General features: G+C 46.7%; 2 protein-coding genes and 1 long non-coding RNA gene across 7 annotated transcripts in view; 2 read left to right on the plus strand and 1 right to left on the minus strand.

Annotated features, from left to right (window-relative positions):
• The window catches only part of LOC144577325 (uncharacterized), an 8,424-nt gene extending 4,367 nt beyond the window's left edge, over window positions 1-4,057 (plus strand). The window contains exon 3 of the long non-coding RNA XR_013520867.1: window positions 3,398-4,057. This is a non-coding gene — a long non-coding RNA (uncharacterized LOC144577325). The remainder of the gene's footprint in view (window positions 1-3,397) is intronic.
• Window positions 4,058-15,359: 11,302 nt separating this feature from the next.
• DNAJA4 (DnaJ heat shock protein family (Hsp40) member A4) lies at window positions 15,360-32,331 on the plus strand. 2 transcript variants are annotated; one of them, XM_035259384.3, is made up of 8 exons: window positions 15,360-15,620; window positions 15,969-16,107; window positions 21,519-21,699; window positions 23,803-23,907; window positions 24,793-25,020; window positions 26,079-26,309; window positions 30,215-30,315; window positions 30,415-32,331. In XM_035259384.3, exons 1-8 carry the CDS (start codon window positions 15,529-15,531, stop codon window positions 30,628-30,630), a joined length of 1,293 nt encoding a protein of 430 aa, XP_035115275.1. In that variant the 5' UTR covers window positions 15,360-15,528; the 3' UTR covers window positions 30,631-32,331. The 2 variants fall into 2 exon arrangements, with proteins under 2 accessions (XP_035115275.1, XP_035115276.1); XM_035259385.3 differs by lacking the exon at window positions 15,360-15,620 and adding an exon at window positions 15,787-15,812.
• A 1,049-nt stretch (window positions 32,332-33,380) lies between these two features.
• SKIC8 (SKI8 subunit of superkiller complex) lies at window positions 33,381-50,559 on the minus strand. Of its 4 annotated transcripts, none has more exons than XM_035259387.3 (11): window positions 50,512-50,559; window positions 46,190-46,240; window positions 45,177-45,204; window positions 43,529-43,634; window positions 42,982-43,154; window positions 40,345-40,493; window positions 40,013-40,106; window positions 38,696-38,789; window positions 36,446-36,538; window positions 35,657-35,735; window positions 33,381-33,663 (listed from the first exon to the last, which is right to left on the minus strand). In XM_035259387.3, exons 2-11 carry the CDS (start codon window positions 46,199-46,201, stop codon window positions 33,574-33,576), a joined length of 918 nt encoding a protein of 305 aa, XP_035115278.2. In that variant the 5' UTR covers window positions 46,202-46,240; window positions 50,512-50,559; the 3' UTR covers window positions 33,381-33,573. The 4 variants fall into 4 exon arrangements, with proteins under 4 accessions (XP_035115278.2, XP_035115279.1, XP_008982473.1 ...); XM_035259388.3 differs by having other exon boundaries at window positions 50,442-50,559; XM_008984225.4 differs by having other exon boundaries at window positions 50,433-50,559.
• Window positions 50,560-70,775: the final 20,216 nt, after the last annotated feature.

The following is a 70,775-nucleotide window of genomic DNA, read 5'->3' on the forward strand; positions in this document are numbered from 1 at the left end:
GATATCGAGCAAATGAAGCCAGATACAAAAGACCTGGCTCCGTTTACTTAATGTTTACAAAGAGGCAAAATGAATCTGCATGCTGGAAGTCAGGATAGGGTTCCCCTGGGATGGCGGAGGGCATAGCGATTGGCAGTTGGCACAGGGGCCCGTGGAGTGCAGGACACAAGTTAAACAGGAGTGTTTGCTTTGTAATAATTTATTGTGCTATGCACTTATGGGGTGTGTATTTTCTTTGTGCATGTTATGATGCGTTTGTTTTTTAAATTATTAATGAATGTACTACAGTGCTAGGGGATATTTTGGTGGCTACGTGATGTAGGGACATTGGCTTAGAGTTAGAAGGCCTGGGTTCCAGCCTTAGCGTGCTTGCACTGTGATGCTGCACACCCTGGGCTAGTTGTGGCCCCTTTTGGGGTCTCAGTTTTCTCTATCCTTAAATTGGGAAGGTGTCTATGTGGATTATATGATTTTTGCAGAAATTCAGCAGAATGCTGGAACTGTAGCTAACCTGACTCCTTATTTTAAAGAGAGAGAGAGAGCTCAAGATTTTGGAACTGGAGACGTTTTCCTGCTTTCTTGTTAGAGCCGTCATGCCATGATTTGGCTCCGTTACTAATGGCCCAATTATTTGACCTTGGCCTCAGAGACAGGTGTGTGATGGACCAGAAAGAACGCGGTGGGTTTTAGGATCACTCAGTTCAGGTCAGAATTCTGGCAGAGTCCCCACTTCAGTTGTGCGTGAACTTGGGCAGGTTACCGCACCTTCGCTCTATCACTGGCAGTGAGGGCGACTGTGCCCACCCTACTGGCGGATGGGAAGAGGAAGTGAAAAGTGCCCTCAACTATTGGAAGGGGGAAGCCCTGGGAAAGCGGACCCCACCTTTCCAGGTCACAGGCACCTTATTCTGAGAGCCTCACCTCACTGAGGGGGCCTGCCCACGAGGCCCAGGGAGTGGGGGTTGGGGAGGGATTGCAGTGTGAGGGAGCTGCTCTGTGGCCCTCTGGGGAGGGGCCTGGGCTAATGCCCTGGGGGCCTGTCATCCCTCCCATGTGATCTCCCGGTGCCTTGTGTGAACAGCAGGTGCCAGGAAAGCCTTGCTGAGCTGAGTGGAGGTCCAGCCTTTCACGCTGTGCTCAGCTCAGTATGAGAGCACTTGGGAAATGGGTAAGGATCCTGACCATGAGAAACAGCTGGAGGAACTGCTGGCCTTGAAGTGGAGTCACTCAGAGAAGACCCCAGGGCCCATGGTCCACTGCTTTTGCAAATCCAACTGGCTCTCTGGATTTTCTGGCCTTTTGTATGGAGGCTAGTGTTTCTCCATCTCTGATTTGTTCTCAGAGAATCCAAATCTGCTTATTTTAAATGGTTTTCTTTTCTAATTATATAAGGCACATATGTTCCTGCAAAAAAAAAAAAAAAAAAAAAACTGAAATGCGTAGAAAAGCAAAATAAGAAAATAAGGCTGGACGTGGTGGCTCACGCCTGTAATCCCAGCACTTTGGGAGGCCGAGGCGTGTGGATCACCCGAGGTCAGGAGTTTGAGACCAGCCTGGCCAACATGTTGAAACTCTACCTCTACTAAAAATACAAAAATTAGCCAGGTTGTGGTGGTGCATGTCTATAATCCCAGCTACTTGGGAGGCTGAGGCAGGAGAATCGCTTGAACCCGGGAGACAGAGATTGCAGTGAGCCGAGACTATGCCATTGCACTCCAGCCTGGGAGACAGAGCAAGACTCCATCTCGAAAAAAGAAAAGAAAGAAAGAAAGAAAGACTCATCCAATTGCCAAGTGGCTCACGCTTGAAATCTCAATACTTTGGGAGGCCGAGGTAGGAGGATAGTATGAGTTCAGGAGTTCGAGACCAGCCTGGGCAACATGGCAAGACCCTGTTTCTACAAAAAAAAAAAAAAATTTAAATTAGCTGGGTATAGCGAAGCAAGGCTATAGTACCAGCTACTAAGGAAGCTGAGGTGAGAGTATCACTTGAGTCTGAGAGGTTGAGGCTTCAGTGAGCCAGGACTGCACCACTGCACTGCAGCGTGGGTGACAGAGCAAGACCTGTTTCAAAAGAAAAGAGAAAGAAAAGAAGACTCACTCTATCACTTCATCATCTGGAGACTGCTATGGTTAACATTTTTGTGTATATCCTTCAGATTTATATCCGTGATCAGGAGGTATATTTGATCAGCCAGGGTGTTTGGTTGCAGGCAACAGAAATTGTCTCCGGCTAGCTATGTTAGCTAAGGCACAATTGGCTGCTGTACTAGGTAAATCCGCAAATCACAGTCGCTTTACACAATGCAAATGTATGTCTTGCTCACATCAAGCCCCACATAAAGGGAAGTCCCCCCATTCAATGCCTGGATTCCTAGATGACGAGCCAACGTGCTGTCAGCAGGCAGGGGAAGAGAGCATCCAGAGGAGTCTGCAGGCCTGAAGGGGTGTCCACATGGTTCTTCCTCTTTCCATTGGCCAGAATTGAGTCGCATAGCCACATCCAACAGAAAGGCTGTTGGAGGACTTGCAGAATTGATAGGAGGCTGAGCACCAGGCATGAGACTGAGCAGGCTCCAGGGAGCTCCAGGGAGCCAGGAAGCAATGCACATGGCAACCACCTCGTCAGCCAAGCAGGGTGGTTGCCGTTGCCAGGCGTATTGCCACCCCAGCCCCAGCACAGCTGCCAAGAATTGCCTCCAATTCCGCTGGGTGTCACTCTCTCGGGTTCCAGTGTCCTAGAAGAGCACATCTACTTTGTGAGGAAATCCCAGATCATGCCCTCACCCCTGGCTATACCAGGGCCAGGAGAGGCTGGATCTGGCTTCTGAACCTCATCATGGGAGGCAGGCATTTCCTTCAGCTGGGCTCACCCCTCTCCCTCCCCAAGAGATAATGTCCTTTTTCTTCTGTTTTTATTGCAGTAGAATTGACAACAAATTGTATATATTTAAGGTGCACAGTGTGATAATTTTACATATGTGCACGTGGTAGAGAGATTACCACAATCAAGTGAATGAGTACATCCATCCGCTCATGTCGTTACTTTTTCTGTGCGTGGTGAGAACACTTAAGATCTCCTTTTAGCAATTCCAAGCATGCAATATGCTGTTATTAACTGTAGTCACCATTCTATTCATTAGCTCCCCAAAACCTATTCCTCTTCCAGCTGAAACTTTGTACCCTTTGACCAACATATCCCCTTTCCCGCCCCCACCCCGCCTCCCTGGCAACCACCATTCCACTCTCTGCTATGAGTTTGATTTTTTAAGATTCCAGATATAAGTGAGTTAAAGCAGTGTTTGTCAATACGACAAAGAGAGGATTTTCTGAGGACCTGTTGAGAAAGATGATCGGTGCTGGACAGTTAAAACTAACAATGTTTTCTATTATCTCAGTAGACTGTGTTATTGGGCCTGGATCCTGCCCATTCTGCCAGTGCCCCCACCCATCCATGTAGCCGCTGAGTAGCCACAGCCATCCTGAGTTTCTTCAGCCATGGAGAGAAGTCAGAGCAGCTGGGAAATGGAATTGCCCAGAAGCCTCATGGAAAGGAGCCATGTGGAGTCCAAGGTGGCTCAAAGCTATAATGTCCCACCAAGGTCTCCATGTTAAGCCCCCAAATACACCAAGACAACTTCTCCAGCCTTCTTCATCACCAACACAACCCGTGGCCAACAAAAAGCAGTGAGAGAAATAGAAAGAGAAAGCCTACAAATGCAAATTTCAGTTTCGAGGTGTTTTGTCTTTTTTGGGGGACGGGTGGTTCTTGCTATGTTGCCCAGGCTAGTCTCGAAGTCCTGGCCTCAAGCAATCCTCCTGCCTTGGCCCCACAAAGTGCTGAGATTATAGGTGTGAGCCACTATGCCTGGCCCAAGGTGTTCTGTCTTTAGGGAACCTCATTCCATGATTACCCCAGTCCCTGATACACTCCAATCACTGTCTGAAACAATAAGTGCACAAAAAGATAAACAACATTGTTGGTTCTTAGGAAAATGCAAATTTAAAAGCATGAGCTATGACTACACATTCACCAGAAATGCCCAGAGTTAAAGAAAGATGACCTGGTCCAGTGGCTCATGCCTGTAATCCCAGCATTTTGGGAGGCTGAGGCAGGAGAATCCCACAAGCCCAGGAGTTCAAGACCAGCCTGGGCAACATAGTGAGACCCCATCTCTAAAAAACAAAAACAAAAAATGGCCAGGTGCAATGGCTCACGCCTATAATTCCAGCACTTTTGGAGGATGAGGCAGGCAGGTCACTGGAGGTCAGGAGTTCAAGACCAGCCTGGCCAACGTGATGAAACCCTGTCTCTACTAAAAATACAAAAATTAGCTGGGCTTGATGGCGTGTGCCTGTAATCCCAGCTCCTCAGGAGGCTGAGGCATGAGAATTGCTTGAACCCAGGCAGAGGTTGCAGGGTGCTGAGATCACACCATTGCACTTCAGCCTGGGCGAAAGAACAGACTCAGTCTCAAAAAAAAAAGAAAAAAGAAAAAAATTTAGGCATGGTGGCATGCACCTGTGGTCCCAGTTAATTGAGAGGCTGAGGCGGGAGAATCACACTAACTCAGGAGTTCGAGAGCAGCCTGGGCACTATAGCAAGACCCCATCTCTAAAAAAAAAAAAACTGGGGCATGGTAGCATGCACCTGTGTTCCCAGGCACTTGAGAGGCTGAGGTGGGAGGATCACTTAAGCCTGGGAGGTGGAGGCTGCAGTGAGTCATGATGGTGCCAGTGCATCCCCGCTGGGTGACAGAGTGAGACTCTGTCTCAATGAATGAATGAATGAATGAATGAATGATACTCTGTTGTGCTGCCAAATACTCAGAGCAACTGGAAGCCATCTACATTGCTGGTAGGAGTATACAATGGAATAACCATTTTGAAAACCTGCTTAGCAGTTGTGAAAGAAGAAATATACATATTGGCTTCTGCCATCAGTTCCTGGCACAGAGCTACTAAAAGTCTTGTAATTTTTTGGGGAAAATAGGAGTGCTAGGAGGATCTTTTGTTCTAATATTTAGTCTTTGACCCAGATTGCTAACACAGAGCTCCTACATCCCTGGGAATGTCCTGGGGGATAGGACCGTCTTTTGTTCTAATGAAGTGACTCTTCATGGGCTCTTGAATAGCGTCAAGATGAGAGCTGGTTGCCAGGGCAACCAACCAGGTGATTAAAGGACTGGAACTAGGCCAGTGTGGTGGCCCATGCCTGTAATCCCAGCACTTTGGGAGGCTGAAGTGGGAGGATTGCTTGAGCACAGGAGTTCAAGACCAGCCTGGGAAACAGTGAGTGAGACCTTGTCTCTACTAAAAATAAGAAATTGATGGCATGTCGGCACGCACCTGCAGTCCTAGCTACTCAGGAGGCTGAAGCAAGAGGATCACTTAAACCCAGGAGTTTGAGGTTGCAGTAAACTATGATTGGGCCACTCAAGTCTGGGCAACAGAGCAAGACTCTGTCTCAAAAAAAATAGGAACACCCAGCCCTGCCGCTCTGACCACCCTGGAAGGGAGAAGAGCTGAAGATTGGGTTAATCGCAGAGGCCAATGATGCAATCCATCGTACTTAGGTAATGTGTAATGACGCCTCCATCACAGCTCAAATGGCCAGGGTTCAGAAGAGCTTCCAGAGAGCTGAACATGTGGAGGTGCCCGGAGGCTGGTGCACTCAGGGAGGGCATAGAAGCTCCATGCCCTCCCCATGTGCCCGGCCCTGTGCATCTCTTCCACCTGGCTGTTCATCTGCATTCTTCGTAACAGCCTGTATAATAAACTGGAAAATGTAACGAAAGTGCTTCTGGAGTTCTGTGAGCTGCTCTAGCAAATTAACTGAACCCAAGGAGGGGGTTGTGGAAACCCCCGTTCATAGCTGGCCAGCAGCACAGGTTGCGACTGGCCTCTACAGAGGGAGGGCATCGAAAGTCTTGTGATACTGACCTGTGGGAGCTGAGGCTATCTCCAGGTAGGCAGCATCAGAGTTGAGTTGAGTGAGAAGACACCCAGCTGATGTTCGCCGCAGAACAGCTTGCTTGGTTGTCAGTGAGGCGAGACCTCACACAGCAGTGACACAGACACCTATCCTGTGACCCAGCATATCCACTTTCAGGTGTGGAGTGGATGAAAAATGAAAGCACACCTTCACACAAAGATTCATGCAAGCAGCTTTATACATGGCGGTCTGAAAGAGTAAACGACCCAAATGTCCATCAACAGGATAATGAGTAAACACATTGCAACATATCCACACAAAGAATGCTTCTCAGTGGGACAGATGGGCTAATGAGACATGTAGGGCCATGGACAAACCTCAAAAATGTGTAATGAACAAACGGAACCAGACTAAAAACAGCTCCTACCATGCAGTTCCATTTCTACAGAGCTCATAAATAGACAAATACGGTCTGTGGTGACAGAACTCAAAAGAATCAGGATACTTTCTGGGGTGACAGAAGTGCCCATATCTTGATCCAGGTGGTCACATAGGCCTACACATGTGGCAGCCCACTTAGGCATTGTGCATTTTACTGTATGTGATGTATGTATGAAGGTTTATGAAAAATTAAAAATTAATATGGGTGGCTCCTTTCAGGTTACAATGGACCCTTTCGGTGAGTGCTTATCTGTCCCAGATCTGGCTCCTCAGATCTGCCCTCTGGTTCCTGGGTGTGTAGGAGGACTTAACACTTCTTCCTGGATGCTGGACCACCCAAGGTGGGGACACCTGTCAGCTAGTCCCAGCTGGCCTTGATGGCCTGCTCTGTGAGGCTTGCAGCAAGTGAACATGGGGCATTCTTTGTCTCCACTGGACGGGGACCCATGGTTCCCTTACTGATTCAGTTGTTCCTCAGTCCTCGTTGGCAAAGAATAGTATCATGTATTGTCTTAATTGGCATTTCTTGGATTAGCAGTGAGCTCAGGTAGTGAGGTTGAACTTCTAAAATATGGTTACTAGGCGTCTTTATTTATTTATTCAGAGCCTGACATTTTCTTTTTACCTTTTTTTTTTTTTTTTTTTTTGAGAAAAAGTCTCTGTTGCTCAGGCTGCAGTGATGCATTCAGGGCTGACTGCGGCCTTAACCTCCCCAGCTCAAGCAATCCTCCCACCTCAGCCTCCTAAGTAGCTGTGACTACAGGCGCACACTACCACATCTGGCTAAATTGTTCTATTTTTGTAGAGATAGGGTGTCACTATGCTGCTTGGGCTGGTCTCAAACTCCTGGACTCAAGCAATCCTTTTGCCTCGACCTCCCAAAGTGCTGGGATTATAGGTGAGAGCCATCATGCCTGGCCAGAGCCTGACATTTTCTAGGGCCTCATTTCACATAACGGTTAACAGTGGAAAAAGAAATGAAAGATATGTTTCTGCCAAGCAAGCATTGCTAAAGGATATATTTTATTTTTTTGCAACAAGATTCTGTTTTTATTTCTTCTGTGGCTTTCCCAGGAGGGAGTATCTTTTTTGAGGGGTAATTTTTTTGTAACAATAATGATAGTAACAATAAAAAATGGAACCATCTGCTCATCCAGACTTGGTAAAACTGGATTGAATCCCTCAAATTTGACAGCATAAAGCGCTCCAAAGTTTTCCTCACAATCCTGTGCATTCTCCGGGGCAGAGGGTTCATGGCCCCCTCTGCATGTGCTCACCTCCTCCTCCCATGTTCACTCTACCCTGCACACACACAAGCACCAAATACTTGTGAGATGGGCTGGGGTGGTGAGGAGACAGGGGCCTAGCGGGCTCACCCAATTCAAGCCTATCTTCGTCCCACAGGCTCATCTCTCTTTCCTCTGCCTCCTTTCGTTTTGTTTGTTTGTTTTTTAAGACGAAGTCCTGCTCTGTGGCCCAGGCAGGAGTGCATTGGCACAGGAGGCTCACCGTAGCCTCCGCCTCCCAGGTTCAAGCAACTCTCCTGCCTCAGCCTCCGGAGTAGCTGGGACTACAGGCATGCGCCACCACACCTGGCTAATTTTTGTATTTTTAGTAGAGACGGGGTTTCGCCATGTTGTCCAGGCTGGTCTCAAACTCCTGACCTCAGGTGACCTGCACGTCTCAGCCTCCCAAAGTGCTGGGATTGCAAGGCTCCCTATCCCTCCTTGCTTCTCATTTTTTTCCCTCCTGAGAGCCTAACAAATTCCTTTCCCATGTCATGCCGGGCAGTTTCACCACCATCTTTTAAGGCCCTGGCCTTAGAATCTCAAATACCTCATCAATGTATTTTTACCAAATAGAGCTCCTATTCTAAGAATAATTGAATGCCAGCTACTTAGATGCACATTTAAAAATGTTACTTCGGCCAGGTGTGGTGGCTCATGCCTGTAATCCCAGCACTTTGGGAGGCTGAGGCAGGTGGATCATGAGGTCAGGAGATCAAGAGCATTCTGGCTAACAAAGTGATACCCCATTCCTATTAAAAATACAAAAAATTAGCCAGGCATGGTGGCTCACGCCTGCAGTCCCAGCTACTCGGGAGGCTGAGACAGGAAATCACTTGATCCCAGGAGGTGGAGCTGAGATCACGCCTTTGGACTCCAGCCTGGGTGACAGAGCAAGACTCCGTCTCAAAAAAAAAAAAAAAAAAAAAAAGAAAGAAAGAAATGTTACTTCACCATTATCATAGTAGAACTGCAGTGTTTTTCTGCTTCTGAACAGATTTCAGGCTGCTTCCCTCAATCTTCCAAGCTGGGGAAGAGCATCGCACCAGTCTGACAGTGCACACAGCGCTCTGATGACCTGGAGCCAAGGAGGGTGAACTGAGTTCAGACTCTGGAGAATCTTCAATGCCAGGGGAAGGATTTGGATTTGATTTTTCTATTCAGGGATCCAGCAAAGCTTCCAAAGCAAGTCTATGACTTCCAGAATGGAAGGAGGGTGACTGGAGGGGGCTAGGCAGAGGATGAGGGCTGGTCTTAAAGCCAAGACAGGTCTGGGAGACTCCAAGGAATATCCACAAACTTTAGTAATGGGGAAGGAGTGACCGAGGAGAGATGAGATGTCTCCAGATTGAAGCCTGAGTATCTAAAGCTGAAGTCGACTTTCCTTCCTGGTTTGGAATAGTCTGTAATTTTCTAGCCACCATACTTAACACAGGCCATTACTGCTGAGATAGGACTGGCCGAGGCTGGGGGAATATCTGAAACAATCATTAAGCATAGCTTGTACTGGACACACACAAGGCACCCTCGAACAGTGGCGCTATTGAGGCGAGTGTTTCAGCCCAGTTCCCCTGAAGGTTTTTCAGCCTCCCACCCTATTTGGTTTCTTGTATTTCCAAATAGAATCCTAGGCAGATGCATGTATGGAGTTCTTTGTATCAAATAACAACAGTGGCCAGTATTTATTGAATGCTGTGCCAAGCGCGGTCCAAGAGGTTTTCATCCTATAATTTATATACATAAACGTGTGGGTGCGGTACACACACACACACACACACACACACACACTTTTATATTCCTCACAACCTCACGAAGTAGGTACTTTTTTACAGATAAGAAACCGAGGCAGAGAAATTAACTAACTTGCCCAAGGTCACACAGCCAAGAATTGACGGAGCCAGTATCACAACCAAAGTGCTGATGGGTTTATTTTCTGGAAAAAAGCAAACTAGGAGACAGCAGAACAGGCCTGTGGCCCCAGCTTGACTGCTGACCAATACAAGCTTGACCAGGCTTTTAAATACATACTCTCTCATGATGACAGTTTTGGGAGCAATAGATACGCTCACGTCTCAGTGTAGATGGCGGTTTCATGGGTATATACGTATATCAAAACTCATCAAGCAGTACACTTTAAATAGGTGCAATTCATTGTGTGTCAGCTGTTTTTATTAGCTTTTTAAAAATGATAGCAATTATATGATGGAATTAAAACGTTTGTAATATTTCTACAGTAACTCTCAATTATCTTATGAGACTCCATTATGACATTCAAGCACGATACATAAAATCCATGGTTCATTTTTGAATCGAAGAAGGATCGCTTTGAGAATTTTGCTATGCCTCAGAGGAGCAAAATGTCTCCAAATTGAAACTGAGAGCTACGACGACTCAAGAAATGTTTTATATGTAATCCCAGCACTTTGGGAGGCCTAGGCAGGTGGATCACGAGGTCAAGAGATCGAGACCATCCAGGTCAATATGGTGAAACCCCGTCTCTACTAAAAATACAAAAAATTAGCTGGGCACGGTGGCGTGTGCCTGTAATCCCAGCTATTCGGGAGGCTGAGGCAGGAGAATTGCCTGAACCCAGGAGGTGGAGGTTGTGGTGAGCCGAGATCACACCATTGCACTCCAGCCTGGGTAAGAAGAGCGAAACTCCGTCTCAAAAAAAAAAGAAAAAGAAAAAGAAGTGTTTTATAATATGGCATTACTGAAAATAGAACAAAGTAGCAAAGATGCTGTTTGTAACAACATAGTGATTTTGCTGAAATAAAGTAAAAAAAATTGTGGAATAAATATACAGCAAAAATTTTAAAGTATACCCCCCACCTTTGCTGCTTGAAGGATAAAATCCAACTCCGCCCTGAAAGCCACGCTCCCTCTCCATCACTGTTCCAGAAACACTGGTTCCTTTCTGGTTCTTCACACTGTGGGGCCTTCACACGTGCTGTCTGTTCCCTGAGCCTGGAACTCTCTAACCCCAGTCCTGCATGGCCGGCTCCTTCTCAACCTCCAGGACTCATGCGAAGGTCATCTCATCTCCTCTTTCTGACCACCCAGAATTCAAAAGGACTCTGTTCCTTTGCTCCTACAGTTAGAGCTTTATTTCTAGACTTGTTCTTGTCCTCTGAGTGGGGGAGGTAGGCCTGTCCCCACTGTGCTTCCAAAGCCTTTTGCAACACTGGAAACAAAAGGCACTTTACAAATGTGTTGGAAGGATGGAGGGATGTCTTCTCTCTGGAACTCTGGGACCTCAAAAGATGGGTGCCCTGAAGAGAGGACCTCAGAATTTTCTAAGTCCAAATATGCAGCAGGATGACCACTCCCTTACTTTTAGTTTTTTCTCCCCAAACAGAGGCAGCCCCAAACTCTGGTAACACCAACTCTGGGTAAAGAACAAATTCCAGGAGGAAGTGACTTCTCAGAGACCAGGCCCTAGCCCACAGGAATGTAGCCAGAGACTCAGGTTTTCTGTCCAAGCACGATGGCATTGGTTAACTATTTCAGTGTAAATTCTTAGAAAATCCTATGAGTTGGAATGCTGGCAAAATCGGCCCATGCTAGGGGTCACCCAAAGTGGTTGGATTCAGGTGTTCAAGCACAGTTAGTCTCTGAGCTCCTCAAGGACAGGCGTAACCTTAATCTAGCACTGCACTGATGGTTCCTGGCACAGAGCCGGACACATTGCAGGTGTGCACTAACCCTGTTGTGATGAAATCAGCAAATTCCATTTAGAGAATATATGCTCCCTGCACATGGTACACCCTTTATACATTGTCTCCATTCATCTGTATCACAATTCTGTGAAGCAGATGTTCTATCCCCATTTTGCAGAGGAGGAAATGGAGGTTCAGAGAAAGGTAATTTGCCCAGGGTCACACAGCCAGTGAAAGTCAAGGCCTCTCCAAGCAGAAATGCCTCCCAATATTAAAACAATGGCCTGAAATGACAACTGCTGTTTTAGGGGCCAATAGATTAACGTCCCTCCCTTGAAGTACTGGTTCCCCCATTCCCAGCCTCTCTGCTGCCCAGGCTGTCTCCTCCACCCCTCACTGCTCTGGCCTTGCATGAATTCGGTCCTCTCCACTTTCTGGGTTCTCCTCTTGCCTCTCTGATGGCTGTTCTCCTTCCATTTCCTAAAGGTAGGTGCTCCCCAACACTTCTCCTTGGAGCTCTCTCTGGGCTTGCCTCTCAACTCTGCATGCCCAGCTCAGGCCTCTCCCAGAATGTCCAGATCCACCCAGCCCCTGAGGACTGCTGCTAGTTACTCCTCCCAGGAGGCAGGTCCGGCTCTGAAACCTTCAATGGCTCCCCAGGGCCCATCAGAGGCACAGCAAACTCCTCCTCGAGGCATTCAAGACTCTAGCACACCTGTCCCTGCTTCACTCCCAATTCAGAGCCTTCATCCATCTGTGCTCAGAACCTTTATCCTGCTGTCCCTTCCTCAAAGCTGCCCTCCCTTCTCCTGCTGCTCACGGAAACTCTAACTTCCTGGTCCATGGCACATGCTCCTTGTCCATGAAGTCCTTCCTGACCCCGTTCCCCAGGTAGGTGTGGTTCTCCCTCTTCAGGAGACTCCTTGGAGAGCTCACCCCAGCATTCTCTGGGCAAAACCTACTTCTGTGCTTAGTTCAACTCTCCATCTACACTGGATGAGAAAGGAAACTCCATGTGGCATCAGGGGACAATGGCTGTTCTATAGCATTGCACTTCTTTCTCTGAGTCTCCCCAGCTGCAGAATGAAGTGGTGGAACTGGATCAGCATTTCCCCAATTTCTGTCATTCAAGTACCACCCCTGTCGCTTTCTTCTTATACTACGGGTACTGTCATACACTTACTCTTTATCTACTCTTTTTTAAAAGACTATAAATAAAAAGGAAACCTCATATTGCTTATTATGAGTGGAAAGCCAATGTCACTTTTAATAAAAGCTGCAATAATGAAAAGGTCATCATGAAAATAAACATAACTGACAAAATAAGAAATGTCTTCATGATGCCTTCAATCCTCCCGTGCAGAATTCTGGGAAACAATCTACTAGATTGTCGGAGGCTTAGTCTAAGATAAATAAAGCTGGACACTAGCTAACTATGATAAGGACAGAATTTAATCAGTCATAACTATTGCAGTAGGGAAAACTAGTATGAACTGAACTCAACATCGATTCGTACGAAAGTAACAGGGCATTTTGAAAAGGGATGAGGGAATAGGGAGAAAGACAAGCAGCAAGTTTAACAGAATCAGGGAAGTGAGAAATGACAAAGGGTCGGTCAGTGTAGACCGGCTGTGTCTGCTAGCTGCCAATGATCAAAGTTAGGATGCCACCCTCCCACAGAGACTGGGAGATAGAGACTCTAACCTCAGGTGTTGGATGAAACCAAAAAACGGTAAATAATTTGGCAGCCTTGAGTTTTCTCAGACAGGCACTTTAAGAGGGGGTTGGGGCCAGGGTTGCCTTAGTTAGGGGCCCCCAAACCGCTGGGCTGCAGACCGGTACTGGTCTGTGGCCTGTTAGAAACCAAGCAGTGGCATTAGATTCTCACAGGAGCTAGAAGCCTGCCATGAACTGCACGTGCAAGGGATCTAGATTGCATGCTCCTTATAAGCAACTAATGCCTGATGATCTGAGGTGGAACGCTTTCAGCCCCCATTTTTTTTTTTTTTTTTTGAGATGGAGTCTTGCTCTGTTGCCCAGGCTAGTGTGCAGTGGCACACTCTCAGCTCACTGCAACCTCTGCCTCCTGATTTAAACGGTTCTCTTGTCTCAGCCTCCTGAGTAGAAGGGATTACAGGTGGGTGCCACCACACCCGGCTAATTTTTCTATTTTTAGTAGTGATGGAGTTTCACCATGTTGGCCGGGCTGGTCTTGAACTCCTGGCCTCAAATGATCTGCTCACCTTGGTCTCCCAAAGTGCTGGGATTAAAGGTATGAACCCCCACGCCAGGCCTTCATCACAGAATTATTGCCCACCCTTACCACCCTGTCCATGACAAAACGGTCTTCCATGAAACTGGTCTCGGTGCCAAAAAGCCAGGGAACTACTGATCTTAGGGATATGACCTTGAGTTAACAGAAACTGTGCTGCTGTCTGTTCAGTCTTTATAAGCCAAAATTGAAACCTAGTTAAGAAGAGGGCTCAGAGGAGCCTGGCTAGGTTCCATCAAGAAGAGAATCATTATCAGCTTCTTTACCTTAGCCCCCACCCCCAAAAAAGCATCGACATTGTGACTATGTAGCAGGTGTTTCACAAAGTTATGAAGCAGTTACAATGAATATCATCCTCATCACAAGGCTGAGAAAACTAAGGCTCAGAAAGCTGTGGCCAAGTACCACAGCCAGAAGTAGCAGTGCTGGGACGTGAACCTAGGTCTGGGTCTCACTGGCTCCAGGATTCACTGTCATCCAAAGCCCACAGCTCCATTCTGTTTCTAGGCTCTATCTTTGAGCCATCCCTCTCCTGCACATGCGCATTTGATGAATGCCACTGGTCCAGAGCACTGAATCTAGGTAAGTATATGGCACTGGGCAGTGGATCTCAGCTCTGGCTGCACACTGGAACCACCTGGGGAGCTTAAAAAATACTGAGGCCTGGGCCCCACCCCCAGAAGCTCTAAAGTAACAGGTCTGGGGTGCAGCCCACAGGGATTTTTAGAAGATTCCAGGTGATCTCTTTCAGGGGCCAGGTTTGAGACCGACTGTGCTAGGAGCCTTCACAGTTAGCCCATTTGATCCTTACAGAGGCCCTCTGAGAAAGGAAGGCAAGGGCAATGCCCACGTCTGGCTGATGAAGAAAAGTGTTGAGAGGCTAAGGCTCAGATGGTAAGATCTGCTCAAAAGCAAAATTTCTGACCTCCAGCTCTGAGTTCTCTGCCAAGAGGTTCTGCTCTACAAGGCATAATTAAGGAAAAAAAGCCACGTTCCCAGGAACGAGCTGTTGAATTTCTCTTGTACGGTAAGTCATTTCTCGGCCCCACTGAACACATGGAAGAGAGGCAGAACCCAAAACAAGACCAGGGGATCCCAGCAAGGTGAGCGGTGACCTCCTTGCACATGAAGTGTTCCCCTGGCAGAAGCCAACGCGGGGCTGGGGGACAGGGGCCTGCAATTCTGTGATAGCGTTGGGGCCTGTTTTCCACACCCAATTTTCTGCAATGGTCTGTCATCTGGACTCCTCTGCACCCATTGGGAGCTGGGAGCAGCCTAGGAAGTCGATACGCATTCCTATACCCTTCCAGGCAAGCGTCCTGGGCCACCTAGCCCTGTCAGGGTCCAGGCCACGGGATCCCCTGTGCCTAACATTGGGTCCACCAGCCTGGTCCGGCCCTCGTGTTCGCTCACTGATGATTCACTGAGGGGGGGAGCCGGTTTCCCACCCTTGGGAGAAGAGGGGGCGCTGTCCACCCTGGGGAGACTTGGGGGACGTCACTGCTCACTCTTGGGGGACTTAAAGGTTCCTAGTGGTGGGCAGTCGACAGTGTCCACTTCTGGAGCCAGCAGTGACTTCATCTGGAAGGTCTGAGGTTCACCTCAGCCTTGTGGCCATGAGAGGGTAGAGGGCCCCTACCCACTCCAACGCCCTCAAAAATGCAACAATCCGAGGCACACCTTAGGGCGCAGCCTGGCTGTGACCCAACAGAGAACGGCCACACCCCCGGGAGAGGCCGGGTGGGGACCGCAGGGCACAGCTCTCCCAGTCCCACCCTTCGGCGCAGGGCTCCGGTGGACACAGCCCTCCAGGCCGCCCATCCTCCAGCCAGCCGACTCCACGGACCCGCGGAAGGGCAGGGGGGCGGCGTCGGGGCGGCGGGACGGTCGTCGGAGGGCGCCCTCCAGGCGGAAGCCGCCTTCTCCGGCCCCCGCCATGGCCCGGGGCGGCAGTCAGAGCTGGAGCTCCGCGGAGTCGGACGGGCAGCCGGACCGGCAGCCGGAGGAGCAGGCGCCCGAGAAGTCCGGGTGAGCGGCGGGGCCGCGCGTGGCAGGCGTCGGGGGTCTGGGCCGCGAACCCGCCGCGGCGCCGCCGGAACCTCCGCGAAGGTTCTAGGACTTTGTGGCGTCACCGTCTCCTTACGGAAGCTTCCGCCGGCGCCGAATAAAACCCGCCGCGGAGGAGCCGGTGGCTGGAGTGCGGCGGTGCCGGGCGCGGAGGTCGGCCTGGCGCGGGGGGCGGGCGGGGGCCGCGGGCGGCGGCGGCGGTGACCGAGACCGTGACGTGCGGGCGGGCGGGCGGGCGGCGGGGGCGCGGGCCGGGGTCCCGGGGGGGCGTCCGGGGCGCTCTGACAGGCCTCGCCCGCGCGCCCGCAGAGACAAGATGGTGAAGGAGACCCAGTACTATGACATCCTGGGCGTGAAGCCCAGCGCGTCCTCGGAGGAGATCAAGAAGGCCTATCGGAAGCTAGCGCTCAAGTACCACCCGGACAAGAACCCGGATGAGGGCGAGAAGGTGCGGGGGGCGCGGGGCGCGGTTGGGGTCCCTGGGGGCTGAGGGTCACTCCGCCTGGAGCACGGAGGGCGGCGGGGAACCTGAGCCGCGTTTGTTGGGGAGGCCGTCGCCAGGCGCCGCGGGGCCAGGCCGCGGCGGGGGTGGCGCGAGGTCCGGGGCGCGGCACGGTCGGTGGAGGGCGCTTGGCCCGCGGAGGAGGCGTGCGGTGCATGGGCTTCCGGGGGTCTTGGGCCCCTCGCGAGTCCCTGCCGAGCCCCTTCGTTCCTCCATTCGCTCCACAAGTGCTTGGGGAGCTCCTGCCGTGCGCGCCGGACGCGGGCGTGGGGCACGCGCGGGGGCTGAACACAGTTCTCACAGGGTGTGTGGGCTTCCCTGTGGGAGAGGTGGCCAGCAAATCGGGAAACTGAGGTACACACGAACAGGAGTTGTGTACTTGCTGGGGATGACTGGCTCATGCCCTCTGTTGATGCATAAACCCTAGGGATGAGTTCTTCACTCTGAGCCGGTGCCTTGGACATTCCTCTTGAGAATGACGAGCTGGATTTGTTCTGTGCACTACCTCCTACCTGATAAAAGCGCCAGATAGTGAATAATCCCATTTCATTAAACGGGGACATGGACATCTGCATCCTGACATCGGCTTGCGCTCATATTCTGGGTTTTCTGTGACAAGTGACACACAGTTGATCATAAGTACCAATCATAGACTGAAAATGCTCTGCATATTAGGGACTGAAGTTAAGAGCTTTTCCATCCTATTTGCAGAAAGTTTGCCTTTTATCCCTAAAGAGGCTGGTGACCCACCTGAATAGGTGAATCGAAGGATGAGGCATCGTAAAGGAAAGCCTGCTAGCCATCGCATTGCTTCTTTCACTTCTTGCCATTTTCTTCTAAAACTTTGGTTGATCCACGTGGGTCTTGAGAGGTGGGGCCATTAGCAATGACACCTGGGCCACTTTTGAAGTCGCACTGATCACCCTTGTAGCATTTAAGACCTGTGGAAACGACGCTGGAATCAAAATTCCTGTCTGCATTAGTTCTTCCAAGCTGGAGAAAGCTACTTCAGGACGGTTGGCTGAATGGCCACCGTGATGGAATATTTATATTTAGGCACATGGCTGAATGTGGCTGTCACAAGTTTAAAATGCTTTCCTATAAGACCGTTTGTCTGTTACTCACTTGTGTTCCTTCTCATCTATATTTAGATGGCTTACTGTAGCTTTTAAAGGCACTGGCGTTTTACACGGTGCTGGCGATGCATCCACCCGCTCTCTAAATTCATTGTAGTCTGCTTCTGACAGTGTCCTTTAAGGAGAGCTTCTGGCTTCTCACCTCACATTTCAGCAGGCTGGCCAGAAACATGTGGGAAGGCCTTCTGACCCTGCTTTCAGGTCACACCTCAGCACTCCGAGAGGAAGCTCCTGCCTCTGTGCATACCGTTGAGATGAATGTGCTTTTGTTGTTCTGAAACTTTTATTTTTTGAAAATTAGACTTGACCTGTACTACATAGGTGTAGGTTTCACCCTGCCTATACCTGTCTGGGCAGGTTGTCTGGTTTGTTTTAAACTAATATTTATTGGTAGTCAGGCATTTAGTGTCACATAAATGAGGCTCATGACAGTGAGGTCTGGCAGGCCCCTCGCAGCTTGGAGGGAGGGGTTCTGTGATGTGCCCACTGCCAGGGATACTTTCCTCCCCCTGCCTTCACGAATAGGGCTAAAACTCTTTAGTTCTCAGCTAAAACATCTTCCAGGAGGCTGCCTCTGCCTCACAGACTGAACCACAGGCCCAACACACATCCTACTTCAACGGTGATGACTTGTTTGATACTTGTTTTCCCTGCCATAATGTAAGCAGGTAAAACTTACATTTTCCTGTGCCCCCAAGGCCCCCATGGCCACTTATGGGGTGAGCGTCTAGCTGTGCAGGGTAAGCGCTAAAATGTTTGTTGGCTGGCTCAGTAAATGCATTTAAAAAATTGTGTGTAGAAGGAGGAGAGGGCCCTATAAAGGCATAAATTGGAAGGGAAATTGCAGTGAAGTGGATATTGGAAAGAGAGTGGCAATTTCGATTGGAAATCAAAGGGGATGAGGAGGCTAGAGACACAATTTACGGAAACTCTGCTGTAAAGTTCCCCAGAGAGAGCTCATTCATTCATTCATTCATTCATTCAACAAATATCTCCTCTTCTGGTCCCTACTGTGTGCTGGGTGCATGGTGCAGGCCTTTTGTGAGTGTGTATGTAAGTCTGTCTGTAGTTTTTGTCCACTTCATCACAGGTAGAACCTTTACATTTTTTTCCCCTAAGTTTGTCACTGTATTATTAATGTCTCTTCAAAAATAGACTATGCCAGTTCTTTCCCCCTTGCCCTGGCACAACTGAGAAGGCTGTTGAGGTGCTGGTCTTTGTTTTCTGCCCTGTTGTCCCGTGTTGCTAAGCATTGGGGCAGCCTGAGTTTGTCGGGCACTCCTTGTGGAGTCTGTACTTATCTGCGGCTTGTTTTTTTTGCAAGATGCATGGGTGGTAGGTAGTGGGTCAACAAAATAGTCCCTTTCAGGGGCAGTGATGTGGGGTATATTGTTGGCTAGTATCCTGTTGAGATGAGTTTGGTCTTTGGGTCAATTTCATTGTAACTTTTAGTTTGAATAATAGATTTTCAAGTTCAAAAATCAAAAGATAGCAAACTGCGCAGGAAATTTTAGAACACAGAGGGAAACCTACCAAGTACACATTATCCTAACCACTCTGTGCTTCTTTGCAAGGTTTCCCCAGGATGATCACACATGGCCATCCTGATTATGTAGACTTCTTATTTTCTTTTAAATATTAAAAGTACTTATGACATTTTATTATAAATACTTTTTCAAGTTGTTATGTAGTCTTCAAAGCCACTTTCCCCTCAACTGTATAATAATCTGATTAAGGTTCTATGGCAAATGATCACGGTCTGAAAGGCAAGCTGGTCATAGCATTCATCTCCAACTGGGAGAAGGGGGTCCAGGCTGGGAGCTGAATTAGACTTTGGAGTGCTGGGACCCTAGAGAGTGGACTTCCTACCAGTAGTGGGAACCCCCATCCCATGTGAGATCTGGCCTCTGACTGAATATCTCAAGCAACTGGGCACTCTTTTTCCATTCTTAGGTAATTCTATGAAGTCTAAATGTCATGTGAGTATCCAGGGTATTTGGTGTTTCCAGTGGACATTCCCCTGAAGCTTATTTACTTAGTCCTGGGCTGCAGATAGGCGCAGAAACTCTCTAGGGCAGCCTGGCCTGGTTGCTTTCTGATCCATACCAGGCACCCGATCCTTACATTGCACCTCAGGTTTTCTGCTGAGGAAAGGGGTAAAAGTGAATGGTACTTAATTCTTGGCAGAAATGGTATGAGAACTAACGTATCAGAAGATCTAGCTGCCTGATCTATGATGCTGATGTCTTTTTAAGACTTAATTTTCTAAATTGTACAGTTTTTAGCTCTTATTTTTTAGCTATTATTAGTAGTAGTTAATTATTAGATTTCAGTCAGGGATCTGTAGAACAAGGGAATTCATACCTCAAGTTCCCTTGTTTTCTCTCTCAAAGTCCTTACTTAAGGGAACTTTTTTTCCCATGTATGTTTTGTGGAGCCAGCTGTATTATAGGATCTGTGTATCTATGTGTTCATATATGTCTCTCAGGCTAAACTGTAGCCTCCCGAGGGCCAAGACCTATCTCATTTATTTATTTCTGAGTCCCAGAATCAAGCTATTTGTCTAACACGTACTTGCCAAGTGCCTTCTACATGCCAGGCATGGTTCCAGGCTCAGGTAGACAGCAGTGGACACAGCCTCCCATCTTCATGGAGCTTATGTTGCAGTGGGGGCTATAGCATAAGCGGTAGATGATGCAGCATGTTAGAAGGTGGTTAATGGTGTGGAGAAAAACGCTGGAGCTGGATCACTGGGAGGAGTCCCTGAGAAGGTGGTCTGTGAGCTAAGGCTGGAAAGAGGTGAGTGGGGAGGCTGCACCAGGCTGCAGAGTGGAGGAACAGCAGGGAGCCTGGTGAAGCCGGCACAAAGGAGAGGAAAGCAGAGAGGTGCGAGCTTGGGCTTCTAGATGAAAGTCAGGACAGGCTTTTACTCCCAGTGACGTGGGCCGCCTTGTAGAGATTTGAGTGGCGGATTGACATACTTGGTAGACTCAGATGGAGAACACTGAAAGCTGAGGTGAGGAGGGAATGTGGGAAACCAGGGAGGACACCACTGCAGTGGCCCAGACCTGAGATGCTGCCTTCAACCAGGGCGGATGTGGTGTGGTGAGAAGGAGTGGGTCTTGCATGTTTTAGCATTCTGATTTTATTATCAAAATTTCCATATACCTGCAGTAAACGTGAGTGGTACAGTGAATCCCTGTGTATTCTTCACACAGCTTTACCACTTGTAAGTAAGTTGTCACGTTTGTCTTATCTATTATTATTTATTTGCTAAAGGTTTGGGGAGGAAGCTACCTATATCACAGCCTTTCAGCCCTAAACGCTGCGTGTTTCTCTTAGGCGCAAGGGCATCGTTTTGTGTAACCATAGTGCAGTTATCAAATTCAAGAAGTTTAACATTGGAACAAAGATTCACATTTCTCTTGTCATTCTGATAATCTCCTTTGTAGACTTTTTTTCCCCCAATGTAGGATCTGATCCAGGATCACACATTGTATTCAGTTTTCCTATCTTTTAGTTGTGTAGCGTCTCCCAGTTTGGGTTTTCTGATTCTTTTCTTACAAATGGGTTCCAGTGGTAACTTTTTGGCAGAAGGTTACACATGGGATATTGTCTTAGGGTACTGGAAATGCAAATGTGGAGGTAGTGTCAGAAGATTTGTTGACAGGTGAGATTAGCGTTGCCAGTAACTGTGATATGGGGCAGCCTATGGGCGGGGGGCTTTCGGGGAGGGTCAGGAGTATAGGTTTGTATACAATGTCTGGCACCTGCTTAGGTCTCACAGATGCCTGTAGTTGGATTTCATGCTAGTAAACTAGTGAAATGATTCCCAGGAGGAGGTGAGCCAGTGGTAGTACCTGGAGTCCTGGCTTTATCTGGTAATAGACTCAGTCCTGGCACTGTCTCATGGTGTCCTAGCTGGACTTGATTTCCTGTCTGGTGCAGTCGGATTAGGGAGAAACTTTTCCTGTCTCCTGCCTTCTCTCCCTTATTCTTGTCGTGTTCCTACCACCAGTTCCTTAATATGTTCGCCCTGTGTTTCCCACTTTACCACAAGAGTGAATAGGTGGGCAAGTCAGGTTCCAGGGAGAGGATGTATAGACTGGCTGGTCCGAGGGGTTGGGGGAAGAATACCTCTGTTTCTTTGGGTTTACTTAACAAAACAACTGAAACCTTTCTCTTTTTAAAAATCTCTGTCTCTCTCTTTTTCTTTTAAAGTTTAAACTCATATCCCAGGCATATGAAGTGCTTTCCGATCCAAAGAAAAGGGATATTTATGACCAAGGTGGAGAACAGGCAATTAAAGAAGGAGGCTCAGGCAGCCCCGGCTTCTCTTCACCCATGGACATCTTCGACATGTTCTTTGGTGGTGGAGGACGGATGGCTAGAGAGAGAAGAGGTAAATGCTTCTAAAGAAACAGAAATGTTGTATGGTTTCCAGAAGTGAACGTGTTGTTGGCATCGGGATAGATCGTGCTTTAAAAGGATACGATTGGGCCAGGCACGGTGGTTCATGGCTGTAATCTCAGCACTTTGGGAGGCCAAGGGGGAGGATCACTTTAGGCCAGGATTTCAAGACCAACCGGGGCCACATAGTGAGAACCCCGTTTCAAAAAAATAAAAATTAAAAAATTAGCCAGGCATGGTGACTTATTCCTGTCGTCTCAGCTACTTCTTGAGAGGCTGAGGTGGGAGGATGACCTGAGCCCAGGAAGTCAAGGCTGCAGTGAATGCTCCAGCCTCCATGACAGGTGAGACCCTGTCTCAAAAAAAAAAAAAAAAAAAGTACTATTGCCATGTTTTGGGGTCATTAACTTTAAAGAGTTGATCACTTGTCTAGTGCCCAGGCTACCTGGAAACTCTTGGTATATTTAGTAATTATCTGACACCCTCCAAATACCGTATGAAGGAGCAAATGGAGTGGGGGATAGAAGAGAGAAAGGTCAAGTTCATCATGCCTTCTTTTCCTCTGTTGTTGGGGTCAGGCCCCAGAGTGTCCTGAGGGATGTATGTGGTGCCTCCTGCGGTTGTCAGGGGTCCTTTGCCGAGAGTGCTCCTCTCCCCTCCTGCCCCACCCGCCCCCGTCATTTGTGGCCCTCCACTTCCCCTGACCTGGGCCAGGGCTGCAGGCTCTCTAATTCTAGGTGGGTGCTCTTGTCATGTGCAGTGTGGCCTCATTTCCCAGCCTGCTCAGGGGATTTACCTCTTTAAGTTTTGAAATCTTTGTAAAGACCTGCATTTCTTTTCAGAATGCATGATGAGTAGTACCAGCTTTATCCCAGGAGGTGAATGAGGAGCCCAGCCCTTAGCTAGATGGCCCCAGGCCACTGCTTTGACTTCTGGGGTTTGCTCTTCCTGATTTTCTGCATCTCACCTTCTGCCAGGCTACGGGCTGCCACCTCCATTGTTCGTAGTTGCTAATAGACTGGCTCCCATTCTCCCGATCTAGTTTACTGTTGTCCGGCTGCTTTGGACCTTGAACCCGGAAAGGTAGCCAAGCTTATTACAATTCTGGATACAGTCAGAAGAAATGAGCTCTGCCTGGGGGTTCAAGAAGTGTGGTTTTGGTTATTGAGAGGTCCCTGGATAAATGAAGAAGTACTTGTTATCACATCATAATTGCCTTTGAGCTTTGAAAAGCTTGGGCGTCAATTCTGTGAACACAGACTGCTGAAAATCACAAAGTGTTTATTAGGGAAAAATCCTTCCCCTGTCCTTTGAGCATATTGCCTGCTCATATAATTGATGGTGTAGGTGTGATTAAAACCTTGGATATTCTCTTGTCCAGCTCCGTCTTGAGATGAAAAACTTCACGCCCTTAATTAAGTCATCTCTCACAGTTGGCAGCCAGTAAACCAGGACAGCTTGTCTCAGTGACTGCAGGAGCTCCACAGGCAGCAGGGAGGGTCTTGATGCTGTCAGTCCTGATAGGCTGGCAGGCACTGGCACACACCCTGCCCTGAGGACTAGACACCCACTGTCCTGAGTGCAGAAGCAAGATGTTGGCAGAGGAGAGAATTCCCATTTGGCTGCCGGTTACAGTAGGGCTCAGAAAATAAAGTGCTTTATGTTCCAAGGAGGAGTTTCAGTGAAAGATCCAGAGACTTCGGCTGTCACATATTCATGTATAGAAAGGACTCCTTTCATGGGGAAACTTAACCAGCTTCATGGGCTAATACTGCCTTCCGTTTCTCAATTAGTGCTCCCCCTGTCCACTCACTTGTTCTCAGAAAGTAAAGGTGGAAAGTGTTTTTGTTGGCCTCTATAAATGACTGAGTAATAAGCTCATAGCTAGAGAGGGTATTAGTTCTTGTTATTGGCTGAGGGCCAGAAGGATGGGCTGGGGTAATAGAAGCATTGCTCTCCGCAGGGGAGGGAACGCAGGACCCAGCCACAGCCTTGAGTCTCTGGAGACTTCATACAACTAAGGGTCATCTGGGTGGTATTTCATACAGTGCTATATTTAATTCATTATCACTAATTTTTTTTCTCCCTTGGTAAGGCAAGAATGTTGTACACCAGTTATCTGTAACTCTTGAAGATTTATATAATGGAGTCACGAAGAAATTGGCCCTCCAGAAAAATGTAATTTGTGAGAAATGTGAAGGTAAAAATTAATTTTTGACTAAACCTCGCAGTCCTGATCCCTTAGATTCAGAAGCAATGCTTGTTTTATAGTTTAGAAAAAAATAAGTTATCTTTTTTCCAATGCAAGGGTCAAGCAGAGATGGCAACCAGGTGGCCTGAGCGCTTTGCCTGAAGGAATGTTTTCTTTGGACTGTACCTCTATTTGACATGTTGACAATTATTTTTAAAAATTAAAAAGCAGGCAGTCGACCTGAGCTAGGGGTTGGCAGACTTTTTCTGTAAAGCGCCAGATTTTAGGCTTTCCGGTCTGTGGAGTCTTTCGTGATATTCACTCTACCATTGTAGTCTATGGATGAATGGACGTGCCCGTGTTCCCGTAAGGCTTTATTTACAAAACCAAGCAGTCTGGCCATGGCTTACTGACCCCTGACCTAAACGTATATGTAATTATTGTAACTTTTAAAAATCTAGGTTTTCAAGAAAAGCCATGCCTGGTACCCCCAGCCTCTCACGTCCCTCAGAGGGAACTGGCTGAGCTGTGTAGCTGCCGCTGTTGACAGAGCTTGTGCCCTCTAGATCTCCACAGCCCCAGCGTCCTCATTCATCTGTGGGCTTATGGGGATTCCACCAGGGGTAGAAGAAAACACATGTGACGAAGCTAACGTCATAAATTTGGATTGGTACAGCCCAAATCACAAACATTTGAGGTCACCTGTTAACATCTGGATGTTATCTGCATGGCCGGATTCCTCCAGACTCTTCTGCATTGTTTTTTATGATTGTAAATAGAATTCTAAGCCCAGCGCCCAATTCGAGGGTTCCCTACCCTTCTGCTGTGTCACCCAGTAGGGACACTGGTAAGGGAAGAGCACGAGCCTCATTCCTGCCTCCCCCAACCCTGCAGGTGTTGGCGGGAAGAAGGGCTCGGTGGAGAAGTGCCCGCAGTGCAAGGGGCGGGGGATGCAGGTCCACATCCAGCAGATCGGGCCAGGCATGGTGCAGCAGATCCAGACCGTGTGCGTCGAGTGCAAGGGCCAGGGCGAGCGCATCAACCCCAAGGACCGCTGCGAGAGCTGCCACGGTGCCAAGGTGATCCGTGAGAAGAAGATTATCGAGGTACATGTTGAAAAAGGTGAGGCTGCGCTGAGCTGGTGCTCCACACTGCCTGAAAATGCTATCCGGGTGCTAACTGTGGGAATCACAGGCTAGGTGTCAGGGAAGCGAGCTGTTTCACAGCATGCACTGGGTGTGCCAGGAATTCTTCCTGTTTCCCAGTCATCATCTCTTGATCCTTCCTGGCCTTGTTTCCCTTCCATGTCGCCGGCCAAAGTTCCCTTGCTGAGGTTTACTTCCCTATGCTCACAGACCGCCTCTTTAGGAGGTTTTCTGATGCTCTGAAAGTCTTACTTGGCCGTGGCATTGGTTAGCTGCCAGCTCCTGACATTCTCAGGCCACTCCTTTAGAATCTTTCAGAGTGTCTTCCTGATCACATCCATGCTCATTGCACATAAGGGCTTGTGTAAGTGTTTGTGGCTTCATGTTCCCTTTCTCCACATTTCCCCTTCTGCTGCACCAGCTTCCCCCAACACAGCACCTGCCCCTCCATTCATTTTGCCCGATGCCATCATTTTAAGGCCTTTTTCCATTTCAGCTGTCCTGCAAGTATTCCCTGATGATTCTGTGGCTTTCCATTCCAGTGAATATATCCTAGATCAGAGATGAGACCAAAAGTAAAAGAATCAGCACTCAGACACGGGTGTTATTAAAGGACTTGCTGTTTGAACATGCCTGAACCCTGTGTCTTGAGTGTGCACGCTGACTTATTAGAAGAGGACAGGGCTGGCTGACCTGTCCCCATCATGCACCATGTACACCAGGAAGTGGGCGGTGACCCTGTGTTGGCAGTGTTGCATCACAGGGGCAGGGCAGGGAGTGCTGTGTAAACCTGGCGTGTGGAGCCACAGCCGCCCTCTCCCTGTGCATGCTGGGCTTGGCCCCATGTTTGTCAAGGGAAGCGGGACCTCTTTTCTCATTGGCCATCCTAGCCACCCCTCCCTGCCTTGTGCCAGGGTGAGGTTGGGAGGCTTGATGAATGAAGACACTTGAAGGACTCTGGTCCTTCTTCAGAAGCTTTAAGGAAGCATGGTTTGTATGAGAAGTGGCTAATCACAAAGGGATGATGTCTCATAGGTATGAAAGATGGGCAAAAGATACTATTTCATGGAGAAGGAGATCAGGAGCCTGAGCTGGAGCCTGGTGATGTCATAATTGTGCTTGATCAGAAGGATCATAGTGTCTTTCAGAGGCGAGGCCATGACTTGATCATGAAAATGAAAATTCAGCTTTCTGAAGCTCTTTGTGGCTTCAAGAAGACGTTAAAAACATTGGACGATCGAATTCTTGTTATCACATCCAAATCAGGTAATGTTTCAGATGTATTTTTCCATTGAAGTTCTGTATGTTGGGCCTAATAATTCTGGCAAATTAGTCTGATTTTTTTATTGCTTTATAATATTTTACATGTTGATGGGGTCCATGTGACACTTTGCCCCATGCATAGAATGGCTAATCACCAAGCCAGGTGTTTAGGGCATCCATCGCCTTGAGTATTTGTTATCTCTTTGTGTTAGAAATAGCTCGCCTGATTTCACATTTAAGGTCAAATTCTGTTACACAAGTTAGTATGACATGATTGTCTAAATTTAAAGTTATCCCTGATGACTCTGGATAATTTATAACTTTTATATTCTCCTAGAAAAAAGATTCCTTTGGAGGGAATAGCCTCAAATAAGTATCTTGGGGATCTGAAATTTTAGCTGAAATCTGCCAATTAAACTTGTTTTAAAAATTTTACTTTTGTATAAGAAAACAGTTCAATAGGTGGTGTTTTTCTGTCACATGGTGATTTGTACTGATTCATCCACATGTTCCTGTAGCCTCTGTTGTTCGTTACACGAGTTACATTTTAAAATAGAATTTTCCTGTAAAAAAGACTTTGCCTACCAGCTTATCCTTGGAGGTTTCCACAGGAATTGCTGGTCTGCACACACCCATGGGAGCCAGAGGGAGATGCCTCTGGGCCGAAGGGTTCCTGAGGGCCCCAGTCAGCCTTCTACCTCCCTGTAGACGCCAGGACACTCATCTCCCAGGAGGGTTGGTGTTCACTGCAGTTGAGGGTCTGCGTGGGCACCAGAGCACCTGCCTAGAAGGGGCAGAGAAGGGAGAGAGGCCAGGCCAGGACCTTGACTCGAAGCTGCTTCTAGGTAGCACTAAGTTCAGCTGTGCATAGCAAAGAACATCTGGATGGGTGTGCTGCAGCTGCCCACCCAAGCAGCCTGGGCCCCAGCACCAGCCATTTGCAGTGTTGCTGCAGTCCCCTCATTGGCCCTGGGGCTGGGAATACCTTTTCCTGTGGCCATTTGAGGTTTGGGGCAAAGGGGTAGTAGTTTCAGGGCAGGCAGGGAGGTAACCGGCTGATAAGCCTGTGCCCAGGGCAGTGGCAGCAGGAGATAAGACTCAAGTCCAGTGGGGTGACTGAGGCCTGGGCTTCTGCTCCCTCCATGTCCCCTCCCACTTCCCTTCCTTGCCTGCTTTCCTCTTCCCAGCCTCTCTCTCTCTCTTTCCTCTTGGATTCGTTGAGGGCCCTCTTTTCCTGGGGATAATAGCAAGTGGAATTGTATATCCAAGCCTTAATCAGTTTGTGGGGTTTAAAAAAAGCTTATTTGGAAACAATTTCAAGCTTACAAAAAGTTGTAAATATAAAAATAGTCCGGGGCCCGCCAGTATAGGATTTGTCTGATGTTAACATTTTACCCCATTCAGTTTGTCATTTGCTCTGTTTTTATTGATTTTTAAAATGTATTTATTTAGTTTTTGAGATAGGGGTCTCGCTGTGCTGCCCAGCCTGGAGTGCAGTGGTGGGATCTCAGCTCACTGCAACCTCCACCTCCTCCTCCCAGGTAGCTGGGACTACAACCATGTGCCACCATTTTTGGTGCCATAATTTTTGTGGCATTTCGTCATGTTGCCCAGATTTGTGTGTGTTTTTATACATATACTTAATCAAGGATTGGGGTAAGCGCTGCAGTGTAATGCGAAATTTGTATGAAAATTAAAACACCTTCCCTTAGGCTTCCGTAGACCTCCCAAGGCACCTACTTCCTCCCTGCCCTTGAGGAGGAGGAGTTTGAGGGTCACAGTTGAAGGACAGCCCCGGACCACTGGTTGTGAGTGGGTAGGTGCCTGACACCCTGGCACTGTGTCCAGGACGCCTTTACATGGCCACAGCCCAGATCCTTGCCCTCCTGAGCTGCGGCTGGCAACCTCTGTGTGTAACTCTTTGGAAAAGCCCATCCTGCCCAGGGGTGGACTGTTTGAGGTCTTGGGCCCCACTGAAGGCATTCCTTGCTGCCTCAGTGGCCCCAGCCCAGGGAACCGGGAGCCAAATGGAGTGAGGATAGTCGGGGAAAAAGCCCCAGAGGGGAGGAAGTGGCAAATCCCAAGAAACCTGTTTCCTTCTTTGTTATGAGAAGGAGTGAAGCATCCAGAAAACCTGCCACTGGAGAGTTCTCTGGGGATTCTTTTGTCCTTGTTTTATTTTTGCTTTTACTTTGTTCTCTTTTGTTTTTTTTTGCACCTCTCCTTTTTTCCTCGCGCCTCTTGTGCTGGCTTATTTCTTCTTTCTCCGTTTCTCTTCTCCCTCTTCCTCCTCTCTTCTGCTGTTGAAATGCCTTCTTCCCCAGAGCCCTTTAGCCTGTTTTGAGCATTGCTGAGGATTGGATTAATTAAAAAGCGATTTTGGAGCCACACAAGGATTTGATGCCCCAGCCTGCGGCAGGTGTTTACCTGCTGGGGGAGCCTAACTCGAGGTCTTCTTCCTTCTCTTACCTGGAGTTTTCCACACCTGGTCATTTTCCCAGCTCCCGGCAAGCTGGAAGCACACGCATGGAGAGCAGGGCTTGAGAGCAGCAAGAAGCGACACCTGATAGGAACAGGGAAACAGAAAAGCCCACCATGTGTCGCTTAATGAGGGGGACACGTTCTGAGAAATGCATTGTTCGGCGATGTGGTGTCAGCATCATAGAGCGCACCTGAGGCTGTGTGGCATAGCTTGTTGCTCCTGGGCTAAAACCTGCGAAGCAGGTTGCTGTATTGAATACTGTGGGCAGCTGTAATATGATGCTGTATGTGGGTATCTGAACACAGAAAGGGTGCAGTAAAAATTTGGTGTAATCTTATGCAAGCATCTTCATAAATGCAGTCTGTTGTTGACTGAAAGGTCACTATGCTGTACATGACTGTATTTCAAAATAAATAAATAAATAAACAAGAACACAAAAAGTCAGCAACCCGGAGCAGTTTAGCTAAGGGGCTGCCGTCCCGCACAGTCAGTAGGCTCTGAAGGCCATGTGCGCCACAGCCCTGCCCATGAGTGACTATCAGGGATAGTCACTGGCTTACTTTAAAGATTTCCTCTTGGAGAGAGAGTTCACTTTCTAGACAGTCCAGGTGGGAGTGGACTGCTGAATAAATTCGTGTTTAGATTCCTCTCCACCCTCTCCCCCATTTTTTCTGAGCATTTCTTTCTGTCTCTGTCCATTTTCATCGCTGAGCTGAAGGGCATACTTTATCAGAAACTTTTTTGTCCCTTTCCTTGGCCATGCTTGGAGGGAAGTCAGTTTTGGACTTGGGGTCTGAACATCCCTGTGCCTTCCAAAGTCACATAGCCCTAAGACCCAGTGGGTGCCAGCAGGGAGGGTGACTCCGGCTCAGCAGCATGTGTGGAAGTTCAATGTGAGCAGGAAGGAGGCTGCCGGTGGCCAAGCCTCCTAGTCAGCTCCCTGTTAAGGAACCTGGGTGTCACCTGCAGGTGGCCAGGAACCAGTTTTTATGCCAGGCAGGGGACTGGTTGGATTCTGTGGAGGCTTCTGCCTGTGAGGAGCACTCCGGTCCCCCTCATGGTAGGGACACCTGTCACCCCACGAAGGGGCAGGCTGATGGGTGTTGATCCCATTTTACACAGACTTGGGTGTCATAACTTCTAGGTCACTTGTTTTAAACCTACCTGAGATGGTGGCTGCAGCATGCTGACCTCTTGACACACTGCTGGAGCCCAGAGCATGGACCAGAGAGTCACAACCCGAGCCCCTCCCAAAGGCAGTACCTGACAAGGACACCTGGGATTGGGGCCAACTTTCCAGTCAGATGCCGTGCTGCCTTTGCCCAGTGCCACGGGTTGCTAGGGACTGCCTCGGGCTCCCCGTGAGGGTGAGTGGCCTCTGCAGGCCCCTCTGCCCTCCTGCTTGATAACACCCTTCCTCTGGCAGGTGAGGTGGTAAAGCACGGGGACCTGAAATGTGTGCGCGATGAAGGGATGCCCATCTACAAAGCACCCCTGGAGAAAGGGATTCTCATCATACAGTTTCTAGTAAGTTCACTCTGTTTCATTGTCATGGACATACGATTAAATGCCTTAATAGGAAGGGGAAAAAACAGCTACCTTTCTTTTCCACCTCACCCTTCACAGGTAATCTTTCCTGAAAAACACTGGCTTTCCCTGGAAAAGCTTCCTCAGCTGGAAGCTTTACTCCCGCCTCGACAGAAAGTGAGGATTACAGATGACATGGATCAGGTGGAGCTGAAGGAGTTTAGTCCCAGTGAGCAGAACTGGCGCCAGCACAGGGAGGCCTACGAGGAGGACGAGGACGGGCCCCGGGCTGGAGTGCAGTGTCAGACAGCGTGACGTGGCGGGGCAGTGCAGCCCTGCTGGACTCACACAGGATATAAAGTTGGCACGATGAAAATGGCATCGCTTTAATGGCCTCGTGTTTGGGGTGTCCTGTGTATGTGTTCAGCATTCTCAATTGCTGAGTGTCTTTTCAGTTTTTCTTTTTGCTGTAACTTAAGTTACAGCTTAATTTATATTTAAATGTTTTAAGTGTAAATCACCTCTAGTCTGCATATGTTCATTTCTATTTTCAGGATGTACTTTTGAGATGTCAGTGATTGCACCAACACTTTGTGCTTCTAGTGGCTTTGCCATAATTCAATGTCACCAATAAAGCACAGCGCAGTTAGCAGCTCAGCTCCCTAGCAAACCCCGAGGCACAAAGTGGGTGTCCTGGCCCATCTCTAGGTCTGTGGTTTCTCCTCCCTCCCTTGGCAGATTTATTGAGGGCATGATCTCAGGGCTGCTAAGATAACATTTCTGAGGATTCTAGATGATCCTCTAGAAGAATAAAAGCACATCTGTGGATCCATCATGGCTGCATGTGCCTGGTTAACAGGGCCAACTTGGTTCCACTGTTCTGTGCCCTACAGTGGATGGAATGTGTGTCTGGTCATCTCTTGGAAGTTTTCTGAACCTTCCAAGCTCTGTGGTGAGGACAAACCAGTGTTTGGAATCATGCTGATACAACTGTTTTTCTGTGACCCTCACGCCTTGTTCTTCGTGGTTTAAATGATTTTCTGTTGACAACTTTTGCAATGCTCTCCCACCAAAGTGCTTCTTGTAAAGAAAACTAAATCCTTCTGTGTCCCTGGCAGCCCCAATGCAGCCCCAGAAGCCGAGGGAAAATGCTGCTGCTGTGGCCCATGGCACAGCCAGCTTCTCACCAGTAATCCTGGGTGACTTGAGGGTCTGCAAAGACATAGAACTCCCAGTATTTTCCACCTCATTCTCCCAGACTCAGCTCCCTTCCAAAGGATTGTTCCTCCCATTGTACAGCCATATTACAAAGGGCTTCCTGCTCAAGGGATGTTTTGGTGAGAACTGCACTGAGTTCCACTGTGGACTACAGTTTGTATGGACTACTACTGTAAATTATAGCTTGTGAGGAGGGATATTAGTCATTATTTTATTCCTGACAGGTAGACTACAATTTGAACTATGGTTACCTCAGTCTTTAGCCATTACTGCTAATTTCTTGCCTCCGAGACACGGAAAACTTCTGAGCTGCTGGGTTAAAGAGGAGGTCACCTGTCAGATCTACCCTTATTTGGTTACATGGCACCTGAGAGTTTGACTCAGACCAGGGCCCTTCCTTAGTAGGGTTAAAGGGCAGATCATACCATGCAGGTAGAGTGAACCAGCTGGATGGACCAGGTTCCTGCAGAACATTGCCAGCTAGTGGGGCATAATTAGCTCAAAGTATAGAAACAGCCCACCTGTGCCCACTTTGACCATTGGTCAAGATAGATATAAAACCACTTCTTCCAACTAAGCCTATGTGAAATCAGTTTATAAGTGGACCACACTCCAGGGTGTTGTTTCTGTGCTGTGACTTCCTAATAAATTCTTGCTAAAGAACTGCTGTTTAGTTAGTGATGGAGCAAAATTACTTTCAGCTCCTTGTCATGTAAGAGGAATTTGGAGGATGTTGCTTAAAATTTTATTCCACCTGTACATTTGTCACTTTAAAATTAAAATTGAGCTGATATGAGAGACAAGTGGCTTTGCTTTTTCATTTTTTTGAGAGCTCCAATGAAGTGTTACGTGCCAGCTTGCCGCTCATTGGTTAATATAATGGAACGAAGTTTCTACCCTCATGGAGCTTTATTTTGGGGGTGGAGGTGAATGCAAACAAAAAGTGGTAACTGCTGTGAAGAACAAGAGGAATGGGGACAAGCAGAAGGGAATGGGGACAAGCAGAAGGGAATGGGGAAGAAGGTCTTATGAGGAGCTAGCATCTGGGCGGCTACTGGGATTAAGTGGGGGAACAGACCTCCGAAGGTCTTGGGGGAAAATGTTCTGGGCAGAGGAAATGGCGAGGACAATGTGGTTCCAGGAGGGTGGGCAAGGCACGCAGGAGGGAGAAGTGGGGGCTATGCTAAAGAGAGTGAGCTTCATTCTGAGGGCAGTGAGTGGGGAAAAACACAGGACCTGACTCATAAGCTGACTCATAAGTTAATGATCAATAAAAAGCAGTAAGCTTCCAAGTGTTTAGCTACTTACATCTTTCTCATTTACATGAGTCTCAAGGTGGCTGCAGATGAGGAAACTCTGAGGTACAGACACTCTGAGATAACTAAGGTGGGGCTAGAGTTCTGCGGCATGAGCAGGCATGAGCCTTGACATCATTAAGGCAGCAAGAACAGGAGCCTGCCTTCCAATGTCTACCTGGCGAGTTAGAGCCTCTCTGAAGTTAATAAGGGTAGGAGGGCGTGGCAGGGGACACCTTTAATACATCAAGTAGAAGGATGCCCAGATAGGAGTACACAATGTTCCCATGCAGTCAAACACACTCTTCCCTTCAGGACTCCATTCTGAAATAGATCATTTGCTTTATCACAGCTCCGAGGAGCTTGCTGCTGTATGTCACTGCAGGAGTCAATTCCCTGGAAGAGTGAGCCTGTATTTCTAAGCTGGAAAGTTAAAGAAGTGCCTGGATCTCTTGATTGCTGAGACAAAGATTTCCTCTTAATGGCAATCCCTCTCACTGTTCCATGGTAATCGGGTAACTGAAAAAAGAAGCATGCTCAAGGACACCACTATTTGCATTGAGAAAGCTCTATGTTAAAGTATGAACAGCATTTCCAATAAAACATGAAAAGATTTACATTGTATCTATAAAATTTAAGTCTTTGCTACAATAAATGCTAGATTTCTCCTAAGCCTAAAAAGGTAAGGAATGTCATCATCAATCTGTACATTCTCTTTGCAGCATAATCCTGGAGACTCTGATGTTTAAATTGGACAGTCATAGATGTGAATTTCCTGGTCATCTCCCACAGACACAATTTTTGAGCCATTTCCATTGTATTTTACTCCCCAGACCTGTAAATTAAAAAAAGTTTAGAAAATGCCATCATTCTTTATGTTTACAAAACAGATATCCTTATTGTTGTTCTGAATCTAAAGAAACAGAGATGAGGATGTCCTTGTACTTTTTAAATCAGTGGAAATGGAGGCTTAACCAAGCACCTTCCCTTTTTGCTATTTAATTAACATTCTTTTCCCTTCCCATACACCCCCCCCCAAAAAAAATCATTTTAAAATACAGTCCTAACCAAGATTATCTACAACCCTTTAAAGAGTCGGAATCCTGAGGTGACCTAACGCCAGGAAGACGGAAACCATAGGAGACTAACATTTATACTTCAGGGAAGAAACAGGCCCTGCAACTACCCCTGAGGCCACTGCCTACAGGGAAATTCACAAACTCTGCTCCTCTACTGACCCGTGTCTGCCCCCCACGGTCAGCAATTCTCACTCTGTTATTAGTGGCCTGTGGAGCCTGCCTGTCCCCAGGAGCTGGACAACAAGATTTTTATTTGCTGTGTGCTGAATTAACAGATTCACACCTCCTTCCCAGACAATTGATGTGGCTGGACTTTCTCTAACCAGAAATAACTTCCTGGTTATTAGGAGGTGATTCTGGTGGTTAGCCTGTCACCTTAGCCTGAGGTGGGTGCCTAGCTCTGACTTCAGTGTTGTGACTGGGCGGCATGATGTCTTGCACTGGAAACTGAAATATCACCACAATGACCCACACATACAAAGCAACAGCTAGCCAGGACTTAATCCCTGAGGAAGATGTTACATCCAGGAGTGAAATATCAAGATTCAACCTCCTCAGTTTTGTTAGAAACAATTTAAGATGAAAAGTAAAAAAGCCTAAACAATGTTAGTTAACTTTAAGACCCATTTCCAAGAGAAGAAATCTATAGGACCATCTAAAAATATTTAAAACATATTAGAAGTCAATTTTACACTGCCATGGACATTTTATTTTTTAAGCTTAGTTCCCCAAGACTTCCCAGTTGTTAGGACCAGCAGCCTTGGCCTCACCTGGGAGCTTGTTAGAAACACAGAATTTGAGGCTGGGCACGGTGGCTCACGCCAGTAATCCCAGCACTTTGGGAGGTGGAGGTGGGTGGATAACCTGAGGTCTGGAGTTTGAGACCTGCCTGGCCAACATGGCAAAACCTGTCTCTACTAAAAATACAAAAATTAGTGAGACGTGGTGGTGCACACCTGTAATCCCAGCTACATGGGAGGCCAAGGCAGGAGAATCACTTGAATCCAGGAGGCAGAAGTTACAGTGAGCCGAGATCATGCCACTGCGCTCCAGCCTGGGCATCAGAGTGAGATTCCATCTCAAAAAAAAGAAAAAAAAAGAAATGCCCCAGGCCCTATGTCAGACTAACCAAAGTAGCATCTGCATTTGAACCAAGTTCCCAGGGGATACAAGCACACATGAATACCTTTACTATTTCACATATTCTCTTCGGCAAAGATAAAGACTCCGTGAGTACACTTTCCGTTTAAAGACTGAAGCAAGTTACCAATATCACTAAAGCCAAAAAAAAAGTGCAAGAATATCCAGCTTCTACTATATTGAAAAAAAAAATCGCATCACTTCTTCGGACAGTTCCCCAAATGGCAAGTGATGACTGTTTAAGCAATGGAATCTCCTGAAGAGGAAGGTCCTTGCCGAGCCTGCCAGGAGAGGGCCCGAGACGTGCCCCAGACACCAGCTGCGGCAATTTCCAAAGGAGGCATTGAAGGACTGTGGGGCTAACATCATGTTTTCTGGCCCACGTGGGGATATGCCTCGTGAGTTTCTAGGCTGACAGCACATCACAGCCTCTGCACCCCAGACTGCACAGGAACTCTGGCTACAGGGATGTCCGAGCAGACAGAGCAGTGCAGGCCCAGGCATCTACTGGTCTCCACAGCTGGAGCAACAAGGTTAGGAAAAGAAAAGCTCTTTGGTAGGATGGTCAGACAGCACCAGCAATCTAAAGATGAAGTAATAATGCCGTACCTGATCCTGGTGATCAAAGAAGGTGTGAACACAAGTCCTTGTTCCAACATCCCAAACTTTCACACTTTTGTCAGATGAACTATTTTAAAAAATGAACAATAGTATCAGAAAACAGTTTCCAGACAGGTTTGAAGTTGGAAGGACTTCAACCAAAAATCCTTTGATGACTCACATTCTTCTAACTTCAGACCCCCAACCCCTGCACCTCGGTACAGGAAATGGCCAGGCATCGGCATCACTGGGTGGCTTGCCTTCCTCACAGGGTAGCCATTTTCCTGAACTTCTGATCTGCCTGGCCCTTGTATTAACTGTTCTCCAGGAGTCTCAGACACAGCTACCTATTTCCAGATGGGACGGAGGCCTGTTATGAAAACCAAGGCTCTCAGGAGGCCTCTAGAGCACTGTGCAATGCCTTCGAGTTGTCCACCTCCTGCTTTCCAGCTTCACCATCCCAGGCCTGACCGACACTGGGATCTATGAACAACATTTGACAAACAGATTTACATATTTTAAATTACCATTGGGACACAAGTCTACCTTAGAGTAACTCTGGTAGAGGCCTCAATTTATAATGAAAAAACTAAGCGTTTAACTGTTTAAAAGAATTCCTTGTTGACTTTTGCTCTAGCTAAGGTCAACTAACGTCACTAAATACAAATTTTAAAAACTGTAGCAAACAAAGGCTACCTGAATAAAGGGTGAAACATCTTTAAATGTTAAGGCAATCTATACAGGAAGGCTGCCCTCATCTTCCCAGCATTTTAGAAACTGCTAAGAATCATTAAGTACCTGGAAACAAAGTGAGTGTCATCAGGACAAAACGCAACGTTCAGCACCCAGGAAGCATGGCCACTTAGTGTGCCGGCCAAATTGGCATGTTGTCTGAAATGGCAAAGGATCAAACAAAGTTGAGATGTTCATTTCTAGAGTATAATCACTGAAGTGGAAAGTACATTATTAACTCCTCCCATAAACTGGACCAAATGTGCTATCCTTATAATGACCACGAATACTCTATCAAAAATTCCCCTTTCAATGAAGTACCATCATGCATTAGAGAGGCAAATTTTCACAGCAGCATTAACCCGTACTGTATTGATGCCACCAAGAGCCAAGGATAAAACTTTAATAAAATCCTTTGAGCTAAAGCTCAAAATGAACAAAGAAGCACACTATAGGGACTTGGCAAGCCAACCCCTAAGATGAGGAAACTGCGACCCAACAGGCAAGGAAGCCATCTCAGGAGAGGGGCAGGCTCGGCCTCCTGCCTGCACCAGCAGCCCTTCCACGTGGGGCTGGCGCTACCAGTCCAAGGAAAGCGTCAAGATGTATCCATCACGACAGATGTGGCTCCAAGAGACCATTTTAACCTAATCAAGAAAAAGTCAGGTCTAATTACTACAGCCATTTTCATTTTTTAAATAAAAATGAAACCTAATCACCTCTGGCAGGAGAAACACCCTAGGGCTTAACTGAGGTCAGCAATTTTACCCCTGAACACAGATCTTGGCTGAGTGGAGCAGACCTCAGTTAGGGACCGGGAGGCAGTCTCAGTGGGATACAGTGGGGCCCATGAGAGGGCAGAAAGTCCTGGGCCTTAGTAAAAAGATCAGTAGTTACTAGGGGCTCAAGGCAGGAGGAGGGGATGATATGGTAGAGCATGGGGTTTTTAGGGCAGTGAAATTATTCCATGTGGCACTGGAATTAGTGGTGGCTACGTCATTTACATTTGTCAAAACTCATAGAATGTACCACACAAAGAGGAAACCCTAATGTAAACTATGGACTTTAATGAACAATAATACATCAATATTGGGTGAAAAAACTAGTCTTGGGTCTTCATTCAGTACCACCTCCTTGGGCAAATCACCTCAGCCTGGGTTTCTCATGTGCAAAACTGGGACACTAATCTGTGTTGCCACCTCACTAGTTGCGGGGAGGATCAATACAACAGTGGCAATGGAAGTAATAAAGTCACAAACTAAGGAACTGCTGCATTTATACTGCCTCTGCTACTGCCAGGCAAGTACAACTCTCCAGCTGTATCTTCCCCTCTCGGCTGTAGCACCTTCCTTCAGCTCTCATTCCAAAAGCTGCAGTTCGAATTCTATGTCTAGCTGATAACCTTTTGCCATAAAAAGCTGCATTTTAACCAGAAGTGGGCTAGAAGGAGCTGCATTCCTACTCTGTGGTTTAAAGCCCCAAGCAACTCTCACAGGCCCCCGAAAGGACGCACACGGATGGTCGGGGTTGCAGTACGTGCAGGAGGAGGAGGACTGGGCACTCATGTCTGGGGCTGGAGTAGGACATGTGCGTGCAGTAGCTTAGAATGCCCTGCTGAGGGAGAAATGAGCCAGAGGCACCCCTGCAGGGAGAGCAGACCACAGCACCAAGACATAGCATCAAGAACACAGATTGAACACATTACAGGGGATACCTCAGAGAGGTGGGGCGCGGAATAGGAGCCAGGGCTAAAAATAACGGGGGAAAACAAGAAAGGGACCTACAGAGGTTTACAATGATGGCTGTGAATCAAAGAGGATGATTAACTTGCTTCTATACTTGCAGTCAAGGGCCAAAACCAAAACGCTCCCATCTAGACATGTAGCGGGGCAGCTTATAAACTGCTCCCTAACTAGGGCAGAGGTGTGAATGCTAGAACAGCCCTATCCTTGAAAATGGATGCTCTAATTTTTTCTTGTCACCAGGGGCCAGCTACAACCCATGGCTCCATTTCCTCATCTGTGTATTACTTACCTGTCCCAAAGAAATCAGTAAGCTCACAAAAATCAGGCTGCCTGAGAAAAAGTAGCAAGTACCTGATCCTACCCATGCACATCCTCCTCTAAGCAGCCCTTGAGGGCACACACTAAAAATGGGCACTGAATGGGGGAGGACCGTCTGGGGAGTCAAAGTGTCCGATGTGACTTGGGCACAGGTCTTGACAAGGGCTCCTCCCTAGGGCTCCTTGTAACAATAAGGAGACAAGATGGGCATCAACAGTAAGTGAGATCCCTTTAATCTTGACAGGTAACTTACACATCATAGATCTTGATGTAGCCGTCATCTGAAGCAGTGACAAGGAGCTGGGAGTCCGGGGAAAAGGTCAAGGAGCGAATGGGCATGGCATGGCCTGAAATTCATAAAGGCCCTTGTTAATCTGGTGAACCACTGTCTCCTCACTCAACTTCTCACAGAGAATGCCCCTTTTAACAATCATGAGCCACTGAGTTGAACTGCCTAGGTGCTTTAGGCAGAAAGGTGAGAGTTCTGACTGGGCCTTTCCTCCTAATGTTCTCAAAATATCCACATAACCCCAGTCTCTCCTCCTGGAGCCATTTCTCCTCAGTTCCCTTCGCTGCCCTCAGCATGCACTGCTTTAAAGAGCTTCTCTATTATAATATGGCCACAGAAGGAAATATACATCGTTCCTGACATGTAAGGTTGAACAAATTAAGAAGTTCTTTCCCTACCAAATCCTTTATTATAGGGTAAAGGATAAACTATAGCAATGTGAGGAGATAATACATTCACTTGATCAGAATTCAAAACAGCGTAAAAGTACATGTAATAAGGTCTCCCTCCGACCCTGCCCCTGTTCCTTAGCTACCCAGTCTTCCTTTCCAGAGGCCACCAGTGTGGACAGTGGGTACAGTACTTTCAACCATCTTCAAATTATCAACAAAAAGTTGTTTCCAATCACAAGTTCATCAGAATCCAAAATGACAGAAATGAGACATTCATATAGCAAATATATATTAATACATACAAATGTATAATGTGATATATTATGATATAATAAATAAAAAGTAAGTCTGCTCACCCGAACAAGCATTTAACACTGTTACGAGAACTGGTAAGTCTATGTCAGATCTACAGTGACAGGCCAGGTATGGTGGCTCGTGTCTGTAATCCCAGCACTTTGGGAGGCCAAAGAGGGAGGATCTCTTGAAGCCAGGAGTTAGAGACCAGTCTGGGAAATACAGCAAGACCCCATCTGTACCAAAAATTTAAAAACTAGACAGGCACGCTGGTGTGCACCTGTAGTCCCAGCTACCCGGAAGGCTGAGGAGGGACAATCCCTTGAGCCCAAGAATTCAAGGCTACAGTGAGCTATGATCATGCCACTGCACTCCAGCCTGGGAGTGAGACCCTGTCTCTAAAAGGAAAAACAAAACAAACAAACAGAAATGACAGTGACAAGACTAAAACCTGGAGGCATTTCAGTTTTCCAACTGAGAGTGATATTTTGTAAGTCCAATGCCCATTTGCCATTTAATGGCATTTTAATGAAAGAATAATGATTCCTTTGTGATTTGATAACCCAGTTTGTAAAAATAAGATGATGAGACATACCTTCCAGTGTATGCAGAAGTTTTCCAGTTGCAATATCAAAAATATTGATGATTCCATCAATGGCTCCACTGGCTAGGTATTTCCCATCAGGACTCTGTTCAGAGAACACAGGGAAAAATCAGCACTTTCAGACTCCATGTTGTTAAGCTAACCCTACCAAACACATCCAAACCTCCTGCTGGCTACACATCTAACTGGTTACCTGGCAAACCACACCAGAGAGACAGCAGCTGCCTGACCAGACCAAGGCAGAAGCTGTGCCAAGGACTGCAGCAGGCTGGAAGGGTAAACTAAAAGAATCAGAAGGAGAAAAGAGAGCAATGTTTCCTTACATATGCAATACTAAGAATGAATTTTCCTCTCGTGTCCAAAGAATATTCCTTTTTCCCACTTTCCACACCAAAAATGTTCACTTTCCCAACATGAGTTCCTGTGGCCAGATACTGGGAATCAGGAGAAAAGGCCAAAGTCCAGGCATCCACTGAACAGAAAAAAGAAGGACAAAAATACAGTGAGAAAAGATTTGGCCTTAATTTTAAAAACTGAAGTTTCACCAAAGACACATCTTTTTAAATTGGAGTAGCAGTGTCCTGATTCAGAAAATTATGTTATAAAGATGCTAATTCTTTTATCAAGTTTAAATTTAGTTTAAGGGTTTCTGAAAATTTTAATAAAAATAGGACAATACCAAGTATTAGCAAGGATGTGGAGAAACCAGAACCTTCATACACCACTGGGAACATGAAATGGCACAGCCACTTTGAAAACCAGTTTGACAGTTTCTTAAGTGAAAACAAATACTTACCATAACACCCAGCGATGCTACTCCTAGGTACCACCCCAAAGAAATGCAAACTTATGTCCACACAAAGACTGGCACACTCATGGCCTTTGCTTCCCCTACTTCCTCACTTCTCCAGGATTCGGGATTGTCTCTCTTCTCCTTTTCTCTTCCTGTGTTGTGGTTCAGATTCCCAAGCATATTTTCAAGATAGGTAGAAACCAAGTGTCCATTTTCCCTACATTCATTAGACCCAAACTCATCCAAGGAGTTTCACCTTCAGATGAATTTAGCTGCTGTCGACAGCAATGCTTGCTTTTGTTACGGGACCATTAACCTGTTGGCTGTTTAATGGCCTGGTCTAGTTTTATGTGGAGTCCTATCCAAAAAGAAAATAAATCAAACTTTCAGACTCCATTCTTCTATCTTTATTTTTTTGAGATGGAGTCTTACTCTTAGCCCAGGCTGGAGTGCAGTGGCATGATCTCGAGTTCAAGCGATTCTCCTGCCTCAGCCTCCCAAGTAGCTGTAACTACAGGTGCACACCACTACGCCCAGCTAATTTTTTGTAGTTTTTAGTAAAGATGGGGCTTCACCATGTTGGCCAGGCTGATCTTGAACTCCTGACCTCAAGTGATCCAACTGCCTCAGCCTCCCAAAGTGCTGGGATTAAAGGCATGAGCCACCGCACCTGGCCTCTTCTATCTTTTTCTTTCATAAGAGTAACTTTTAAAATGTTGCCACACTTGGAGAAGATCCAGTAAAAGGTACTGTTTATCAGGGAAAGTGAGCTGGCTATATATACCATCCTTTTACTTGGTACCATTCCAGCACTTCGGCTGCCTTTGGCCCAGGACTGCAACCAGCATGCAATGACACCAGCATTATGAGCCCTGGGAAAGCTTAGTGCCCAAGATGAAAAGGTAGAAACAGTTCTACCTCTTCCTCTTTTCTTAAGACCATGCTTATATATTAGAGTCTTAATAGACTTTGCAGGATAGTTTGGGGACCCACGTCCTCTGTAAGTAATGTAAGCAGGGTAAGTGCACATATAAAGACAAGCATCTCGGGAGTCAGAGTGCATCTGGGTAGCTTCTTCCAAATACATATCCCACACCATGTATTCCGAACACTATGATTCGGTGGATCCAAAATATGGACTGAGCGTGCATATTCTTAAAAAAGGCCCAGTGGTAAGAATTACAGACAAGAAATATTGCTTCTGTGGGAAAATGCACTCAGTTTCGAGACAACCCAGCCTCTGGGACCATCACTCTTTCCAATACAGAAACAGTCTAGAGTGGCTACTGAGTATAAGTGGTGGGAGGCGAAGCCATCCAGGGCACCAATCAAGGGAACTGTCTTCATGGAACACCTAAGCAGTTCTATCATCAACCCACAAAGGGCTGTGCCAGAGAGATGCCAGGCTATCTGCAACCTCTAGCAGTTACCACCCATTCTGGCACAACAGGTTGTGCTGGTGAATGCTGTGCAGCCATTTACTTATAAATAACCCTGAAATGTCTTGCTGTTCCACATTAATCAGCCTATGACATCATCAACTTCCGTCATCTCAGATGATGTTTATCAAGGCTGCTGGACAAGATTATGCTGTTCTGCAGTACTTAAAACAAAATCGATGTTTCTCAGAAGTTTCATACACATCACATACCATGAATCACACCCTTTAACCAAATTTAGTAGGGGTGAGTATGACACAGATCTATAAGGACCCCGTGCTTTACATTCTAGGCTTCCATAAGGCAGTGAACGGAGCAGTTCAGAATATGGCAAACAGAGAATCTCTGGAAAATACAAAATACAGGTCAACAACCCCAAACCAGCAGTTTTAAAATCCAAAAAGCTCTAGAAACCACAGGCTTTTCCATAGGTTTACTACCAAAAGTCATTTGGCAGCAAAACTTAAGCTGAAGTGACATAAGGCTATTTATAGCCTTTATTTATCTCACGCAGTGTGAACACTCATGTTCAGCTGCAGAGGCATTAGTGTTTCATTAGAGTGCCGTTTCCAGCCCCCAGAATTGTAGGTCATATACAGTTCGCACACCCATTATCACCCCTCTCAACTCTAAAAAATTCTGAGCTGTAAAACACATCTATTATCCCTAAAGATTCTGGAAAAGAAATCATGAACCTTTATGATCTCCCCTAAAAGTAAAACTCTTACCAGGTCCTGCATCTATGGACTTTATCTGTTTGCCATTTTCCAAGTCCCAAAGACGAATATGAGCATCAAGAGAACTGGATGCAGCAATGGGCAGGGTATGGCTGATGTCCACAGACACCACTCCCAGCTGATGTCCCTCCAGACTCCACTGTAGGTCCAGCCTCTCATCACGCCTTCAACAGGGGACAGAGAAATGGATTTCTTCACACAGAACACACTTTACCTGGCATCTGAAATTCTGGGCTCCTGTGACTATGTAATACCAATGGTCTATGAAATACAGAATCAGAGAAGAATCAATGAGCTACAGAACACCAAATGCTGTCAGGTTTTAAACGTAGGGCTAAGATTTTTCTTTTTTAACTTTAAGGCTTTAATATGGAGTAACAGGAAAACAAGGGGGAAAAATAAGCTGCTATTTTATAACACCATATTGCTATTGCTTTCTTGCCTAGAAAAAAGTATTTCCCAGACTGCAGCTGGAGACTGAAGCAAAACCGCAGCCCCAATTTTCCGAGGCTGTGCGTGTTAGGGGAGAGGCACTCACCATTTCCAGACCTTTACCAGGTCATCCAGGGAGCCTGTGACCACTGTCTCAGAGTTTTCCTTCTTGTTTGTCCCCCAAGCAACTGACCAAATGGCATCATCATGAGCTAGAATGCAAAGTGCTTCATTGATAAAGTCTTCATGCATACGACTTCCAAATTTAACGTGATAAAATGAAGCTGAAATACTGTTCAACAATTGTGAGGTAACTTTTATTTGTATTTGCTTTACTATTTTACAAAGTGCTTTCCTATACAGCTTGTATTGAAATGTTGGTGCCACATGTGAAAAATGGAGTTTCTGAAGAAGCTACTTGCCCTAAATCTCATGTTTATCAGGCAGGAAGGCAGTACTTTGGACTCCAAACCCAGTGTTCTTTCTTTTAGCATGCTATCTGGCATACAGGAGTCCAGAATGGCTATCACTTGGCTGAAACAAGTAAAACCACTGGGGAACACCCCCTCCTACCAAGAAAATACCTAAACTCAGTAACAGATACACCTAAAGATCTTTGGAAACAAGCAGGCAGTTCAACTCTAAACAGTATATAGTCTAAAAGAAAATACCTTCTGTAGCCTCCATCTATGAAGTTGCCTTTCCCCACAAGTATCTTTGTTACGGTTAATGGGCCAATTATTACAGCAATCCTATGAAATAGGTACTATTAATATCCTTATTTTACAGACAAGGAATGAGAGGTGCTAGGATTCGAATCCAATCTCTATTAATTAAAGTCTGCCTTAAATCTAAGTCTGTAAGCTGCACGTTTGGCAGGCCATGCTGTTGTATGTGCAGACCCAGCGTGGATGTAAAAATATGACAAATGCACACTGAGGCTTTACCCTGCCTGGCAACACTCCCCCAGCCACACCTTCCCAATGAATAGAAAGGCATCAAACTTAAACAGCTGTATATTACACACAGCGCTGTGGCTTCCACTTAAACCCCGCCTACCTCAAGCCTGCTAACTTGCCACCTGGATGGCATAATGGCATATAAAACTGTTCATCATATATAGCTGAAGGCCGTTATCGAGGCTACAGTGAAGAAATGAGACGTGTGAGTAGCCCATACATAAACGTGACTCCTTTTCGGGTACCAAGCTCTGTACCACGGTCAGCTACAATCCCAGCCTGGACTCTGACCTGCCGCCTGCTCTGCCATCCCCACCACTGCCACCGCTGCACAGCTCCCAGCCCTCCCAGTGCTCTCAGTGGCCTCAAGAGAAATTCATCTCACTATGATAGGCTTCCCTTTCGTTCAGGGTCAAAGCAAGTTCTGAGTTCAGGAACAGGCTCCGGTTCGCCTCCCCGGATGGGCTGGCACTAACAGAGTTTTGGGGCTCAAAGCATTTCCTTCTTCCACCTCAGCAGCTGGGAAGCTCGGTCAGGTCTTCTCAGGTGGGAAAATTTTCCTCCGCCTGGAATTCTCCAACCTATCACAATGACTGCTTTTTTTTTTTTAGTTGGTTGTTCAGATTTTTGTTGTCATTTGTTTTTAAGAGTACTTATTTTCAGCTGCCAATTCTTCTGCAAAGTGAGTATACTTGGAAACTACATGTCTGGTCATCTTGACAAAAATCTTAAAGAAACCAGGGACGACACAGTTTTTTTCCACAGATGACCTGCTTAACCAGGCAGGCTACTCACCTTGCTCTTGTTTGAAGAGAATGCCATACTGAAAAAGAACAGAAGCCACATTAAACCCATGGTCAGATTTCAGATGTCTCACATTGCCTCCTCCCCGAGCAGACAGAGGCACTACAGTGTCAGTTACTTCCTCTGCCGTCACTCCGGCCACCCTACAAGCTCCTTGATTTCCACTCAGGCAAGATTTGCATAGTCATTATCAGAAACAAATTCTTTTTTTTTTTTTTTTCAGAAACAAATTATTAAACCAACGGTTACTCTCCCCCTTCCTACTACCCACAGTCACCCAACAGAGACAAATAAATTATGTTTTCTTTTTCTGCTCTGATCACCAAGGAAGCTCAGAGTCCAGTTCACAGCTAAGTTTTGCAGAATAGCCTATTTACTTTGCCCCAATCTTATTACAAAGATATGTTTCTCCTGTTCTATCTCCTATCCTAATCTTTTTTGTTTTTTGTTTTGAACAACATCTTTTTCTTTTTTTTTGAGACGGAGTCTCGCCCAGGCTGCAGTGCAGTGGCGTGATTTCAGCTCACTGCAACCTCTGCCTCTCAGGGTCAAGCATTTCTCAGCCTCAGCCTCCCAAGTAGCTGGGGTTACAGGTACCAGACATCACACCCAGATAATTTTTGTATTTTTTTTAGTAGAGACGGGGCTTCACCATCTTGGCAGGCTGGTCTTGAACTCCTGACCTCGTGATCCACCCGCCTCGGCCTCCCAAAGTGCTGGGATTACAGGTGTGAGCCACCACACCCAGCCTGTACCTCTCTTAAGCTTCTTCTATTACTCACTGAACTGTAGTCAAGACTTAGATGAACCAATTCTCCTCTTAGTGTTTGCATTTTAGTAGTCCCACCTAACACTGTGGTGACTAGTTACCCAGGGTCATCCAGCTCTTCAGGAGCAGAGCAAGAACGAGATGCTGGTTTCTTGACTACACACCAAGAAAACCTACTGGACTTGAACTTGGCAAAGAGACCAACGGACGTTCTTCCCTTCAACACAGGCCTTACCTGGTTGGTCATTTCCTTAACCAAGGATCGAGGGCAAAAGGCCAGACAGCTCTGTGGAAACAACACCGGGATTTCAGTAAGGGGGTGGCATCAGGATACAGGGCCTATAGGAAGTTCCCCTTGACCAAGAAAATAAGGCAACGCCTTATTATGAAGTTGTTCTGACACTCTTCTGTGGGTCAGTACCAGGAACCCCCTTCACCATCCCTACCAGGTGGTATGACCTTCTTTCCTTCCTCTGAACCTAGGGACTCAATTAGCACCTACTCCTATCCCATGGTTTCTTCACCTCAAATGTCACTGCAGAAAGTGACCAGTCTCTGTCCCTTGCTGCTCTTTAGAGAGAAAAAAAAAACACAGTTCCTTTTAATAACAAATATTATTTATTCAAAACAAACATGGGGGAATCCAAAGATGGCAAAGTTCTTACTTTACATGCAAAAATCTCAACCAAAAATGACTTTAGAAGCCAAAAGGCAGGTAAATAAGGGCAAAGGCTGGAGGGAGACACGTGTCAAGAGATAGTGACAATCCTGGCCAAAATGGTGAAACCCCATCTCTACTAAAAATACAAAAACTAGCTGGGCATGCTGGCGCACGCCTGCAGTCCCAGCTACTCAAGAAGCTGAGGCAGGGGAATCGCTTGAACCCAGGAGCCAGAAGTTGCAGTGAGCCGAGATCATGCCACTGCACTCCAGCCCAGGCAAAAGACCAAGACTCTGTCTCAAAAAAGAAAAAAAAAAAAAAAAAAAGAATAGATCTAATTTCTCAGGCTACATTAAGGGCTAAGGGTTCTTGTGTTTTGTGTGTGCCACAGACTCCCTTTAGCGGCCTTTTTTGTTTTTGAGATAGGGTTTTGCTTCATCACCCAGACTGGAGTGCGGTGGTGCAATCATGGTTCATTGCAGCTTCAACCTCCCATGCCAAGTATTCCTCCCACCTCAGACCCTGAGTGGCTGGGATGACAGGTGTGTGCCACCATGTCCGGTTATTTTCATTTTTTGTAGAGATGGGGTCTCCCCCTATGTTGCCTAGGCTGGTCTTGAACCCCTGAGCTCAAGAGATCCTCCTTTCTTGGCCTCCCAAAGTGCTGGGATTACAGGTGCAAGCCACCACACTTAGGCTCAGAATGTCTTTAAACACAGAAAATACACAGGAAATGAAACCAAGTACAGGAGATTCTCATTATTCACAACAATTATGTTCTATGACATCACTACAAACACTAAATTATCCAATAGAGAACCACTGTTCCTTGGGGAAACAGGTTTCTGAAAGCCTCTGGGCACATTTTTGTCAACCAGTCAATACATAATCATGTTTTATGTGTGTTTCTGTTTAAAGGCACTTACTGAATATACGTTAGCAATTCATTCATACTGATCTCATGGCTAAACAAAGCTTATGTAACACACGTTTTCGCCAAAAGACACATCGCAGCCTTCTTGAGCTTAGAAGCACTTCGGCACCATGGTTGGTGCGATCTCAAACGGTGGCATCGCCAACAAAAAGCACAAAGATTAGAAAAACGTGGCACCAAAGACAGCGAAAATGACATCTGCTTACAACATGAGAGCTGACAAGAAGGCAGTGCCACCTCATTAGACTTCAGCTGAGAACATGGGCATCAGGCGACTGAAATTTTTCACCCCATATGAAAAAGTGTCATGTCTTCCAAAGACCACAAAAGTGCTGCAAGTATTAATTTGGGGGCTACATATAAATTTTAGTAAGTAGGTGAATTCATAAATACAGAATCTACAAATAATGAGGATAGACTGTATGCTAAAATTGTATCAAAGTACAAAAACTAACATGTGCTTCTTTATTGACACATCGAGATCTAGAAGCAAATCTAGTAACTACCATAATTTCAAAGCTGTGATGAGCTTACACAGTATCATGTGAAAATATCTGTAATTTATATTCATAACGAAGTCACACTCTAATATTGTGATTTATGGCCTACATTCAGAGTGGAAGAAAATGCTAAATTTCAGTTGGAGGTTAGGAAACATAAAGATACAATTTTCATCTCATCCAAGTTCATGCCCCTCACTTCTACCCACTGGCAGTTTAAGGGATCATACAGTCAAGTGTCCAGGTTCTGGTTACTTTCTTTAAATTTGCCAGCCCAAAAAGCTGCCGAAGGTTTTTCAATAAGAGAAAATCAAACTAACAAATCATTTATAACTTATCCTTGCCTATGAAGATCTCAGATTGGTAGTTTTTTGTTTTGGGTTGAGTTTTGTAAAGACAGGGTCTCATTATGTTGCCCAGGCTGCTACTGAACTCCCGGCCCCAAGCAATCCTCTTGCCTTGGCCTTCCAAAGTGCTGGGATTACAGACAGGTTGGTAGAACTTTACTCATTTGTGACCCATGAACAGGGTTCTTTCTGTCCAGGGTAGAAAAGACAGGAAAGAGCTCAAGCCAGTTGGGGTAATGTGAATGGTATTCAACCTCTGCTTGCACACAGCCTTCTGCTTGCTGAAGCACATGCTTGTCCTCTTCCCCACCATTCTGGGCTTCACATTTAGCAATGGACAGAAAACAAAAAAAAAGGAGGAAGGCTTGCAGTAAGCCAAGCCAACTTCCAAAAAGCCAGGCTCCACAAGACAAGGGTGTCATTCTATCAAGGAGTGCACACTTGAGAATGTACAATGAATCCAGTCCTATTTGAAGCAATACACTGAGATTTAGCTCACTGAAACCGCATAAGCCCACTTACTAGTTACAGTAGTTCTACTTTAGCTGAGGTTTTGATTTCTACAGTTCCAGAGGTCAACCATAGTCTAGAAATAGGTGAGCATAGTTAAGATACTTTGAGAGAGACTACATTCACATAAATTGTATTACATTATATTGTCATAATTCTATTTTATTATTGTTGTTAATCTCTTACTGTGCCTAATTTATGAATTAAACTAAATATCATAGGTATGTATGTAACCTGTATAAGAAAAAACACAGTAGCAAAGACCTGGAACCAACCCAAATGCCCATCAATGACAGACTGGATAAAGAAAATGTGGCACATATACACCATGGAATACTATGCAGCCATAAAAAAAACCATGAGTTCGTGTCCTTTGCAGGGACATGGATGAAGCTGGAAACCATCATTCTCAGCAAACTGACACAAGAACAGAAAACCAATCACCGCATGGTCTCACTCATAAGTGGGTGTTGAACAATTTGAACACATGGACACAGGGAGGGGAATATCACAAACTGAGGCCTGTTGCAGGGTGGGGGATCTAGGGGAGGGATAGCAGGGGGTGGGGCGATTGCGGAGGGATAACGTTAGGAGAAATGCCTAATGTAGTGACCAGAGGATGGATGCAGCGAGCAACCATGGCATATGCATACCTATGTAACAATCCTGCACAATCTGCATGTGTACCCCAGAACTTAAAGTATAATAAAAAAGAAAGAAAGAAAGAAAAAACATAGTATAGATGCTCCTCAACTTACAATGGGGGTACTTCCCAATAAAGCTATGTAAAGCTGAAAAATTCTAAGTCAAACCACGGTAAGTCAGTCAGGGTCCTTCTGTATATATAGGGTTCTGTACTATCCGCGACTTCAGACATCCACTGGGGGTCTTGGAATGTACACCCCTCAGATAGGGGAACTACTATTTTCTTATGATCAGTTCCACTTTTCTAATAAGAATGGATACAAGCTATAGTATAGGCAACCAAGATACACTACCTCTTACTTCAGGGTCTTATGAAGGTCAGAACTAAGAGACTTTAGACCTCAGCCCTCTCTTGCCATCTTCTCTCTCTGGTACACTTTTCCCTAGTTTTCCCAGACAGAATTAATCACTGGCTCAGTGTTTCCAAGGAACACTGCAGATGCCTCTATGAAACTACTCGGGCAAGTCAACAGCCCACAGTATTGCAGGGTACTTGGATTAAAGCGAACCCAGCCTCTGTATGTACCTGTCGAGCACGCTACCTAAGAAGACAGCGTGGCCCACCACTGGGAAACTTCGACTCCAACAGTCCTCCCACCCACGGATAAATGATCTCCTCCGCAGAGACAGCAGCCCTAAGTTCGGTGCTGTCCAGAACATTCTCAGGACGCAAAAGGAGGCCACCTACGGGCCTCCCCCTCTCTGCTCAGGCCCCGTACAGAGGGGCAGCCAGGGCAAATGGGATCATGGAAGCCACCCTAGGGTCCCAGGGCCTGGAGCGTCCCTGAAAAGACCTGCTTACAGGCAGCCTCAGACCTAACCTTGCTCACCCATCCTCTGGCCCGGGCCGTCAGCGGCCCTAACGGCCACCATCCCCAACCGCCGCGGGCTCTAACTCACCACTGCACTGCCAAGATGCACGTCGGAAGCCGGGCTCCGCGCGACTCCGACGCGCAAAGATGAGCTCATGGAGGGGGCGGGGCATAGCGCCGGCCCCGCCCTCAAGGCGTGGAGCGTGTCTCAGCGCCCTCCGCCGTCCCTAGGCGGGGCGCAGGGCAGACACGGAGGAGGGTGGGCGGAGAGAGGAGGGAGGAAGCCACGCCCTGCTTCCAGAGGCGTGGTCACCTAACGCTCCCGGAAGCGCAGACGTTTAGCTTTTGACAAATGCAGAGTTAGGTGCTTGCTATGACGCCTAAGCTGGTCTGGAAATCTTGAGGTCAAGCGATCCTCTCACCTGGGCTCCCAAAGTGCTGGGATTATAGGCTTGTACTTTTGAGATTGGACTAAAGGTAATGACTTCTGTTTCATTTTGTACTTTTGAGATTGGACTAAAGGTAATGACTTCTGTTGCTAAAATAAATTAAGTGAAATCGAGCGTTGCCTTTCAAACTGCTAGTCATGACCCATTAGCGTGACAGATATCAGTTTAATAAGTTGTCACTGACATTTTTTTTTTTTGAGAGCCGGGCGGGGTGGCTCAAACCTGTAATCCCAGCACTTTGGGAGCCCAGGTGAGAGGATCGCTTGAGCTCAAGATTTTCAGACCAGCTTAGGCGTCATAGCAAGACTTAGTGTCTACAAAAATTAAAACAATTAGCATGTACCTGCAGTTCCCGTTACTTGGGAGGCTGAGGCAGGAGGATCGCTTGAGCCCTGGAGATTGAGGCTACATTGAGCTGTGATCACACCACAGCACTCCAGGGTGGCTCACGCCTGTAATCCTAGCACTTTGGGAGTGGAAGATGGGTGGAACACTTGAGGTCAGGAGTTTGAAACTAGTCTGGCCAACATGGTGAAACTTCGTCTCTAGTAAAACATAAACGAAATTAGCCGGGCATGGTAGTACCTGCTTGTAATCCTAGTGACTCGGAAGGCTGAGGCAGGAGTATTGCTTGAACCCAGGAGGCAGAAGTTGCAGTGAGCCTAGATCATGCCATTGCACTCCAGCCTGGGCAAGAGAGCAAGACTCCACCTCGAACAACAACAAAAAAGAGATGGGAAGAGGCCCATGCCCCATTATGAAGAGGCTGCCCTTGCAGCTCAGGCGAGGTGGCTCACTCCTGTAATCCCAGCACTGTGGGAGGCTAAGGTGGGAGGATTGCTTCAGGCCAGGATTTCAAGACCAGTCTGGGCAACATAGTGAGACCCAATCTCTACAAAAAAATTTAAAGTTATAGACGCGGTGGTGTGCATGTGTAGACCCAGCTACTCAGGACGCAGAGGTGAGGATCACTTGAGTTGAGCCCAGGAATTTGAGGCTGCAGTGAGCTATGACTGGGCCACTGCACTCTAGCCTGGGTGACAGAGTGAGACCCTGGCCCTAAAAATACTTTTTGAAAAAACTAGTTTTGAAGTTTAAAATATATATATATATATATATATATATATATTTTTTTTTTTTTTTTTTTTTTTTTTTGAGACAGAGTCTCACTCTGTTGCCCAAGCTGGAGTGCAGTGGCTCAATCTAGGCTCACTGCAACCTCCACCACCTCCCAGGTTCAAGCAATTCTCCTGCCTCAGCCTCCTGAGTAGCGGGGATAACAGGCACACACCACCATGCCTGGCTAATTTTTGTATTTTTAGTAGAGATGAAGTTTCATCATGTTAGCCAGGCTGGTCTCAAACTCCTGATCTCAAATGTCCACCCGCCTTGACCTCACAAAGTGCTGGGATTACAGGCATGAGCCACCGCACCCAGACAAAGATTGTGTAGTAGAAGGTGATAGTAGTAAAGCATGGTCTCGGTTGAAGTATCTGGGTCCTGCCTATCTCTTTCTGGCAGATAATGCTTTACAAGATACAGTTTATTAGGATCATCTTGAGGTCTATGGTAATTTTAGAAGACCGTTAGACCACTTACAACTAGATGAAGTTCATCGTTGGGGTATTTTTTTTTTTTTTTTTTGAGATGGCATCTCACTGTGTCACCCAGGCTGGAGTGCAGTGGCACAATCTTGGCTCACTGCAACCACCCTGACTCCTGGATTCAAGCGCTTCTCCTGCCTTGGCCTCCCCAGTAACTGAGAGTACACGCGCACACCACCACACCCTACTAATTTGTGGTAGAGACAGAGTTTCACCATGTTGGCCAGGCTGGTCTCAAACTCTTGACTTCAGGTGATCCACCCGCCTCAGCCTCCCAAGGTTCTGGATTTATAGGTGTGAGCCACTGCACCTGGCCATCTTTGGAGGCCTTTTTGAGGAGGCTGTGTGTGGCCAGAAATTGGCAAACACACCCACATGCCCTAAGACCCATTCTCTGGTCCTCGGTAATCTCGCATTAACACAAAGGAGAAGACATCCTGAAGCTCTTCTGCTGTGCACACAACTTCCCTGCATGCATCCTAACCCTCAGTCGGCATGCCTCAGAGTGATATGACTACTTTTTCTCACTCACATTGACTGGAGAGCTATTTTCCTCCTTCCCAGTTCTGTGACATCTCTGTCTACAGAAATTTCATCTGGCCCAGGTGGACCCTCTGCATGTTACTGGCCAACATGGTGAAACCCCGTCTCTACTAAAAATACAAAAATCAGCTGGGTGTGGTGATGCGCACCTGCAGTCCCAGCTACTCAGGAGGCTGAGGCAGGAGAATCACTTGAATCCGGGAGGTGGAGGTTGCAGTGAGCCAAGATTGTGCCACTGCACTCCAGCCTGGGTGACAAAGCAAGACTCTGTCTCAAAAAAAAAAAAAAAAAAAAAGTTTGGGTCAAAGTGAGCAGACTTCAAGACTGAATTGTCAAAATTCTTATGTGGCATATCCTGTAAGTCAAGATATCCTTGTAATCATTCTGGATCTATTGGACCAGGGGGCATGTGACCCTGAAGCTAAGGAAGAAGGTACAAATTATATCATGAAGCCAGCGAGCTCCTTTTCAAACTGGAGGGAATTCCCTTTGCATTGACTTAAGTGCTGACTGGTGTTCAGATACACTCCACAGAGCTACATACACAGAAACTGACCCTGCATTGGCTGGACGCCGATTCTCGAAGTGCGGAAAGGACTTAACATTGGTGCGACAAAGCAATGGCTTTTAGCGGTTAAGTGACCTGCTGCCTTCCTGAATAACCAGTTGTCTTGGTTTTGACCAATCTGTTGCTTTGCTTTTGTTGGTGACATTTACGGGGTTTTATGGGTTTGGGAAATTGATTATTATGTAACGTCTCCCACACCAAGAGAACTGGGCCATCTTCACTCTACTTTTTAGCTTTTGAATATGAAGGAGTATTTTTGAAACTCTCCCACTTTGGCCGGGTGCAGTAGCTCTCGCCTGTAATCCTAGCACTTTGGGAGGCCGAGGTGGGCAGATCGCCTGAGGTCATGAGTTCAAGACCATCTTGGCCATCATGGTGAAACCCCATCTTTAAAAAAAAAAAAAAGAAACCCTCCCATTTTAAGAATGGTGAAATTTTGGCTGTGGAAAGTGCTTATAACTGTATGACTAAGTGAATTTTAATTTGCGTGCTCTGGACTTATGTGAGGATTTTTTTTCTTTTCTACACATTAACCATAAATACTCTACCTTCAAATTATTCTAAAAACATACCGATCACTTCCTTTTATGCTTTTTAAATTTTAAATGTTAATTCAATTTTAAAATTAAATTAATCATTTAACACGGATCATATTTATGCTTTTTAAATTTTAAATGTTAATTCAATTTAGAATAATTAAGCCAAATACTGAGGCTTTCTGCTTCTGTTTCCTTACTCCCAAATCTACTGTTAATTTCCAATTGAAGCAAGTTGTTTTGGATAAATATAATCATCTCACAAAAGAGAAATGGAATACATTAAGAAAAAGTAGAATAGAAGATATAACAGTGCATCATACGTAGTAAAGTTACATCATTTTTTATAAAAACTGTTTCACCAAAACGGTTACTGGTTCACAAATGAAAATCCATTTCTTGCTATGAGTCATGGCCAAAACTTTGAAAATCATTGTAATAAAGACTTTGCAGATTTATAATTTTATAATTATGACAAGAACTCCAAACCATTCATTCAAAAAGGATGTATTAGGTACCTACTTTCACCCCATCCCCCCAGAGTGCCAGGCACATGGAATTGTTGGCACGACCTTAACACTGGGACTGTAAAGCTAGAATAATTGGCCTTTTTTACACTGTGGGCATCTCATGCACCTCATAAAACCTATGAATCCTGTCTCGGAACAGTGGGAGTTTTTTGGAAGAAAAAAACTTTAATTGCTGTTGAGAAAAGCATCCGTATGGAGTAGAAATTGGTTTCGACAGCATTGTTAGAGAATGCCTTCCAGGAAGTGGAGGTAACTGGATGTAAGAGTGATTAGAATACATAAACACAGAAGAGAGCTTTCATGCCAGACATGCTACTCCTTGATACAGTGCAAAATGCTTACGCTGTTGATGGCAGTAGCTGCTGCCATCACGGGGCTGCGTCAGGGAGGCACAACTGGGGCTGCTTGCTCCACGGAGCGGGTAGATGCCTTGCCCCTTCTGAGTTGGGGCAGCCGTCCAAACTGCGGGGGCAGACCGGAGCAGGCAAGAGCCCCACCCGCCTGTGCGTGGCTACAGCCCAAACTGCGGCTGCTGTTCCGAGCCACCCTGCGCTCTTGGAGGGGGCCGGGAGCAGGCAAGATCTGCCCTCCTAGGTGCAGGACCTGGAGTGTCTCTGCAGCCTGCACCCTCGTGGACCCCAGGAAGGACCCCACCACACCCCTTCGCTCGGGGGTGTCTGCTCCTGCTGCGGGCCTCTCTCTGCTGCTGCCCCTGCTCTGATCTTGGAGTAGGGCTTGGGGCGGAGCCCCAGGGGCATGAATGACAGAGGGAGGCAGATTGATTCCCCTGGGGAGAAGGGGGTGGGTCCCCAGTAATGCCCCACCTTCAGGCCAGGGAGGGACTGAAAGCTGGGGGCCGGGCTGCCAGTCCCACGGAACTGAGTGGAAACTTGTGGCGCCTCCTCCAGGCCCGCCCATGACTGCCCATGGGCCAATCAGCACACATTTCCTCCCCTCTGAGGGCCATAAAAGCTCTGGGCTCAGCCAGACCGCAGGGCATAGGATGGAGACACAGCGGGAAGACTAACTGTAGAGAGGAGGTACCCGCTATGCCAGAGCTGCAGAGACCTGCAGAGACTTTCACAGGACCTAAGGAGAGGAGGTTCCCCTCCTCCTGTAGAGACTTAAGAATGACCTGAGTAGAGGATCCCCCAGAACAGCCTCCCTCTCCAGTAGCACCCCCCAGGATTCCCCAGAGCAGCCCCCCTCTCCAGGGTTAGGACTTCTCTCTGCTGAGAGCATCAGGAGGCAGGATGACCAGTGGGCAGAGGGGAGCCACCCTCTCCAGGCTTCCTGTTTGGTGACAGCGGAGCATTCCATGGGATGACTTGCTCAGAAGAGCTACCTACTGTGGGTCTTCTCCGAGCTGTTTAATACTCAGTAAGTTTTTTGAGTACCTCATTATTCCTGGACACAGGACAAGAACTCAGGCAAAGTCACCACCGGGAAGAAAATCAATACCCGCCATACCTCCTTCAAAGATCCCATAATACTGCGGTTACATCTAAGGCTTTCTGCAACTACAAGATGGTGGTGGAAAACTTGGCCCTCAGTATCAGCATCAAGAAAGCAGCTACCATCGTCTGTGCCCCAAAAATGCTCTTTTTGCATTTGTTTCCTTCATTTTTCTTTCTTTCTTTTTTTGAGACGGAGTCTTACTCTTTTGCCAGACTGGAGTGTAGTGTCACAATCTCAGCTCACTGCAACCTCCACCTCCTGGGTTCCAGCGATTCTTCTGCCTCAGCTTCCCGAGTAGCTAGGACCACAGGCATGTGCCACCACATCTGGCTAATTTTTGTATTTTTAGTAGAGACAGGGTTTCACCATGTTGGCCAAAATGGTCTCAATCTCTTGACCTCGTGATCTGCGCACCCTGGCCTGCCAAAGTGCTGGGATTTCAGGTGTGAACCACAACACCCGGCCTTCCTTCATTTTTCTTAATCACCTCCGCTATTGCTACTGCTTAGCAAAACTAATAAAAACAAAATTGTAATCATTGATGCATCACTCAGAGAATCCCCAAATTCCTGCTAGGGAATCCTCCCAGATTCTCTCCAGCGTACTGTAAAAACCACAGAAGGCATCTGGGCCAGTGCTGGTAGCAGCCCTCCTGCGTCTGAGTTCCCACTCAAAGGCCATGAGGTCACAGAGCAGCCAGGTGGGGCAGAATAATTATTTTAAATGCATAAGAACAAACCACAGAGGATTACAAAGGAAAGCAATTATATCAAAGTAGTTATCGAAGTATTTGGGGGAAAGTAGTATATGTGCTTCTTTATTAATGGAGCATGTCTAATATCTTCTGATATTTTATTTTTAGAGACAGGGTCTCACTCTGTCACCCAGGCTGGAGTGCACCATCATTGCTCACTGCAGCCTCAATCTCCCAGGCTCAAGCGATCCTTCCACTTCAGCCTCCCAAGTAGCTGGGACTACAAGCATGTACCACCATGCCCGGCTAATTTTTTTTTTTTTTTTTTAAGAGAAGTGGTTTTGCCATATTGCCCAGGCTAGTCTCAAGCTCCTGGGCTCAAGTGATCTGCCCACTTCGGTCTCCCAATGCACTAGAATTACAGGCATGCGCTATGGCCCCCAGCCTCTTCTGTAATTTTATTTTCTTTTTTCTTTTTTTTTTTTTTTTACCCATTTAGAATTTTCTTCCTAGACCATTCTGTAGTTTTAAAGTAGCAGTGAGCATAAACAATATTCAGATTTAAAATTATTTGCAACAGCTGCCATATGATAGGAAAATATTTGTGACTTGTATTGGTGACAAAGTCACAGGTACTGCTAATGCTTCTGGATTTATTGCATACATGTGTAATGAAGGAAGACGTTAAATTCCAGTTAGAGGTTAAGGAAAATGAAGATATAATTATTTTCCTATTAAGGTGCACAGATGGGCAGAATGCCTGCTGAAAAGCACATCTGGAGCGACTTGCCAGGTAGATGCCGTTTAAATATCTGCAGTGAGTTGTGCTCCGGCAGGTCAGGAGGAGGCGAAGAGATTTTGGAATAAGATAGGTAAACATCCAGGCTGATGGTGAAGTCGCTTCTAGGTGTACAGCCTGCCCTGAAAAGCTCTGCAATCCATAAGGAGGCCCCGGCTGGGAGGCCTGCTGTAAGGCTGCAACCCCACCGGGACATAGGTTCCCTGAGAGTCATTCATTGTCTTTCCAACTAGCCCTAGAGAAAGCAGGCCCAGAGAGAGGCTGAAGCAGGCAGAATGATACTAGACCACAGTGTCCCAGGACTTAGCTCTCTACTTCCACTCTCCGCTCAGAGTCACAGGTCCAAGCATTTCAGAAGGGAGAAGAAACTCACAGATCTCTCTCATACCTCTCTCCCTCTGTACAAGCCCACCATGGGATCATCCAGCCTCTACTTGAATACCTCCAGGGACAGGGAGCTCACTACCTCCTTGGGAGGAAGAGCTGCCTCTGCCCCAGTTCGGGGAAGCCTTAGTTGACCTCCTGGGAAGGAAACGCATCAGCAGTTGTGGAGTGGGGCGCAGGCAGCAGTCCTGCTCTCTGCTCAGCACCGGCAGAAGGAGAGGGAGGTCCACGGGCCACATCTGCCCTGGGTAGAACTCTAAAGGTTCTCCTCAGAACCCCAAATGGCAAAGTCCGACGCCAGGGACTCCCCCTGCCCTTTCTGATGTGTATCCCAGGTTTCCTTTCTGGCCCCCACAGCTGACACCCGACTCTCCTTCTTCCTGGTCTCTCTCTTCCCTCCCCTCCTGCGGGCCACAGTGTCTCATGTGGTGCCCTCCCCTAAGGATGCCACTCTCACACTGCCCCACAAGCTTCCCTGCTTTCATCAAGGGCACCTCCTTCTCTCCTCCATGCCCTGCCACACAGGTCCCCAGGCCCTTCTTGTTTCCAGGCACAAAGGGGTTAACCAACTTGGCCTCAAGAGCTGGAATGCCTGGGTTTGACCTTGGCTGCCCCATTGGAAGCCCTGGTAAGTTATGTGACCCCACTGGAATAGCTCTAAAATGGGGATCATACCTAAAAGGGGATGATCCTTTTAGGGCTGATGTGAGGATTAAAAGAGTTAAAATGTATAAAATGCTTATGACGGTGCCTGGCACAGGGAAGACGCTCAGTAAATGCCAGCTAGGGTGGCTCTTACAATTGCCATTCTGGGATGTCTCAAACATACAGCCCAGTGGTAGAGAAGGCCCTGAAACCTCGGGGGTCTCTTTCTCTCACTCGCTTGCCGCATGGCTAAGTGGCTAAGGGTATTTACATCTCTGAAGCTTACGGCCAGGGCAACTTCCAGACTTCACCGAGCTGCTCTGAGAAGGATTTCCTCACCAGGAACCTTCTAGAAAGTTATGCCTTCCCTTCTATAAAGCAGTGCCCATTATTAAAAATTTATTACTGGCTGAGCACAGTGGCTCATGCTTGTAATGCCGGCACTTTGGGAGGCTGAGGCAGGTGAACCACTTGAGCTCATCAGTTTGAGGCCGGCCAGGGCAACATGATGAAACCCCTCTCTACAAAAAATTATGAAACAATTAGCTACATGTGGTGGCACATGCCTGTGGTCCCAGCCACTCAGGAGGGTAAGGTGGGAGGATCTATTAAACCCCGAGGCAGAAGCTGCAGTGAGCTGAGATCGTGCCACTCACTCCAGCCTAGGTGATAGGGCAAGAGACCCTGCCTCACACACACAAAAATGATCACCATGCATTCTCTGATGTGTACATTATTTATAAGTATTTATGCATGTATACTACTAAAATATTTATGTACATTGTAAAACAAATATAAAAATAGAAGAGGGATGAGATATAAATAATTATCATCAGAAGGTCTAATACTTCCTTCCCATACTCCTGATGGTCTTGCTCACCGCCTGGGGTGTACACATTCCACTTTGGAGACACTAATGTTCCTATATTTTAGTTTCCTTTTCAAACACTGGGAGAGCCGCCATGGTGGTACAGACTGGGCCATGCCTAAGAAACAGCTGTCACTGGTGCTACAGAGGAGCGATTCACCCTATTTCACACAGAGAAGGAAACGCCCTAAGAAAGGCAAAGTGGCTTCTCCAGGGTCTCTCAGCCAGCAAGGCAGAGTAAGGATGGAAACCCAAGCTGAATTGGGAGATGACTGATTTTTTTTTTTTTGTTCCTAATTCCACAGTACTGGGGAGGGGAAGGGGGGAACAGGAACTCACAGGAAGGAAAGGGGTACAGAGAGGGTGAGGACAAGATCATTTCGGGGCCAGAGGGAGGAGTCTGGGTTCAAATCCAAACCCACAGGAACGCATCACTCCTTTCTTCAGGTGGATAGGAGGCAGAGATACTGAATCAGAGGACCTCCAGGAACTGGCTTCCTACCCTGCAATCGGGGCCCCTTGACAGTCCCCAGTCGGGAACACAGACCACGGCTGTGGAGCCAGTAGCCAGGGGCTTTACTATGGCCGGCCACAAGGTGGCAGTCACTGCCTATGCATGGCCATGTGGCTGGCGCCTGCTGACGGAATAGCAAGGACCTGCCCTCCCCGGCTCCTCCAGACTCTAGAGGCAGTGAATTCCTGCTCCTGAATCATTATGAGCCCCTAGGAAAGGCATCTGAGGCCTCAACTTCCTCACCTTGGAAACAAAATTTATGGTACCATGGCCTCAGTCCCTAGTGGTTTTCAAAAGTATGGTTTGCAGACCAGCAGCACCAGCATCCCCTGGAAACTTGTGCAAAATGCCAAGTTCTCAGGCTGCACCCTGGACCTACCGAACAAAACACGCTTGGGTTAGATCCAGGAATCTGTGTCTTCACAAGCCCTCCAGGGTGATCGATGCAGGCCATCTGCTCTCCGCCAATGAGAAGGAGGAAAGCCAGGCGCTACCAGGTTGCTGCTAAGACTCTGGGATGGTGCAGCTGTTCCTACAAAGTCTGAAGCGAGCAGGATGCACATCCCATAGCCTTTGGAGCTGTGGATTCTCACCTGTTCTGGAAGTAAGATTCCCAAGGGAGTGACAGTAGAAGGAAGAAGCGGGGGAGAGAGCGTCCTGCCCACGGGCAGCCTCCCATCCTCTGCACACACCTGACTGATGGGCCCGCAGCCTGCGAGCATGGCCTAGGGACTAAGTTCTTTGCACCCAGCAACTGCTTAGGGTGGGGTTTTAGTTCTATGCACCAGCTGCTGACCGGCGGTTGGTGGTCACCTTCTGTCCTTGGCTCTTCTGCCAGCCTCCACCAATGGGCCTTTATGGGGCCAAGCTGGGGGATACTCAAAGGAGGTGGATGAAATCCCTGCCCACAAAAGCTCCCAGCGACTCTTTCTCACCAGGACTCTAAGCCATCTTCAACCAAGATCAACCTTCCAGTGGAAAAGCCCCAGCTCCTCTGATTCTTTCTACATAAGAGGCCTAGGAATTAGGTAGCCCCATTTTACAGAAAAGTTGGCATAGAGAGAGCACGTGGTTAATCCAGAGTACCTAGGAAAGCTGTGGCAGAGTAGGGAGCAGAACTCAGACCCCTTGAGGCTCATGTAGCCTGTCTGCCCTGAGTAGAGGCAGGATGGGGCAGTCCAGGACCTGAGCCCCTCCGCTGCGCCCACATCCTTCAAAACTGGGCAGGCACCAGGAATAGACCCACGGTGCACTAGCGGACTGAGTCATACCCCTAGGGGATCCAAAATGCAGGCAAAGGGAATCAGGTCCTGTGGTGGGGAGGGGACAGGGACCTCGAAGCCCAGCGGTGCATGAAACTTTGCTGTAGTTGGGGCTCATGGCCTGACCTTCTGGACGTCATTGATGTTTGCCTATTCACCTGGGAGGTAGGTCAAAGTCAGGCTGAAAAAGATGGCTTCCAAGGTACTTGAGAGCATAGGAGGGTGAGCCAAGGAGGCCAGGTTGGTGGGCCTGCCAGGAGGAGGCTGTGAGCCCTGGAAGGGTGGCAGGAATTGGATATGGAAGCTGTGAGCTAGTACCACCACCTGCAATGAATGAGAGAAGAGATCGGTAGGTGAGCATGCTGAGGAAGGAAGAGGAGGTACGTCTCAGTCTGTTTTGTGCTGCTATAACAGAATACCAGAGACTGGGTGAAATGATCTCGGCTCACTGCAACTTCCTCCTCCCAGTTCAAGCAATTCTCCTGCCTCAGCTTCCTGAGTAGCTGCGATTATAGGTGTACACCACCATGCCCAGCTAATTTTTGTATTTTTAGTAGAGATGGAGTTTCACCATATTGGCCAGGCTGGTCTCAAATTCCTGACTTCAGATGATCCTCCCACCTCTGCCTCTGAAAAGTGCTGGCATTATAGGCTTGAGCCACCATGCCTGGCCAAGACTGGGTAATTTAGAAAGAACAGAAATTTGTTTTCTCACATTTCTGAAGGCTGGGAAGTCCAAGATCAAGGCACCGGTGTCTTGTATGGGCCTTCTTACTGTGCTATCCCATGGCAGAAGGCAGAAGGGCAAGGGAGGGAGAGGGAGAGACAGGGCAGGGCAGCGAGATGAGACAGAGGGAGAGTGCAAGAGGGGCTGAACTTGTCCTTTTATAAGGAACCCACTCCTGTTTTAACAGCATGAATCCATTCATGAAGGTGGAGTCCTCAGGGCCTAATCAGCTCTTAAAAGTTTCACCTTGAGAGGCGGCGCCAAGATGGCAGAGAGGAGGCAACACCAGAATGCAACTCCCAGCAAATGAGATGTAGAGGGCTAGAGTATTTCACCATTCCAAGTGAGGTGCCGGGTTCATTTTGGGGGACTGGAAGGACTCTGCAAATAGCCCAGAGAAGGAGCCAAAGCAGGGTGAGAGCCGCCAGGGAGAATGAACCAAGACAGGACAGGGCACTCAAAGAGCTGGAACGTGCAGCCGGCTCAGAGAGTTGGGGGACTTCACCCCCTTGGAGCTCAGATTTGGATCCTGTGCTTACCTCATCCCCCCTGCAACCCACGGTCCACGAGAGTCCCGCCAGACTGAGGGGTACTGTGGGTTGTTGATGCAAATCTGAGCAATGGCTACCACCTGGTGCCACTGGTGCCACTGGTGCCGCAAGTTGTCGGCTGACCTGGGCAGAAGTTTGGACTCATGCCAGCAGGGCAGAATAACCCCTCCCACAGAAAGAGGCAGAGTTGAAAGTAGGAAAATAGTTCATAAGGCCTGGCAGGCCCCACCACACAAAACTCGAACTGAAGCCCACACGCCAGAGAGCTTGGCAGCTAATACACCAGTTTGGCCCCAACCAGGAAGATTGAACTCAGGGAAGGAAAATGCCATTGGGAAGGTGGGGCTAATCTCACCTGCAAACAAACCCCAGGGGAAGACCACCCACCCACAGCGCCTCTACAGGCCAAAAAAGACATAGCTCCAACAGTGACAGAAAGGATGTCCACTCAGAGATTTCTCCGGAAATCGCCAACTTCAAAGATCAAAGGGAGATAAATCCACAAAGATGGGAAGAAACCAGTGCAAAAAGGATGGAACCATCAAAGACCAGAACACACATTCCCCTCCCAGGGATCACAATTCCTCACCATCAAGGGAACAAATCAAGACAAAAAATGAGTTTCACAAATTGACAGAAGCAGGCTTCAGAAGGTAGGTAATAACAAACTTCTCTGAGTTAAAAGACCATGTTCTAAACCAATGCAAAGAAACTAAGAACCTTGAAAAAAGGTTAGACGAAATGCTAACTAGAATAATCAGCTTAGAGAAGAACATAAATGACTTGATGGAGCTGAAAAACACAACATGAGAACTTTGTGAGACATGCACAAGTTTCAACAGCCAAATTGACCAAGCAGAAGAAAGGATATCAGAGATTGAATATCAAATCAATGAAATAAAACGAGAAGGCAAGATTAGAGAAAAAAAGAGTGAAAAGAAATAAACAAAGCCTCCAATAACTATGGGATTATGTGAAAAGACCTAATCTCCGCTTGATCAGTGTACCTGAATGTGACAGGGAGAATGAATCCAAGTTGGAAAACACTCTTCACGATATTATCCAAGAGAACTTCCCCAACCTAACAAGGCAGGCCAACATTCAAATCCAGGAAATACAGAGAACATCACAAAGATATTCCTCAAGAAGAGCAACCCCAAGGCACATAATCGTCAGATTCACCAGGGTTGAAATGAAGGAAAAAATGCTAAGGGCAGCCAGAGAGAAAGGTCAGGTCACCTACAGAAGAAAGATCATCAAACTCACACCAGATCTCTCAGCAGAAACCCTTCAAGCTAGAAGGGAGTGGGGGTCAATATTCAACATCCTTAAAGAAAAGAACTTTCAACCCAGAATTTCATATCCAGCCAAACTGAGCTTCATAAGTGAAGGAGAAATAAAATCCTTTATGGACAAGCAATTGCTGAGAAACTTTGTCACTACAAGACCTGTCTTACAAGAACTCCTGAAGGAATTACTAAACAAGGAAAGGAATAACCAGTACCAGCCACTGCAAAAACGTACCAAATGGTAAAGAACAATGACACAATGAAGAAACCACATCAACTAATGGGCAAAACAACCAGCCAGTAACAAAATGGCAGGACCAAATTTAAACATAACAATATTCATGTTGAATGTAAATGGCTTAAATGCTCCAATCAAAAGTTACAGACAGGCAAACTGGATAAAAAGTCAAAAACCATCAGTGTGCTGTATTCAGGAAACCCATCTCACATGCAAAGACTCACAAAGACTCAAAATAAAGTGATGGAAGAAGATCTATCAAGCAAATGGAGAACAAAAAAAAAAAAAAAAAAAAAAAGCAGGGGTAGCAATCCTAGTCTGTGATTAAACAGACTTTAAACCAACAAAGATCAAAAGACACAAAGAAGAGCATTACATAATGGTAAAAGGATCAATGCAACAAGAAGAGCTAATTATCCTAAATATATACACACCCAATGCAGGAGCACCCAGATACATAAGGCAAGTTCTTAATGACCTATAAAGAGACTTAGACTCCCACACAATAATAGTGGGAGACTTCAACACTCTACTGACAATATTGGACAGATCAATGAGACAGAAAGTCAACAAGGATATCCAGGACTTGAACGCAGATTTGGACCAAGCGGACCTAACAGACATTTACAGAACACTCCACCCCAAATCCACAGAATACACATTCTTCTCAGCACCACGTCACACTTACTTCAAAATTGACCACATAATTGGAAGTAAATCATTCCTCAGCAAATACAAAAGAACGGAAATCATAACAAATAGTCTCTCAGACCACAGTGCAATCAAATTAGAACTCAGGATTAAGAAAAGCACTCAAAACTGCACAATCACATGGAAACTGAGCAACTTGCTCCTGAATGTTGACTGGATAAACAACGAAATGAAGGCAGCAATAAAAATGTTATTCAAAACCAACGAGAATGAAGACACAACATACCAGAATCTCTGGGACACATTTAAAGCAGTGTCTAGAGGGAAATTTATAGCAATAAATGCCCACATGAGAAACAAAGGAAGATCTAAAATTGACACCCTATTGTCAAAATTGAAAGAGCTAGAGGAGCAAGATCAAAAAAACTCAAAAGCTAGCAGAAGATGGGAAATAACTAAGATCAGAGCAGAACTGAAGGAGATAGAGACACAAACAATTCTTCAAAAAATCAATAAATCTAGGAGCTGGTTTTTTGAAAAGATCAACAAAATAGACAGATGCTAGCCAGACTAATAAAAAGAAAAGAGAGAGAATCGAATAGATGCAATACAAAATGATGAAGGGGATATCACCACAGATGCCTTGGAAATACCAATTACCATCAGAGATTACTACAAACAGCTGTATGCACATAAACCAGTAAATCTTGAGGAAATGGATAAATTCCTGGACACTTGCACACTCCCAAGACTAAGCCAGGAAGAAGTTGAAACTCTGAATAGACCAATAACAAGGTCTGAAGTCAAGGCAGCAATTATTACCAACCAACAAAAAGTCCAGGTCCAGACGGACTTACAGCCAAATTCTACCAGACATGCAAAGAGGAGCTGGTACCATTCCTGTTGAAACTATTCCAAACAAGCCAAAAAGAGGGAATCCTCCCTAACTCTTTCTATGAGACCAATATCATCCTGATACCAAAACCTAGCAGAGACACAACTAAAAAAGAAAACTACAGGTCAATACAGATAAACATTGATGCAAAGATCTTTAATAAAATACTGGCAAACTGAATCTAATAGCACATCAAAAAGCTTATCCACCATGATCAAGTAGGCTTCATCCTGGGGATGCATGGCTGGTTCAACATACACAAGCCTATAAACATAATCCACCACATAAACAGAAACAAAGACAAAAACCACATGATTATCTCAACAGATGCAGAGAAGACCTTCAACAAAATTCAACAGCCCTTTATGCTAAAAACCCTCAATAAACTCGGTATCAGTGGAATGTATCTCAAAACAATAAAAGCTATTTACGACAAACCCACAGCCAATATCATACTAAACAGGCAAAAACTGGAAGCATTCCCTTTAAAAACTAGCACAAGACAAGGATGCCCTCTCTCATCACTCCTATTCAATATAGGATTGGAAGTTCTAGCCTGAGTAATTAGGTAAGAAAAAGAAATAAAGGCATTCAGTTAGGAAAAGAGGAAGTCAAGCTGTCCCTATTTGCCGACGACATGATCGTATATTTAGAAGACCCCATTGTCTCAGCTCAAAACCTCCTTAAGCTGATAAGCAACATCGGCAAGGCCTCAGGATACACAGTCAATGTGCAGAAATCACAAACACACCTATACACCAGTAACAGACAAACAGAGAGCCAAATCATGAGTGAACTCATTCACAATTGCAACAAAGAGAATAAAATACCTAGGAATACAACTAACAAAGGATGTAAAAGATCTCTTCAAGGAGAACTACAAATCACTGCTCAAGACAATAAGAGAGGACACAAACAGATGGAAAAACATTCCATGCTCATGGTTAGGAAGACCAATATTGTGAAAATGGCCATACTGCCCAAAGTAATTTTTAGATTCAATGCCATCCCCATCAGGCTACCATTGACCTTCTTCACAGAACTGGAAAAAAAACACTTTAAACTTCATATGGAACCAAAAGGGAGCTCACATAGCCAAGACAATCCTAAGCAAATAGAACAAAGCTGGAGGCATCACGCTACCTGACTTCAAACTATGCTACAAGGCTACAGTAATCAAAACAGCATGGTACTGGTACCAAAACGGAGATATAGACCATTGGAACAGAACAGAGGCCTCAGAAACGATGCCACAAATCTACAACCATCTGATCTTTGACAAACTGGACAAAAACAAGCAATGGAGAAAGGATTCCCTGTTTAATAAATGGTGTTGGGGAAACTGGCTAGCCATATGCAGGAAGCTGAAACTGGACCCCGTCCTTGCACTGTTGGGGTCCAGCACGTCTGCCGGGGGACTACCGACCTGCAGGAGTCCCCAAGACCGCCAACGTAGATGTCTTTTTCAACCTGAGGGAGAGAGTGCGTGGAAGTGAAAGAATAAAGGAAAGCGAAGTCTGGAGGGCTGGCTTAGGCTATGTCCAAGCAGCAATTTTATTTTTGCAATACGTTTCATTATATACTTTTCTGATGTCAAAGTTGTTTACACCAGATCAACGTACTTAAGTTACAGTAAGCAAGTTACGCCCACTAAGTTACGCCCAGTAAGTAAGTTAAGTCCAGTAAGTAGGTTACTTCCAGTAAGTAGGTTACGCCCTATTGGGGGCGTAAGTTCAAGGTAAGTAAGTTACAGTCACGCCCTGTAAGCTATGGTAAGTAAGTTACAATTACGCCCTGTAAGCTATGGTAAGTTACAGTTACACCCAGTAAGTTACGGTAAGTAAGTTACCAAGTGTAAATACTTAAGTTAATATTTTACAATGAAGGTAACAAGAGTCCAAAATGAACACAATCAAGCAATAAACCATAAGAAGCTGAAAGTGGACACATTGACTCCCAAGTCCTCATATCCATAAAGTAATGTCTGTTAATTATTTAGAATAACATAGTCCCTCTCTCGGTTCCTGCTTTCCCTCAGCTCGACTCCCCCAACCAGGGATCTGTGTCTGGGCTCAAGCTCACCGTATGGTGAGGCCCATTTCCCAGGGGCCTCACACGGGAGCGATCCCCACAAATTCCCTCATTACACCTTATACCATTACACCTTATACAAAAATTAACTCCAGATGGATTAAAGATTTAAAAATAAAACTAACACCATAAAAATCCAGGACATAGGCACAGGCAAGGACTTCATGACTAAAATACCAAAAGCATTGGCAACGAAAGCCAAAATAGACAAACAGGATCTAATTAAACTTAAGAGCTTCTGCACAGTGAAAGAAACTATCATTAGAGTGAACCGGCAACCAACAGAATGGGAAAAAAATTTTGAAATCTACCCATCTGACAAAGGGATAATATCCAGAATCTACAAAGAACTGAAGCAGATTTACAAGAAAAAAGCAAACAAACCCATTCAAAAGTGGGTGAAAGACATGAATCTTTTCAAAAGAAGACATATATTCAGCCAACAAACATGAAAAAATACTCATCATCACTGGTCATTAAAGAAATGCAGATCAAAACCACATTGAGATACCATCTCACACCAGTTAGAATGGCGATCATTAAAAAAATCTGGAGACAACAGATGCTGGAGAGGATGTGGAGAAATAGGAACACTTTTACACTGCTGGTGGGACTGTAAATTAGTTCAACCATTGTGGAAGACAGTGTGGCGATTCCTCAAGGACCTAGAAATAGAAATTCCAATTGACCCAGCAATCCCATTACTGGGCATATATCCAAAGGATTATAAATCACTCTGTTATAAAGACACATGCACACGTATGTTCGATGTGGTGCTGCTCACGATAGCAAAGACCTGAAACCAACCCAAATGCCCATCGATGATAGACTGGACAAGGAAAATGTGGCACATACACCATGGAATATTATGCAGCCATAAAAAATGATGAGTTCCTGTCCTTTGTGGGGACGTGGATGAATCTGGAAACCATCATTCTCAGCAAACTGACACAAGAACAGAAAACCAAACACCGTATGTTCTCACTCATAGGTGGGTGATGAACAAGGAGAACACTTGGGCACAGGGAAGAGAACAACACTCACTGGGCTAAGTTGGGAGGTGGAGGGGTGGAAGGGAGGGCAGGGAAAGGAAAGTCAGGGGGCAGGGAGAATTGGGAGGGATAACACCGGAAGAAAAGCCTGATGTAGGCAGTGGTCGGGGGTGGGGGATGGAGACAGCAAACCACCATGGCATGTATGTACCTATGCAACAATCCTGCAGGATAAGGATGTGCACATGTACACCAGAGCCCAAAGTACAATAAAAAAATAGTTTCACCTCTTGGACAGGCTCAGTGGCTTATGCCTGTAATCCCAGCACTTTGGGAGGCTGAGGTGGGCAGATCATGAGGTCAGGAGATCAAGACCATCCTGGCCAACATGGTGAAACTCTGTCTCTACTAAAAATACAAAAAAATTAGCTGGGTGGGGTGGCACATGCCTGTAGTCCCACCTGAGACTGAGGGGGAGAATTGCTTGAACCCAGGAGGTGGAGATTGCAGTGAACCGAGATCGCACCATGGCACTATAACCTCAGTGATGGCGTGAGACTCTGTCTCAAAAAAAAAGTTTCACCTCTTAACACTGCCACATTGGGGATTAAGTTTCCAACACATGGACTTTGGGGGACACATTCAAACTATAGCCGGAGGTCTACCTGGATGGTGAGAGTCTCAAAAGAGCAGAAGGAGCAGAATCAGGTGTTCATGGTATGCTAGTGTTTAATCAGAGAAAAACCCTAAACCTGGCTTATAGCATTTGCCAATTTCCATAGTGTAAATACAGCTCCAGTGTTCTATTTCTTTTCTTTTCTTTCTTTCTTTTTTTTTTTTTTGAAACAGAGTCTCACTCTGTTGCCCAGGCCCAGGTTGGAGTATGGTGGTGCTATCTTGGCTCACTGCAACCTCCTCCTCCGCTATCTTGGCTCACTGCAACCTCCTCCTCCTCCTGAGTTCAAGTGGTTCTCCTGCCTCAGCCTCCCAAGTAGCTGGGATTACAGGCACACGCCACCATGCCCCATGGGCTATTTCAAGCCACGGACAGGAAGTTGCTGACCAATATGTACAATCTGCTCTGGTAAGCTGGTATGCACCAGCTCCAGCATCCCCTTGAGCCGTTCTGTTATGTCACTGGGTGTGGCACTCTCGATCCAGAGTCAAGGTGGGCACACCCTGCAGTGTCCACTCCAGAGGCTGCCAGGAAGCGCTGTCCTTAACAGCGAGTTACCTGTGGTGACAGCAGGGTTGGAATAAGGGACCATGACAGAGCTGAAAATATAGGAATTTTTATTTACAAAGTGAGTCGGGGGTCAAAGGATTGAGAGCCGGAGGGAAAGGCAGGGCTGCAGGGATGTCCTGACCAGAGGGGCCTGTACTTGGGAGGCAAGGTGGCAAAAAGCTCCGGGAAGAGAACCCACCCCCTTGAGGTTTCCAACAGAACTTGGAAATCCCTTCCTGCCGCAGCTTAAGCCCACGGTCTCTTGTCAGGGTGAACGGTGCTAACACTAAGCTGGAAAGCATGGGAAAGTCCCCGGACTCCTGTACTGAATGCACTTCTGAAGGACAAAGGAAATTCAAGAAGCCAAAGATAGCTTTGCAACAGCCTCACTGCAAAGCTCCTTCCCCACACAGCCCTTAACTCAGAGACAGAACCCCCCATTAGATGTGAGTCCAGGCCCTTCATTAGATGTGAGTCTCCAGTGCATCCAGAGCTGGTATCTCCAGCTGAAAGCACTGCATTTACCCCCCGACTGCCACTGCGCTAAAATTAATAGCAGAAGAATGAAAACATGCGGAGACCTTGCCGTTCAGTTACACCCAAAGTGCCCCTGGAGGCCGAGGCACCTAGCGGCCAGAACATGGAACCTCACATCAAGAGCCATTATGATTGTTACTTTTTTTTTTTTTGAGATGGAGTTTTACTCTTGTTGCCCAGGCTGGAGTGCAGTGGCGAGATCTTGGCTCACCACAACCTCTGCTTCCCAGGTTCAAGAGATTTTCCTGCCTCAGCCTCCTGAATAGCTGGGATTACAGGCATGCGCCACCATGCCGGGCTTG

The sequence above is a fragment of the Callithrix jacchus genome, chromosome 8, assembly GCF_049354715.1.
Source record: "Callithrix jacchus isolate 240 chromosome 8, calJac240_pri, whole genome shotgun sequence".
NCBI classification, from domain to species: Eukaryota; Metazoa; Chordata; class Mammalia; order Primates; family Cebidae; genus Callithrix; species Callithrix jacchus.

Excerpts from the sequence above, each read along its gene's own strand:
- DNAJA4 (XM_035259384.3), top strand. The coding sequence starts at position 15,529 with ATGGCCCGGGGCGGCAGTCAGAGCTGGAGCTCCGCGGAGTCGGACGGG. Across the intron at positions 25,021-26,078 it reads CGAGGTACATGTTGAAAAAG|GTATGAAAGATGGGCAAAAG; the intron begins GTGAGGCTGCGC and ends GATGTCTCATAG. Across the intron at positions 30,316-30,414 it reads TTCTCATCATACAGTTTCTA|GTAATCTTTCCTGAAAAACA; the intron begins GTAAGTTCACTC and ends CACCCTTCACAG.
- SKIC8 (XM_035259387.3), bottom strand. Across the intron at positions 38,790-40,012 it reads ACTTCTGCATACACTGGAAG|GCCATGCCATGCCCATTCGC; the intron begins GTATGTCTCATC and ends TATGAATTTCAG. Across the intron at positions 35,736-36,445 it reads GACACTCACTTTGTTTCCAG|TTCATCTGACAAAAGTGTGA; the intron begins GTACTTAATGAT and ends TTTTTAAAATAG.